Source organism: Nothobranchius furzeri, chromosome 12, assembly GCF_043380555.1.
Source record: "Nothobranchius furzeri strain GRZ-AD chromosome 12, NfurGRZ-RIMD1, whole genome shotgun sequence".
In the NCBI taxonomy this organism is placed as follows: Eukaryota; Metazoa; Chordata; class Actinopteri; order Cyprinodontiformes; family Nothobranchiidae; genus Nothobranchius; species Nothobranchius furzeri.
In genome coordinates, this window is record NC_091752.1 from 52376211 (window position 1) to 52448299 (window position 72089).

The window sequence follows — 72089 nt, forward strand, 5'->3', positions numbered from 1 at the left end:
AGGTGGTGAGCGACAGGAGAATGACAGCTAAACTGTCATCCATGTTGGATAATATCTCCCATCCCATGCAGGTGACTTTGGCAGCTATGAGCAGCTCCTTTAGTAGGAGACTGCGGCACCCAAGGTGTGGGACAGAGAGATTCCGTAGGTCTTTCCTCCCCACTGCTGTCAGACTTTACAACAAATCTGTTGGATGAAGTGTACTCTGTATTTCTAGCTGTATCTAGTATGGTTATTATTTTTAACCCATTCTTAAGGTATAAATTGTCTATTGTATTGACTTTATTTTATCTCATTGCGATCGATCTTATTGTATTTTAGTGTTTTTCTCCCTCTGCTACATAACTTTTACTTTACTTTGCTTTTACTTGGCTGTAAACGAAACAAATTTCCCACTTGTGGGACTAATAAAGGTCATCTTATCTTATCTTATAGGCCATGGCTGGTCTGTGGGTCTCCGGAGGCAGCAGACAGGTACCGGATAGCCAAGCGGGTGCAGCAGTGGCAGTTGCCGAGGCAAAATCTCGGGCATGGGAGGAGTTTGGTGAGGCCATGGAGAAAGACTATCGATCGGTTCCAAAGAGGTTCTGGCAAACTGTCCGGTGCCTCAGGAGAGGGAAGCAGCAACTCGCTCACACTATTTACAGTGGGGATGGGGAGCTGCTGACGTCAACTGGGGCTATAGTCGGACGGTGGAAGGAATACTTTGAGGAGCTCCTCAATCCCACCTACGCGCATTCCGAGGAGGAACCACAGCCGGGAGACCAGGGGACGGACTGTCCAATCTCGGGGGCAGAAGTTGCTGAGGTAGTCAAAAAACTACATAGCCCCGGGGGCGGATGAGATTCGTTCTTGGTATCTCAAAGCTATGGATGTTGTAGGACTGTCATGGTTGACACGTCTCTGCAACACTGTGTGGTCATCGGTGGCGGTTCCTGTGGAGTGGCAGACCGGGGTGGTGGTCCCCATCTTTAAGAAGGGTGACCTGAGGGTGTGTTCCAACTATAGGGGGATCACACTCCTCAGCCTCCCTGGAAAGGTCTACTCCAAGGTACTGGAGAGGAGAGTCCGATCGATAGTTGAATCTCAGATCGAGGAGGAGCAATGTGGTTTTCGTCCTGGCCGTGGAACTGTGGACCAGCTCTATACCGTTGCAAGGGTGATGGAGGGGGCATGGGAGTTTGCCGAACCTATCCACATGTGTTTTGTGGATTTGGAGAAGGCTTATGAACTTGTCCCCAGGGGCACCCTGTGGGGGACGCTCCAGGAGTATGGGGTGGGTGGCTTTCTGTTAAGGGCCATTCAGTCCCTTTACCAGAGGAGCGTGAGTTTGGTCCGCATTGCCGGTAGTAACTCGGACCTGTTCCCGGTGAGGGTTGGACTCCGCCAGGGCTGCCCTTTGTCACCGGTTCTGTTCATTATGTTTATGGACAGAATTTCTAGGCGCAGCCGTGGTTTGGAGTCTGTCGAGTTTTGTGGCAGGAGAATCTCGTCTCTGCTTTTTGCGGATGATGTGGTCCTCCTAGCTTCATCTAGCTCTGACCTTCAGCTCTTGCTGGGTAGGTTCGTGGCCGAGTGTGAAGCGGCTGGGATGAGGATCAGCACTTCCAAATCTGAGACCATGTTTCTCGACTGGAAAAGGGTGGCTTGCCAACTCCAGGTCGGGAGAGAGGTCCTACCTCAAGTGGAGGAGTTTAAGTATCTTGGGGTCTTGTTCACGAGTGAGGGTAGGAGGGATCGGGAGATCGACAGGCGGATTGGTTCGGCGTCTGCAGTAATGCGGATGCTGAGCCGATCTGTTGTGGTGAAGAGGGAGCTGAGCCAGAAAGCCAAGCTCTCGCTTTACCGGTCGATCTACTTCCCAATCCTCACCTATGGTCATGAGCTTTGGGTAATGAGAGAAAGAACAAGATCGCAGATACAAGCAGCCAAAACGAGTTTCCTCCGTAGGGTGGCCGGGCTCAGCCTTAGACATAGGGTGAGGAGCTCGGCCATTCGGGAGGGACTCGGAGTAGAACCGCTGCTCCTCTCGATCGAAAGCAGTCAGTTGAGGTGATTTGGGCATCTGGTCAGGATGCCTCCTGGATGCCTCCCCGGGGTGGTGTTTCGGGCATGTCCTGCCGGCAGGAGGCCCCCGGGTCGACCCAGGACAAGTTGGAGAGGTTACATCACCAATCTGGTCCGAGAACGCCTTGGGGTCCTGCCGGAAGAGCTGGTAGAGAAGGCCGGGGAGAGGACGGTCTGGAGCTCCCTAGTTGGGATGCTGCCCCTGTGACCCTGACCCGGATAAGTGGAGGAAGACAATGACGATTTATTTTGATGCGGAAAAACACATAAAACGAAATGATCAAATATGAACGCTGGCCCTGTTCTAACTAAAGAAATCCCAAAATAAAAGTAAACAATATATAATGTGGATTGGTGGGTGGACTGAGGTCACTGAGGTGGTCAAAATGCTCCTCGGTGGCAAGGTCCCGGGGGTGGATGAGATCCACCCAGAGTTCCTTAAAGCTCTGGATGTTGTAGGGCAATGTTGACTGACTGAAGCAGCTCTGCAGTTTCATGTGGACATCGTGGGCAGTTCCACTGAACTGGAGAACTGGGGTGGTGGTTCCCCTATTTAAAAAGGAGCACCACAGGGTGTGTTCCAACTACAGGGAGATCACACTCCTGAGCCCCCCGGCAAGGTCTATTCAGGGGTTCTAGAGAGGAAGGTCCATCAGGATTGTCAAACCTCGGATTCAAGAAGAGCAATGTGGTTTTCATCCTGGCCGTGGAGCACTGGATCAGCTCTACTTCCTTTGGAGGGTCCCGGAGGGTGCGTGGGAGTGTGTCCAACGAAACTACATGTGTTTTGTGGATTTGGCGAAGGAGTTTGGCCACGTCCCTCGGGGGGCCCTGTGGGGTGTACTCCAGGAGTATGGGGTACCAGGCCCTCTGATACGGGCTGTTAGGTCCCTGTATGCATGTCCAACCAGCAGGAGACCTAAAAGGAGACCCAGGACACTTTGAAGGGACTATGTATCTCGTCTGGCCCGGGAATGCCTTGGGATTCCCCCGGAAGAGCTGGCCCAAGGGGAGTCTGGGCTTCTCGACTTAGGCTGGATGGATGGATGGATGGATGAAATATTATATATTTGAGGATCTGCCTCAATATCATCTTCCTCCCCTTTACCATCATCACTGATGGTGAGATTTAGACTGCTAAAATACCTGTCCTCTGTCACATGTGCCGGTGAATGGAGCGGAGATGAAGTGAGGATCCAGACACGGGGAGGAAACAGGCAGACGGGTAGGAATGTTTAACACTTATTTATTATGAGACACGCTGGACAATGAAACAATGGACCGACATCAGACACAGAACAGAAGGGGCTTAATTACACGAGGGCAGGGAGCTAAGGTGATTGGGGAATGAGAGGCAGGTGGGAGCAATTAACGAGACACAAGGCTGAACCAAAACGGGGAGAAAGGACAGGGTGTGTCAGTACCCACCCCCACCCCCCTCAAAGGGCGGATCCCAGACGCCCACAGGAACAGGGAGCAGGGCGGGAGGAGGGGAACCTGGAGGGAGGGCCAAGAGGAACCGAGGGACCAACAGAGAGGAGGCAGGGACCAGCAGAGTCCGGGGGCCTGCGCCTGGGGTGGAGGAGGAGGAGACGACGGGCTCTTGGAGGCCTGCGACTGGGGCAGAGGAGGAGGCGACGGGCCCTTGGAGGCCTGCGTCTGCGGCAGAGGAGAAGGCGACGGGCCCTTGGAGGCCTGCGTCTGTGGCAGAGGAGGAGGCGATGGGCCCTTGGAGGCCTGCGTCTGCGGCAGAGGAGGAGGCGATGGGCCCTTGGAGGCCTGCGTCTGCGACAGAGGAGGAGGCGACAGGCCCTTGGAGGCCTGCATCTGCGGCAGAGGAGGAGGCGACGGGTTCTTGGGGGCCTGCATCTGTGGCAGAGAAGGAGGCAACGACGGACTCTTGGCGGCCTGCGTCTGTGGCAGAGGAGGCGGCGACGATGGTCTCTTGGGGGCCTGCGTCTGTGGCAGGGGAGGCGGCGGCGATGACGGGCTATTGGGGGCCTGCGTTTACGGTAGAGGAGCTTTGCAGGCGGGGCCGGTGACAAAGTCTCTGCAGGCTGGACCGGTGACAAAGTCTCTGCAGGCTGGGCCGGTGACAAAGTCCCTGCAGGCTGGGCCGGGGACAAAGTCCCTGCAGGCTGGGCCGGGGACAAAGTCTCTGCAGGCTGGACCGGGGACAAAGTCTCTTGGACAGGCTGGATCGGAGCCTCGTGGAAGGGCTGGACCGGATATGGTGCGACCTCTGGAACCACCACTGGAACCAGAGATGGCGTCGACCACGGGACTGGAGACGACGGAGACGACGGACCAGAGGGGACGTCGGCCTCTGGACACGAGGGAGCGTTGACCTCTGGAGTGGAGAAAGCGTCGACCTCTGGAGTGGAGAGAGCGACGACCTCTGGAGTGGAGAGAGCGTTGACCTCTGGAGTGGAGAGAGCGTCAACCTCTCGAGTGGAGAGAGCGTCGACCTCTGGAGTGGAGAGAGCGTCGACCTCTGGAGTGGAGAGAGCGTCGACCTCTGGAATGGAGAGAGCGTCGACCTCTAGACTGGATGAGGCATCGACTTTGGATGAGGCGTCAACTTCAGAGGAGGCATCGACTCCAGAGGAGACGTCGACTCCAGAGGAGGCGTCGACTTCAGATGAGGCGTCGACTTCAGATGAGACGTCGACTCCAGAGGAGGCGTCGACTTCATAGGCGGCGTCGACCCTTGGACAGGAAGAGGCATCGACCCTTGGACAGGAAGAGGCGTCGACCCTTGGACAGGAAGAGGCGTCGACCCTTGGACGGGAAGAGGCGTCGACCCTTGGACAGGAAGAGGCGTCGACCCTTGGACAGGGAGAGGCGTCGACCCTTGGACTGGATGAGGCGTCGACTTCAGAACACGAGGAGGCGTCGACTTCAGAACACGAATAGGCATCTACCACAGGACAGGACAGCGCGTCGACCAGCATCGACTTCTGATCCGGGGGTGTCGGCTTCTGGTCCGAGAGCGACGACTTCTGGTCCTTCGACTTCTGGACCGTCGACCTCTGGACCGTCGGCCTCTGGACCGGAACCGGAACTGTCTGCTTCTGGTCCGGGGGGGTCGGCTTCTGGTCTGGGGGCGTCAACTTCTGGTCCGGGGGTGTCGACTTCTGGACCGTCGACTTCTGGACCTCCGACTTTTGGACCGCCGACTTTTGGACTGGAACCGGAACCGTCTGCTTCTGGGCCGGTACCGTCTGCTTCTGGGCCGGTACCATCTGCTTCTGGGCCGGTACCGTCAGCTTCTGGGCCCGAACCGTCTGCTTCTGGGCCCAACCCGACTGCTTCTGGGCCGTATCCGTTCACGTCTGGAGTGGAGGCGGAGTCGCTGCGGGGGTGGGGGGCTGCCTGGACAGGCTGGACCGGATGCGGTGCGACCTCCGGGACCACCGCTGGAACTGTAGGCGGTGCGTCCACCGGGACCACCGCTGGAACAGGCTGCGAGTGAACAGGCGGTGCTGGGAATGGGGAGAGCAGGGAGGAAAAACCGTCCAGCTGAAGCTCCCGAAGGCTGAGGGCCCGATGGAGCTGGGCCAGCTCAGCCCGGAGACCGGCGAGCTCCGCTGGGTGGACCTCGGGCTTGCTCCTCTGGCTCTGAGATGAGGGAGCTGCAGGCTGGCCCGAGATCTTCTCCTGGCAGTTCGGGGAAGTTAGAGCGTCCAGATGAGACTCCTGGAAGCTGACGAGCTGGCGGATCCGGTCAAGCTCCGCCTGGAGCTATATCAGCTGGGCTGCGGGTGCTGTTCCTCCACCTGCAGACGATGGGGGCGCCGATTCGGCAGGAGACGGGACTGCTGGTCTGGCCGGGGGCGTGTCCAAACTGCTTCGCCGGGCAGGAGCAGCAGCGAGCTCACAGCTCCGTCCCGGGACACCGGATTGCGGTGGAGTCCGGCGTCTTTCCCCACGCCATGGACCGACTCCGGGGGAACAGACAGCCTCGTGCCCTTGTAGCTGGAGCGATCCAGGAGCGTCTCCCGGTCCAAATTCACATCCGGTTCCGGGAGGGCGGCGAGGATTGCCGAGGCTGACGGTCGGGGACATCGGCGGCGGTGAGGCGGAGCTGGAGAAGGAGAAGCCGGCCGATGGTCGGAGGAGAGGAACTGGAGCAGACACTTCCATGGGAGAATCTCCCCGCTGGATCCTTTAACGGTTCGGTCCATTCTGTCACACGTGCCGGCGAATGGAGCGGAGATGAAGTGAGGATCCAGACGGGGGGAGGAAACAGGCAGACGGGTAGGAACGTTTAACACATATTTATTATGAGACACGCTGGACAATGAAACAATGGACCGACATCAGACACAGAACAGAAGGGGCTTAAATACACTAGGGCAGGGAGCTAAGGTGATTGGGAAACGAGAGGCAGGTGGGAGCAATTAACGAAACACAAGGCTGAACCAAAACAGGGAGACAGGACAGGGTGTGACATCCTCCATTTTCCACTGAAATTTTTCTTTAAAACTGCAAAATATATTCCATATTGCAATTGTTACCATGAATATGAAGATAAATTCTAAAAAAACAATAGATTTCATAGGATTTTTTTTTTACTTGTTTAGGGCGTATGTTCAAATAAGGCAGCTTTGATATTCATGCTATGGTTTCATCAATTTCATTGAGTTTAACATTTACAACCATTATATATTTACTTAGATCCACTTACATCCACTTAGATTCAATCATCACATAAAGTGTTTCCTAGCTGTCATGTTTTCAATTGTTTAGAAAATAAATTTCTTACTTTTATAAACTTGACTCTGTCTGAATTGATACGAAGTGTCTTACAATCCCTGAATAAACAAAGAATTCTAAATCTTCTGGTTAAACATTCAAAGACCAATCAGACTGGATTTCCATATTTATATAGTAATTCACATCGTATTGGTCCAATGTAGTGTAACATATTTAGCTTAAAAAACGCCCAATATACATAAGTATACTATTCCTGCATTTTTTTTTTCAATTCAATTCAAAGAGGTCAGATTGTAGGTCGAAAAACTGACCATTCCTGGAGGCTACACTATTATTCCAGCAAGATGGTGCAAGATCTGAAACAAGCATCAGAAAGCACTCGGAGGAATTTAGTCTTCATAAAAAAGATGTGGCCACCACAGACCGGTACAACTCCCGCATCACTGCAGATGTAGCATCAATCCGCATGTTTTAACGTTGTCTGCATTGTTTAAAATGTTCTAATTTTCAAAACTGAATAAATATAAAATTATTGTTTTTTCTGATGTGTCCCATGATGGGGTTCAGGTTTATATGTTAGAGCCATCAACCACATTCAGTGCGTACGGAAAGTATTCAGACCCCTGTCAATTTTTTTACACTTTGTTTTATTGCAGCAATTTGATAAAATCAATTAAATTCATATTTTTCTCATTATTGTACACACAGCACCCCATATTAACAGAAAAGTACACAATTTTAGAAATTTGTCCTGATTTATTAAAAAAGAAAAACGGATTTCAGCAAAACGGCTGCAGTTTTCCGTACCCACTGTATATTTACAAGATATTTAATCAGATCTAAATCAGGCAGGAACTCTCATGGGTGACTAAAGCTTGGAGCTAGTCAGACATTTCTAATAAATGCTATAGTTTACATGTAACATAGCTTTTGTGCATTATGAATAAAACCAAAGTTCTGGAGTGAAAATGTGTTATTTCTAGCTCAAATAGAACCTGGCAGTTAAAATAGTCATCTTTGTAGTGAAAAACTTAAGAGATTTTTTTTTGTGTGGTGAAAATGGGAATTTCTGTTCGAAAACCAGGAGAGCTGAAAATTGCTTTACCCACTTTGCATTTCTACTGTTCATGAGGCTCTGAGTGGGCAAGTTCATTCAAACTGCTTCTATATGCAGAATAATGTAATTAACCATGGGTCCCCATCTGGAGACCATTACTGTGTGACTCACTTTAACTCAGCTGCAGTGAAACAATAAAATATCCTCAGCAGCTCAGAGAAAGGGTTATTTACCTACTAACCTTTCATAGTTCTGTTTTGTTTTCATCCATATATATATATATATATATATATATATATATATATATATATATATATATATATATATATACAGGTGCTGGCCAGTAAATTAGAATATCATCAAAAGGTTGAAAATATTTCAGTAATTCCATTCAAAACGTGAAACTTGTACATTATATTCATGCAATGCACACAGACCAATGTATTTCCGATGTTTATTACGTTTAATTTTGATATTTATAGGTGACAACCAATGAAAACATCAAATCTGGTATCTCAGAAAATTAGAATATTCTAAAGGCCAATGAAAAAATGTTTGTTTCTCTAATGTTGGCCAACTGAAAAGAATGAACATGAAAAGAATGTGCATGTATAGCACTCAATACTTAGTCGGGGCTCCTTTTGCCTCAATAACTGCAGTAATGCGGCGTGGCATGGACTCGATCAGTCTGTGGCACTGCTCAGGTGTTATGAGAGCCCAGGTTGCTCTGATAGTCGTCTTCAGCTCCTCTGCATTGTTGGGTCTAGCGTATTGCATCCTCCGCTTCACAATACCCCATAGATTTTCTATGGGGTTAAGGTCAGGCGAGTTTGCTGGCCAATCAAGGACAGGGATACCATGGTCCTTGAACCAGGTGCTGGTGGTTTTGGCACTGTGTGCAGGTGCCAAGTCCTGTTGAAAGGTGAAGTCTGCATCCCCATAAAGTTGGTCAGCAGCAGGAAGCATGAAGTGCTCTAAAACTTCCTGGTAGACGGCTGCATTGACCCTGGACCTCAGGAAACAGAGTGGGCCAACACCGGCAGATGACATGGCACCCCACACCATCACTGACGGTGGAAACTTTACACTGGACCTCATGCAACGTGGATTCTGTGCTTCTCCGCTCTTCCTCCAGACTCTGGGTCCTTGATTTCCAAAGGAAATGCAGAACTTGCTTTCATCAGAAAACATAACTTTGGACCACTCAGCATCAGTCCAGTCCTTTTTGTCCTTGGCCCAGGCGAGACGCTTCTTGCGCTGTTTCTTGTTCAAGAGTGGCTTGACACACGGAATGCGACACCTGAATCCCATGTCTTTCATGAGTCTCCTCGTGGTGGTTCTTGAAGCGCTGACTCCAGCTGCAGTCCACTCTTTGTGGATCTCCCCCACATTTTTGAATGGGTTTGTCGTCACAATTCTCTGCAGGGTGCGGTTATCCCTAGAGCTTGTACACTTTTTTCTACCACATTTTTTCCGTCCCTTCGCCTGTCTGTTAATGTGCTTGGACACAGAGCTCTGCGAACAGCCAGCTTCTTTAGCAATCACCTTTTGTGTCTTGCCCTCCTTGTGCAAGGTGTCAATGATTGTCTTTTGGACAGCTGTTAAGTCAGAAGTCTTCCCCATGATTGTGGTGCCTTCAAAACAAGACTGAGGGACCTTTTAAAGGCCTTTGCAGGTGTTTTGAGTAAATCAGCTGATTAGAGTGGCAGCAGGTGTCTTCTATATTCAGCCTTTTCAGAATATTCTAATTTTTTGAGATACCAAATTTGGAGTTTTCATTGGTTGTCACTTATGAATATCAAATTTAAATGTAATGAACATTGGAAATACATTGGTCTGTGTGCATTGCATGAATATAATGTACAAGTTTCACGTTTTGAATGGAATTACTGAAATATTTTCAACCTTTTGATGATATTCTAATTTACTGGCCAGCACCTGTATATATATATATAATGAGTGGTTATTTGAGACACTGTTGCCTTTCTTTCAGCTCGAACCAGTCTGGCCATTCTCCTCTGACCTCTGGCATCAACAAGGCATTCTTGCCCACAGTACTGCCCTCACTGGATGTTTTCCCTTTTTCGGACCGTTCTCTGTAACCCCGGGTTTCCACAGGAGCCGTCAGCAGCACGTTACTGCAGCAGCATGTCTTGCTCACGTAAACTGCTGCTTGGCCCTTCCAACGAGACGCGAAGCAGCAGGGGAGCAGCTGTCACCGACCGAGCACGAAGTCACACGAGTGACTTCGTCAGTAAACACAACAACAAGCAGGAGAAAACTACAACATGGTTTGTGTTATATGTTCTGTCCATTTTATAATCACCAATACGGACCTGAAAAATAAAGGAGACCGCTAGCTAGGTGATAACTTCTCACGGGGCCGCACAGTTAGTAACCTTTTTTAAAAGTAAAGCAACCGGAAGGCAGTACATTCTTTATTCTGAAAATCTCGGGAGCTTCTCTCCATTTCCGCGTCCGATTTCCTGTCTTTCCTTCCCCAAAAATGTCGAACTTGACCCGTTTCAGAGGCGTCACGCGTAGAAAATAGAACCGGCGCGTAAAGGCCGCGACATGCTGCTCCTGAGACGCGGCCGACTCGCGCTGCTGACGGCTCCGGTGGAAAAGGTTCTGTTGACCACAGCGGTTCCTATCAGCAGCTATGACATCCTGCTGCAGTAACGTGCTGCTGACGGCTCCTGTGGAAACCCGGGGTGAACCCTATAAATGGTTGTGCGTGACAATTTCAGAAGATCAGCAGTTTCTGAAATATTCTGACCAGCCCGTTTGGCACCAGCAACCATGCCATGTTCAAAATTACTTAAATCACATTTCTTCCCCATTATAAAGCTCGGTTTGAACTGCAGCGGATTGTCTTGACCATGTCAACGTGTCTAAATGTATTGAGTTTACTGCATGTCATTGGCTGATTAGTAATTTGCGTTAACGAGCAGTTGGACAGGTATACCCAGTAATGTGGGTGAGAGCTCCTAACACACCACATATGTTAGGGATTTCTCATAAGATTATCTTTAGAGCATTACAAAAACTGGGTATCATCATCCTGCTGTGGTACTGCAAAGTTTAACATTTCTCACCAAAATACAGCTGTGTCAATTTTCTGCTCACGTTTTTGCACCCACTTCTCTCCCTCTTCAGTTTCACCTCTTATTTGCTATCACATACAAATTCGTGAAAATCTGTAGGTTTGAACAATTTGTAGTCTGTATCACAGTTGTTAAAAGAAAACCTTCACGTCAATGCTACAAGTTAATCACTAATGCTAAAATGCTGTACATTTGTTTTAGACTTTTGGGATGAATTGTGAAGCTCATATTTGTAATGGTTTAATTTACATGTTATTTCATAAGACATAAGATTCCATAGTAAATGTGAAATCAACCTTATGGATCTGTGGGTACTTTTTAACCAGAAGATCGGAACTTTTTATTGCAGGGATTATGTAACCACTTCGTATTAACTCAGAGACAACAGAAGAGAGAGTCAAGTTTTAAAAGTTTAAAGATTTATTACTAAACAAATTAAAACTAGACTAACTTAAACACTAAATGTATGGTGTACTGTAACTAAGATGGAATGAGGTGATCGAGAGGTTGCGTGGGCTTACCAGGCAAGATGGCGGCACGAGTGCGCATGCGCCGTACATCCAACTTGCGGTTAACCGAAAGTCCGTTTCTCACACCGAAAGTGTTAAATCGCCGCTAAAACTACTCGAACGAAGTGAAGTTTTATCCCTCGGGTACTAGCGGATTTTGAGACACAGGTGCGCTGTGTCAATCGATTTTCAGCTGCGGGTAGCTACTCCGTTTTTGTCAAAATCGAGAGCTAAACTTTAGCAGCTGAGTGTGCTAAGCTGGCGTAGCCTGTCAGCTGACCAGGACTTTGCGGTCTAATTCTGTCGTAGAACTGACCAGTCCAAATAACCGAATGTCCGTGACTCATTCGTGTTAATATTTCAAACTAATTAGCGTGTGCAATTTGTGCTGCAATGACGCTCTCTCGTTTTAAAGCTGTTAAGACTGTCGTGATTCAACGCTAGTCAAGCTACGGGCTGATTTACCGGTGATCAAACAGCAATCCGGGAAGCGAACTTCCGGTGGAGAAATTCTTTTATCTCCGTACACAAGAAAAATACACAGTGTCACAAAACACTCAGAAAAGACATAAACATGTATTTACATTGAAGATGACAGCAGGAAAAACCCTGTTCTTTGTGCTAGAAGCTCCAGTATGGCTTGAGGTGACGTCAGCCTGAGGTGAGAGATGAATCAGCGCCTCCTTGTGGGAGGTGAACAGTGTCACACCCCCTTTTGACTTTAAATGGAGATGCTCTACTCCAGTGGTGGATTACGAGATCGTCCCGTTTTCAACCAGAAACATCAGTTTTAGTGTTTGACTGTTTAAAAATGTCTCAGAATGAGTACGAAGTGTCAAGAATGTACAAATATCTGGCAATGGCTCGCCATTCTGCAATGAGTTAATTTACATGTTATTTTATGAGCCATAAGACACAAGATTCCATAGTAAATATGAAATCAATCTTATGGATCTGTGGGCACTTTTTAACCAGAAGATTGGAACTTTTTATTGCAGGGATTATGTAACCACTTTGTATTAACTCAGATACAACAGAAGAGGGAGTCAAATTTTAAAAGTTTAAAGATTTATTACTAAGCAAATTAAAACTAGAGTAACTTAAACACCAAATGTATGGTGTAACTAAGGTGGAATGAGACGGAGAATAGTGTAGTGTGGAATGTTGTTCAGAACCAGCAAATCCAAAGAAACGATTAGTTCTGGTGGGAATGAAGGTGATGTCTTCATGCTAAGCTTTGATTAGGAGATTCATAAACACATTCAACGCCATGTTGTTGCTCCACACATACCCTCTTCTCGATCCCCAGTGAGTCGTGGAGGATGGCTGCTTATACTGAGCCAGGATCTTCTGGAGGTTTCTTCCTGTTAAAAGGGAGTTTTCCTCTCCACTGTCACTGCATGCTTGCTTAGTATGAGGATTGCTGTATAGTCACTGACACTAGTCAGTGACTTGATGAAATTTGCTGGGTTCCTTATATAGGACACATTATTTCTGATTGGCTTAATGAATTGTGAATTGGAATGTTTAGTATGTGAAGTGCCTTGAGACGACTCTTGTCGTGATTTGGCGCTATATAAATAAACTTGAATTGAATTCTCTTAAAATGAGACCTCCGTACAGATCCAGAATGCCAGGTCCTCAAACCCCTCTTTCGGTACTGGAGCCGATGAAACAGAATCAGCAGTATGATAGACTAGTCTTTGGATTGTCTCCAGGTAAAAAGCGACAGTTGGTTGACAGTGTCAGATGGACCCAGAAGGTCAGTGAGTTCAGCTTTTATTCTGAAAGGAACCGTTGCAGCAAGTGGAACGGCAACAGGTTTATCCAGCTTGTCGTTGGTTCTTTTGGCTGAAGAGGAGAGTCTTGAATTGGCCACTCCGTCAACTTCTCTTGAACGATTTGAACTGGCATTAAAGATGACGTGGGCATAGTTTTATACTTCGGATGTTTGGGTTTATGGTCAAATGAAAAGGTGACAGATTTACCAAGCACCACCAAAACCACGCCTCCTTCAGATCTGGCAGATTCTGATTGGATCAGTAAAAGCAATGTGTCATGTCTCAACGCTACGTGAGATCACGTAGATTGACTAACACTTTGTTTGATTAGCTTTATTAAAAATAGAGTTCTTTCATTTATTAAAAGAAGAGAGTCATTTTCTTCATTCTTCTCTTGGGCTGGAAAGGAAGCAGTTTAGAGCAAATGCATGAGACCTTGAGGCAATATCTCATGCAGATTAGTTCTGTGTCAGAGGAGGGGAAAAATGACTTTTAGGTGGAAAACAGTCATTTCATTCCATTACATCTTCATGAAAACAGCAGTACAGCAGATTGCCCTTTTTCCTTATTTTTGTTCTAAAAAGAAAACACTACCGTCGCTCAGATGCATGAATGTAGCTAGCACACAGTATAGGTCTTTGAGGCCAGACACTTATTTCTACTGCAGTAATTTACACAAATGGGTGGGTTTCCCTTTAAATGCATGTATAATACATTATTTTAATGTGCTTAAACTGCACCAGCGTAAAGAAGCTGTTTGGTTAGTAGAGCAGAAGGATACACCTTGCAGGGCTTTGTGAATTAGACTCCGATCCAAAACCTTCCAACTTGGTATCAAAAACGTGCCATTCTTTGGTGAACTAAAACCCATGTCTGTAGGACTAACCAGCCATGGTGCCCTAAATCAAACATGTCAAATCAGTTTCATTTAACTGTATTTTTGCACAGCTCACTATATCATCATGCCACGAGCTAGTGAAATCTCTCCGTTTTGACCCTCATGCTCCTCTTAGCATCAGAACTAACCTTTACCTCTCTCCTGCTGCTTGGAGACCTAACCCTCCCAGAAGGCTGTGCACCATGCCAGGCCTGTCATGCTCCGTTCAGACGTCATCACACTACGGACACCAACTGACAGACCGTTATAGATGCAGACCTTTTGTAGCCTAGTGAACTAGACCAAATTCTTGCTTTGCAAAGTTTGGTCTAGGCATGCTCCATTGGAACCTCAGCAGCTCCTACCAGGACTCTGGCTAGCCAATCACAGCCCTCTATAGGGGTTTCAAACACATAAAGAGCTGTGATTGGTCCATAATGGTGGGCCAATCATAGTGCTCTATCTGCTTGGTGAACAAATCACAGAGCTTTATCCGCTTTGTGGGCCAATCAGGGCACTCTATATGCCGCTTTGTGGGCCAATCAGGGCACTCTATATGCCTGGTGGGTGGGATGATGCAACAGAGTGAAACAAGAGTATGTCACATTCATTCTCCAGTGGAATGCGGAGATCATTTGAAAGACAACGGTAGAACCCGCCCCACAACCGAGAGCCGTCAATGGAGCATGGCCAGACTAAATAATACATTTATTTAGTCTGGCTTGCCAGGCTAGACCTTTTGTCCTTTGGGTGGAAAACATGAAGCTGCTCGAAGAGCTCTGAGAACTAATTAGACGTGATAAAAATTCCTGCTCATTTGAACTCAGTCTTGATGTGCATCTTTTCTTAAAAATAAATCAACAATACCGAGGGTGGAGAAAAGGCATGCATTGCACTTTATTGTTAGCTCCTGCATTGTCAGAATAATGGAGAAAGCTTCAGTTTGCTGAGTTCCTGCAGGCGCTGTGATACAGAAACCTATTCAGACACACATATGAATATTAAATGGTCAGTGGCAGATAAGTTGACATCACATTGTACATGTTTAAAGAACAAGTATAACCTAAGGCTTGCAAAAAATGTGCATGTATGTATATTCAGGGTTCTATCTGAAAAAATGCATTAACGTTTCAGGGAGGAATAACCTCACAGAGAGCCCCTATAAATATTGAATGTGCTCTATTTCCTCATGCAAGACCTTCACTTTGCCTGTGTTTTGTGACTGTGTATGCAGCCTGCAATTACCTCGCTGCTGCTGGCAGACCAAGACAGGAAGAGGAGCAATGGGAGTGGGCAAGACAATGAAAAGAGAGGGCAGAATGGAGTCAGACCACTCAGAAAACATGATTATGATCATTTACAGTTGAAGGGGCATTGTAAAGGTTTCAACTCTCTTACACTGTAATTAAATGGAAGCATGTGTGCACAAGTGGGTGTGGAAGCAATTGAGGCAACTAGCAAGCACACACACACACACACACACACACAGAGAGAGAGAGAGAGAGAGAGAGAGAGAGAGAGAGAGAGAGAGAGAGAGAGAGAGAGAGAGAGAGAGAGAGAGAGAGAGAGAGAGAGCTCATGTTCTTGTTGTAGTAGTTATTCCCAAAGCTGGTGGTGAGTATACTTTGGGGAAAATTGAGATACCTCTAGACTTTGGAGATTAGAAAAATACCCCAACATTTTATTGCATGGATTTTTTTATGTTATCTTTTGGATGTGAAAACACTTTTGAAGAAAGGCTTTGTTAAAAATGACTTCCAGGTTGCTAAACAGATGAATGCAGCTTGAGACTTGAGGAAGGCCTGAAGCCATCTGCACCCTAAAACAGCCCTGTACAGGGTGGGTTAATTTAGCTCATTTGAGTGTAGTTGTGTTTCCCAGCCAGCTCTGGGGGTTGGGGGGTCCTTACTCCACACCAAAATAGCGTAAGGCGATCTGTATGTTACACGGAAACACAACTCAGCAAAAAAAATCGTGGTGTTGCTGGACATTTTTCTCAATTTAATGGCTTTTTGTCAGATTCTGAACCAGAAAATGGCTGCAGACAGTGAAGCATCAGGCAGAAAACTCCAGAGCAACCAGTGACTCTGCCCTCTAGCCAGTCAGCGGCCAATGCTGGCCCGACTCAGCCTCGCCAGGGACCTCAACGGTACTAAAAATTTGGAAAAAGTAGAGGCAAAGAAAAGGTAGTTAGGCTGAGCTGCACTAATCGGAGTTACTCTAAGTAGCACCCTTCGAAACTTGATGTTTTGCTAACACTCTTTACTTTTCGGATTGAACGTTGCTGACATAAAATCAGAATATATTCCACCAGCCAATATACGAGGTTCCCTTGAACCTGATATGCAACCGATTAGCTATTTGTTATGGTCTGGTTGTTTAACCAGGGGTTTTTAATGTTGATAATTCATCCTTTAAATGTTAACCTTTTAGTCTTGTTTTTGTTTGGCATTATTTTAATAATGCTGTCCATGTGTTTGCTCATTCGTTTTTAATACCTTTTATGACAATTAAACCCATTTTAAATCCACTGTCATGTCACACTTTAACAACTCCTGTTGGGGTTGTAACACTATGAAAGTAGAAAGTAAGTTGTTTTGGTATCAGAAGTGGCTTTATAGCAGAAGCTATAACGCTCCACCTTTGAGAATAAAACTGCAAGGCGTGTCTTCTAAATTGAGACATCAATTCTGATTTCTTCACAGCCGGACAGGACACAGTAAAAAAAAAAAAAAAGAATGTTACTGGCGACCAATGATCAAGATCCTGTCTTTTCCTGGTTTTGGTATACAACTAATAAACTCTATTTCCTGTTATTTTGTAAAATATCATTCGTGGCTTCAAATATTATTATTATTTGAATTCTGATCCCAAAAGTAGTAACACTGAAGTCCGCGCATCTTGGTCACGCGCTTTAGCTGATTTTACTTTGTTCTGTAACTCAGTTGTTATCATCGACATTAATATATTATTTAGGAGCAAAGTAGTTTGTCCGAGTGGTGTTGCCGTAGTGTGACGTCATCGCTGGGTGCAGACCAGTTTCGCTTTCGTTACCTTTTTGCTCGATCGGGTCCTTTTTCTCCCTCTCGGGATTATTTTTATTTTATTTCCTGGGTATGTTGTGTATTTCTGACACCGTTAATGCTGTTAAAACATGATAATGAATGATATTTGAGTGTTTAGACGGTGTTTGAACAAGTTACAGAGTTGAAATGTCCGTTAACCTTTAGCATTGCCACTTCGCAAATGGCGATTTTAACTTTCAGATACTGTTTGTATACAGTTCATTCTTAGATGACATTAAAGATAATATTGTGTTTTAAATCTAATTCTGTCTTAAAAGAACAACAGTGTCATGTTAGACTTTGAGTTGTGTTCATGTCTGTGGCGTATCCTACTGCTATTGTTTTTTATTTCTTCTGTTTTGCATATTCATTCTTGCGTATTTTGTCATCTGCTTATACCTCTTGTGATTAGCTCAAACCTGGCTTAAATATGTAACTAATGTGCGATCATTGAGTCTGCTGTACAATATGTTCATGTGTATTTTGGTTTGCTCAGCAGATGTGCAGCAGCTGTTGGTGGTTATAGAAAGGTCCCTGATGAATGAATCTTCAGTGAATCTTCAGGCTGAACTAGTAAGAGCCAGAAGCTCAGAAGGAGGAGGAATTTTTTCCCAGTCCACTGACCACTGGTAATCTATTGACTGTTTTTCATAATGACCTGCATTATTCTTAATAACTCAAATTATTGATAGTCTTTTGTGTGATCATTTGGCGTGTTTTTCCTAAAGGTTTAACTTGGTTACTTGGTTGAAACATAAGCAAAAGGGTAATACAACCTTTTTTTTTCTTTGTTTAAAAAAAGAGAGAGAGAGCGACCAAGTAAAGCTGTTATTTAAATAGTGTTTTTCTAGTTTTATGACTAATCTAAGCACTTTAACACTACAAGTCACATTCATCTACATCTACACACACTCACATCCCAGAGTCATGGATCAGGGGTTAAATGGGACTTGATGTCCCATGGATACTTAAGCATGCTGTCTGAGAGCGAAGTGTTCAGTTAGGAACATATGAAACAATCATCATCATTTGACTACATCAATCTATGTTAGGTTAAATTTAAGGCCAGGAACAAAATATATATAGACACACACACACGTGTGTATATATTATGAGTGGGACTCGATTAAAGACACATTTAATTAAATCATTCACTGCCAGCCATTTCCTGATCAGAAAAGCCCTTCACTGCCAGCATTTTATTTTTGTTTTTAGCATTTTCACAGTTTTTTTTAAGAGTCACAGAGCGTTGCGCTCTATGATGATGTCAACGCCAAAACTAACAAAACAAAGAGTAGACTCATCATCATCATCATCATCAGGGAGAATTTGCACGTTTCGAGCGTTATCCATTCTTTCATAATCCGTTGTCGAATTGTGATCGGCAGAAGCTTTTCCGGTTCACACCTCACTTTTTTTTACAGCAGCGGTCCAAAACGATCTCCTAACACATGGATTTTCTGCTTCCTGATCACGTGAAATGTGACGTACGCGGCTGAAGATCGGCTTTAGAGCTGGCATGTTTGTTCTCGCGGTGCGGGGGCTCGCTCCGACGCACACACAGTTAAAAAATGTAAATGACGATTTTAGTTGTCATTGGCAGTGAACAGTTGGATTTAAAATGACGACTTTTGTCGTCAGTGGCAGTGAAGGAGTTAATTAGAGGCTTTGTAACGATTTAATCTTGATTAAATTAATTGTTCACGAAAATTAGCCTCCAAAGCAATTTTTCTCATTAAAAATAATTTTACTGAGGTACAGAACAATTGAGATGGATGTTAATATTGTAAATATTGTAAACTCGACCTGTTTTATTTCTGAAAAAAGTACTTTTAAATTTAATTTCCATTAAAAACAATAGAAGCACAAAAAAATGTCCCCGGTAAAAATAGGACAGCAGGGCCGGCTTTTCCGACAAGCGAAACAGGCCTGCTGGATTGGACACAGAATTGCAGAATCAAAAAAACATAAATTAAATGTGTGTATGTACAGTCAGGTCCATAAATATTGGGACATCGACACGTTACTAACATTTTTGGCTCTATGCACCACCACAATGGGTTGGGTATCATTTGATTTTGAACGATTCCGATTCCAATTCCTCGTTTCGATTCCGGTTCCTATTGATTCCCGATTCCGATTCTTTGAAGACATGACATGTTTTACATGAGCCAGCTAACCACAGGTCCTACTTGGTGAAATAATTTTAACTTCAACATGAATTTTAATTCTATGAACAATAACATCACCTTCACTTAGACAAAAACATGTTTTGGAGAAAAAACGAAAAAGACTTGCAGCACAACCAGTGTGTTTGTTTCTGACCACAACCAAAGTCTGGAAGAAGCCTCTGGGATGAGAGACTAAATGTCTCCAACATATCCAGAAACATCCAGCTGTTTCCAGCTAAAACTCTCAGGATGATCATGTCCAGGATGACTGAGAACTACACCTCCATGCTGCAGCAGCATTCAGTCAGAACAGGAAGTGAAACTTAAACATAGCTGCTGTCAGTAACAATCTAACAGATTTTAAACATTAAAACTCTCAGCAGAAATAGTTCAGAAAGGAAATTAAAATGTTATTTATTGTTATTCTAATTATTTATTGTGGCAGAAGCTGGTGTGGTCCACCACAGAGAAAGCTGCTCTAGCATGATGACTTTAATTATTCTACAGGTTATTGTTCAGCCTTCTGATGCTCCATGTGTGTTTTTATAAATAAAGCTTTGATTTGATTTGATTTGATTTCTTCAGTGAGATAAACTCACCTCACACCGTCCAGAGTTTGTTCTTTAAAACTCCTATTAAATCCACCGTGTTGACGTATTTTAACAAGTTTCCTCTACGCTGCAGGAGTTAAAGTTTACATTACGGAGTAAAAGTAGTTCGGCAGACACGTTTGTTTAGATTTGGGGGGGCTCGGTGTTGCAGACAGACAGCTGGTGTGATCAGCTCTGAAGAAATAATGACACGTCTCTAAATAAAGTAAAATTTTCTAGTGCAGAGTGGAGACAACCCATAGAAGCACTGATTTGATCTCATTTCAGAGAATAATAGAACAGGTCAGATGCACCTAATGAATAAAATTACTAACAAACTCAGGAATCTGTTTCTTTGCTTCACTGTTCTGGTGCTGAGGGTATCACTAATGCGGATCAAAGGAGATACACAGATGAATGCACCTCTTATTTATTATTTGGAAACTACATTTACTGCAGCTGGCAGAGGCAGAGATTTTTTCTATTGATACACGAAATTTACAGAATCATTTTAAATGTTAATAGGGGAAGACTGCAGGAGGGAGCGGTAAAATACAGGGGGTCCACAGCAAAAACAAGAAACTTTACGAGTCTGATGAAACCCGCTGGTTTTCCATCAGGCAGTCACGGGGCAGCTCCAACGACCCAGTGGCTGTGCTGGGTCAATGTTGTTATTGAGCTCAGTCCGGCTTGGCAGAGGGTGAACGAGCCGAGGCGATGTCGTGCTCTGCTTGAAGAGGTGTTATTTTCCAGCTTCAGAAGAAGCGTCCAACGTGTTTTTACGCTTTCTCCGAGACATGTCACGTCTCTAAGTTGTTAGCGCCGTGCGCTAACACATCAATAGTGCAACGTAGCCTGCTGGAGGTTTTAAGGGTTTAGATGAAAACACCCGACCTCTCAGGCTGCTCACACATCGATCTTAAGTTGTCGCTGTTGCGCTCACGCCGTAATACAGTATTAGATGCGGTTAAAGTCAGACATGAAAAAATAAATAAATTTTACATGAATAAGTGATGCTTTGCCTGGTGAGGGGAGGAAAACCTGGCCTAATAAGCACTGGAGAAAACCCTGTCAAGATCGTCAACACTCATTTATCTTAATGCTACTGAAACATGTAAACCACAAAGCATTATATCCACTGCTACCTTTCTAATTTTAAACTCAGTAACTTATGCTGTAACTTCATCCTGCCCTGCCTGCTCCTCCTTGCTGCCCGCCGGCTGTGATCACAAGCGACAACATACTTCCCGCTGCTTCTTCTGGAAACAGCGCAAAAAAAAAAAAATTGGGATCTTGTAGGCGTGTCGGTAGGATTTCAGCCGTGGCGGCTACACCTATGTAAGGGAAACCCTGCTTAGGATCATGATCAGTTCCTTTCCGTCTCAATACTCTTCTCCTCCCATCACTCTGGTACAAGTTGATCTTGGTCTCATCTGTCCATAGGATGTTGTTCCATAACTGTGAAGGCTTTTTAGATGTTGTTTGGCAAACTCTAATCTAGCCTTCCTGTTTTTGGGGCTCACCAATGGTTTACATCTTGTGGTGAACCCTCTGTACTGGTGGAGTCTTTCCTTTATTGTTGACTTTGACACAGATACACCTACCTCCTGGAGAGTGTTCTTGATCTGGCCAACTGTTGTGAAGGGTGTTTTCTTCACCAGGGAAAGGATTCTTCGGTCATCCACTACAGTTGTTTTCCTTGGTCTTCCGGGTCTTTAGGTGTTGCTGAGCTCACCGGTGCGTTCCTTCTTTTTGAGAATGTTCCAAACTGTTGGTTTGGCCACACTTAATGTTTTTGCTATCTCTCTGATAGGTTTCTTTTGTTTTTTCAGCCTAATGATAGCTTGCTTCACTGATAGTGACAGCTCTTTGGATCTCATCTTGACGGTTGACAGCAACAGATTCCAAATGCAAATAGCACACGTGAAATGAACTCTGGACCTTTTATCTGCTCATTGTAATTGGGATAATGTGGGAATAACACACACCTGGCCATGGAACAGCTGAGAAGCCAATTGTCCCATTACTTTTGGTCCCTTAACAAGTGGGAGACACATATGCAAACTGTTGTAATTCCTACACCGTTCACCTGATTTGGATGTAAATACACTCAAATAAAGGCTGACAGTCTGCAGTTAAAGCACATCTTGTTCGTTTCATTTGATATTCATTGTGTTGGTGTATAGAGCCAAAAATGTTAGCATTGTGTCAATATCCCATTATTTATGGACCTGACTGTACGTATTTTGAAATGCACTCAATACATACTCGAAATTTCTCTTAAAAAACATGAAAATAAAACTTCAGTATTTAAGTTATGTGTAATGATCTGGCTGCGTGACCTGCAGTAGGGCTGCTCAATTAATCGAATTTTAATCACGATTACGATCTGAGTTTTGAACGATTATAAAAAACAAAACAAGCCGATTATTTGCTCCTCCCTAGCGACTTTGACACTATTTCTAGCAGCTTTTCAGACCCACTTATTGACTTTTTAATCCTAAAAGTACCTAGCGAACACCTCAGAAACATCTCAGGTAACCCTTAGCTACTTTCTGGATAACTGTCGTCGACATTTCCTGCAGGTTAGCTAAACACTCCGCCTGCGCTCCGGACCGTTCTTCGGGACATTAGGAAAGGGAATGATGTAGTGATGTGTCAGTCGCTAAAGAAACAGCTCTCGGAGCCGGCTTCTTGTTGGATTAACCAGAGTGAGTGACACACACACCGCACCTGCGGTCTCCTGAGCCACTAAAAACGGCTAAATGTGCGCGTGCGGCACGCTAAACACACGTGCAGCTTGCCCCGATTGCTGTGAGACCGGGTTGGGGGTGGGGGGTGCAGCTGTGGTTGGGACAATTATTACATTAACTGATGGACCTGTAAATAAATAGTTTATAAATAAGGTAGAAATAAGTTACTCACGCTGATAAATAATAACTAATCTCTCTGAGGACACGGTGCTAGTGCACGCTCCTACAGCACCTTGACACGACTCAATAAATGTTATGCAACATTTTGTGAACATCAATTTATTTACATTTATTTGTTATAAATGCCACTGTACAATTCTTGCTGTCAGTATTTGCAAGATATTGGTATTTGGGTCTGTACTGGTTAGACTTAAATGAGTTAAACCAAGGTCTATAGCCCTTGGGTCATAGACTATGAGCTATAAGTATATTGGTCTTTTTATACTGGGAATCAGGAGTTATTTTAGTGATCATCTTGTTTCTTATTTATTTTTGTCCTGATTGTGCCCTGAGCAATTTTATGACTGAATAAAAACAAATAAAATCAACATAAATTGAAAAATCGTCCTAAATAATCAAGATCTCAATTTCAGTCACCATAATCGTGATTATTATTTTTGCCATAATCGAGCAGCCCTAACCTGCAGTGGTGTTTATATTTGCAGACGGCCCCTGAGCACTCACGGCAGTTTCATAACATGTTGGGTGCAAAGGACGGGTTGTTAAAAAAATTAGGTTGTAGCTTTTTCACTGCCTTGCTATGATACCAAAGAGGTGTTTTATTTTCAAAATGAAATTCTGATCAGAAATTATTGAGCCGTAAATGTTGATATCTTGCCAACTTTACTGAAATATGTAACTTTCTCATGAGGCCAACCTGGCTCCCCTCCTCCTCTATCTACTTAGCTTACCTGCTACTCGAGAACGGTAATTTTTTATGAGTCAGTTAGCTAAACATGTCAAAAAATCATGAGCCCAGGGGAGAAAAAAGAGAAGTAGAGGAGGAAAACGTGACAAGGACAGAGGTAAGGAAATGTTACAGTGATGATCTAATGAGCTTTGAAAGAAAAGCGTCTGGACTTCTTTGAGTTGCTTGAATACGTTTCACCTCTCATCCGAGAGGCTTCTTCAGTTCTAAGGTCAAATGGTGGAGAGTCCCAGATTTAAACCCAGTGGGAGTTTCCCCCCGAAGAGGGAAGAAAAGACCCCCTGATGATCTTCTACATAAACACATGAGCCAAGGTGTGAGGGTGGGTGTGGGTCCTATTCAGCCAGAGTTTCGGGTGAGCTCATTGTGAAGCCTGGCCCCACCCTATCATGTGAATTCCTGAGGTCCGATGGCCCAGGATATGCGTGGGCGTTGAGACATCTGGGAAGGGATCTCAAAACTGGATTATAGATGGCAGACAGTTGGTGTCGAAAACCACCGCCTCTGTTCAAAGATGGTTGCTCACAGTGGACATAAATGGCTTCCTTTACTCCTCTTTCAAACCATCTGTCCTCTCTGTCCAAAATGTGAACGTTGGCATCCTCGAAAGAGTGACCTTTGTCCTTTAGATGCAAATGAACTGCTGAGTCCTGTCCCGTGGAGGTGGCTCTTCTATGTTGTGCCTTGCGCTTGTGAAGTGGCTGTTTGGTTTCTCCGATGTAGAGGTCTGGGCAGTCCTCGCTGCACTGTACAGCATACACCACATTGTTCAGTTTGTGTTTAGGAGTTTTGTCTTTCGGGTGAACCAGTTTCTGTCTGAGTGTGTTGCTGGGTCTGAAGTACACTGGTGTGTTGTGTTTGGAGAAAACCCTCCTGAGTTTCTCTGATACACCGGCTACATAGGGGATGATAAGGTTGTTGCGTCTGTCTTTCTTATCCTCCCTCGCTGGTGTCTGGTCTTTTCTGTGCATCTTTGCTGACTTTATAAACGCCCAATTAGGATAGCCGCATGTTTTAAGTGATTCCTTTATATGTGTGTGTTCCTTCTTTTTCCCTTCCGGCTTAGAGTGAACATGTTCTGCCTGGTGGTGTAAGGTCTTGATTACTCCAAGTTTGTGTTCCAGAGGGTGATGTGAGTCGAAGAGGAGGTACTGGTCCGTGTGTGTGGGCTTCCGGTACACTTCAATGTTGAGGTTGCCATTTTCTTCAAAGTGCACAGCGCAGTCCAGGAAAGGCAAGCAGTTGTCCTTTATGTTTTCCCTGGTGAACTTGATGTTTTTGTCCATGGCGTTGATGTGCGTAGTGAAGGATTCCACTTCTTGTGTTTTGATTTTGACCCAGGTGTCATCCACATATCTGTACCAGTGGCTGGGTGCTCTCCCTTTAAAAGAGCCAAGAGCCTTTCTTTCCACTTCCTCCATGTAAAGGTTGGCTGCAATAGGTGACACGGGGAAGCCCATGGCGCAGCCATGTTTTTGTCTGTAGAAACCTTCGTTGTATTTGAAACATGTAGTGGTGAGGCAGAGGTCTAACAGTGTGCAAATCTGATCGGGTGTGAAGTTGGTCCTGTCCTCCAAGGTGCTGTCTTCTTGTAGTCGTTTTCTGACAGTCTCCACTGCCTCTGTAGTGGGTATGCAAGTGAAGAGGGAGACTACGTCAAAGGACACCATGGTTTCATCTGGATCCAGGGTAAGTTTCTGGACCTTGTCAGTGAAGTCGGTGGAGTTCTTGATGTGGTGTGGGGTGTTCCCCGCCTGACATATCACCGCCTTTATCCAGGAGATGCCATACCCTGCATCTACGGACTTCCCAAGATCCACAAGGAAGGTATCCCTCTCAGACCCATTGTCAGTAGCATAAATTCAGTCACCTACAACATCGCGAAACACCTTGCTACTATCCTTGCACCTCTGGTGGGGAACACCCCACTGGGTTTAAATCTGGGACTCTCCACCATTTGACCTTAGAACTGAAGAAGCCTCTCGGATGAGAGGTGAAACGTCTTCAAGCAACTCAAAGAAGTCCAGACGCTTTTCTTTCAAAGCTCATTAGACTACAATGACCTGGATGACTGAGAACCTTCACAGACTTACAGTGATGATGTCATCATGACATTATTAGTTAGCATCCTGGGGATGCTTTAGAACAAATGAAGCTAATTTCTTAATATTGTAACGTTTGTGCAGTAGTAAAGCTCAGACACAATGAGAAGTAGGATTATTTCAGTGTTTTGAATTTTTTTCAGATATTTTCACTTTTTGTGTTCAGAGAATTCTGTTTCACAATAACGCCTAATACTTATATGATGATTCTTAATAATTTTCTGATAATTTCTTATCAATTCTGTCTGATATTTTTCTGATCAGAGTGATATTTTAAACCCCATAGCAGAAAATGGTTTGCATTTAGCAAAAAATCACATAAATGGTTTTCCCTTTTTATAGTATTGCGACAGATTATTGTTGCAAAAAATAATATATGTAAATGTCAGAGGTCTAGGGCAGGGCAATATGGCCAAAAATATTTATCACGATATATATATATGAAAATTTGCGATAACGATATAACAGACGATATGACTGATGCGAGACAAAGTACTTTACAAATTAACAACTTTATTAGTGCAAAGAACCCACCAATATATTTTCATTTAAGCAGCAATTTTTATGTGCATCAAAACTACATTAAAATGTTTGTGCAAATGGGCTGAATATCCTCCTGAGCATAACCATTGGTAATATCTCATAACTTAAAGTGTTGCTTTGCAACATAAAACTCAAACCCTTGAGTAAAAAACAATACATAAACAAACAACATGGATAAAGTGCCCTTTTCAAGTTTTAAGATTTTTTGTCAGAAACACCAACATGTTCACAGATGTGGGCTTAAGTGAGGATCGTAGACAAGTTACAACGTTTCCACCTGTACTGAACAACCTTTCAGATGCAGAGCTAGTTGCTGGAATGCAGAGGTACTTCCTAGCTAATCTGCTGATGTTGGGAAAGTTTACCGTGTGAACCTTCCACCACAAAAGAGGATCACACTCACTGTCTGCTGGTGGACTATTCACATAACTGCTCAGTTCAGATAGCAACCTTTCTGCAATTACATCTGTCTTGCCACTAACAGGTCCCTTCAAAAAACTCCCGAGACTCTTTTTTGGCTTTTTAGCGGCTCCCTGACTTGTTTGGTCTCCAGCAGATGTGGGAAGTGTTTCTGAAACACCTGTGGCTGTGCTACCCTGGGGTGACACAAGATGCTCTAGTTCACTCATGACCTGAACTTTGATGGCTTCGCTCTCACTCTCGCTGAAATATTCTGTGCGAAAACGTGGATCAAGTAGAGGAGCCATGTTAATAAGCCTCTCTGTGATGCTGTCTTTGTAGCTTTTGTTCATGTAGTCGAGTATTGCTGTTTTGATGTCTTTGGTCAGTGGTGTGTCACTCTCTTTTACTTTTAACAGGTCGTTGTTAAACATCTGAAGAACAGGCTTAACACATGAAATGGTCACATACTCTTCAGCAGAAAAAGCATCTGTAAACTCTAGAAGTGGACTCAATGCAGCGCTGACGGAGTCAAGCACCTGAATGTCTTGCCATGTCAACATGAGGTGCCTTGTGCTTTTATCAGCAGCTAAAACCTGTGTTATAGCCTTTTCTTGTTCCAGCAGTCGCTGGATCATTCTCTGCTTTGAGCCCCAACGAGTGCAACATTCAGTTATGAGTTTGTGTTCTGGTAGGCCCAGTTCTTTTTGGGCAGCCTGCAGAGCACGCTGGCGCTTCCAGCTGTGGCCAAAGGCACCAACAATCTTCTTTCTCACCCCAACTGCTCGATCAATCCTTTGGTCCTTCACACTTCTTTCTAAAAAAGACAAATTTAAAGGAAAACGGTTAATTGCTCAACACCAATATTAATGCAGTGTGGAATGTGTGACATTTGTTTTATGTATAACACACACACACACACACACACACACACACCTTAAAATGTCTTACAGCATAAATGTGCACATCCAGCCTTCCTGTTCATTTTTAAAGACATCTAAAGATTAATAGTATAAACATTACTATCATTTAAACTAATGCAAGAAATGCTTAATCTGACATTTTAATCAATTTACCTATGGCAATGTGCAGGCGATGTCCGAAGCATGAGTGTCTGGTCCAGTTGTTGAGTGCGACAGCCTTCACAACGTTGGCCCCGCTGTCTGTCGTCACACACACCTGTTTTTCCTCCTGAAGATTCCACGAGCTGAGGAACTCTTTTAGGCCTTTGGCTATATTTTCCCCGGTATGGTCCTCGGGGAAAAAACTTGTTTCAAGGCACTTGTTCTTTAGCTTCCAGTCTTTGTCCACGTAATGTATTGTGAGGCTCATGTAGGGGTCTGATGTTCGGCTTGACCACATGTCCGTGGTGGACGCAAAAAACTCCACAGACGATAATGCATTTGCCACCTCAGTACGAACCTCTTCATATAAAGCAGGCAAAGCGACTTTAGAGAAGTATTTCTTGGTGGGCAGCTTGTAGCGTGAATCAAATGTTTTAAGCATCTTTGTGAAACCTTTTTCCACACTCTGAACGAGCATCATATCCCTGGCTAAACAATGCGTCACTGCATTAGTTAGTTCTCTCCAGCGTTTTCTACTTTTGTCATACGGGGTGCAGCTATTTATAGCTGTGCCGATTGTTTGTTGAGTCAGCTTCTTTGGTCTTACCACCGCACTTGTTGAAGGTGACGCATCTTCGCGTGCTTTAACAGCTTTGTTGTACTCCAAAAAGTGCTTCTGCTTCAAATGATGAAATAAGTTTGTGGTGTTTCCTCCCTTCGCCACAACAGCCCGCTTGCATGTTCTACAAAAAATTGTGCTTTGTTGGGTATCTGACGGGCGGAAACCGAACCAGTTCCACACCACTGAAGTAGCACCTTTTTTAAAAACAAATTCTGTTTCATTCAACGAGCCGCTTTCGCCCTTCTCCTCCGTCGTCGCCATGCTTTTTCCGCCATGTGCGTATGAGCGTATGAAAACAAAGGCACTGTGCAAGCGCGTTTTACCCATTCTATCCAATCGCGATATTTCATTTTCTTATCATTGCCCAGCATTGTACCGGTATTACCGTGAAAGGTATGATATGGCTCAGCCCTACAGAGGTCAGTACAAAACCCACTGTTCAGTAGATACAAATCAGTCCTCAGAAGTCGTTTTCAAAAGCAACTTAAAACCTGTCTTTATTTTTAAAGGTTTTCAAATGATTCATTGTGTTTTATGTTTTGCTTTTACCGGTTTTAAGCTGTTTTTATTTGCTTGTTGTCAAGTGCAGCACTTTGTGACTATTCCCTTGAAATGAGCTGCATAAATAAAGTCTTACTTACCTATTTGCTACTATGTTTGAAACTGTACAGTAACATGTATATCTGTATCTGTCTAGATGCACCCTAACAGCTGCTGTTCTTCTGATGAAACATCCTCACCAACACCACCCTGAAGCAGGTAATTTTAGCCAGATGTCTGTAGTCTCTGACAGACTGATGTGTTAATGTAGTTTAGGGCTACAACAAACGATTATTTTCATAATCGATTAATCTGTCGATTATTTTTTCGATTAATCGGTTTGTTATTGTTTAGCTATTTAACCTATACAAGTGATGAATGCATTTCAGTTAAGAAAAAAAACATAAGAGAATTGTGCAGTTGACTGCAATCGATTTTATTGCACATGAACACAGTCAGCAGTGTAAAATGAGCTAAACAGTGCAAAATATCAGTCCAGAATAATTTTTTAGCATTAGCTGGAAGCCTGCTCCTTCCACCATGGATAGTGGCCTCATGTCTTTTACCAGCATGTTTAGAATAGAGTTAAGTGGTATGCATTGCTGGGGGGTGAGTGTCTTGTTCCCCATGTAGTTGTCCATCGTTGCTTGTTTTTTTCTGCATAAGAAACACAAATTGACTGAAATAAGTACACATATAAAATAAAGCAGCACACACACTACAACACTAAATCAACATTATATTATTTGAATTAATTAACAATAGACAGTGATAATTTATTTTGAGGGTTACGTTCTACAAAATAGCCCGCAACAGGAGATATTCAGAAAAAAAGACAATTTTTTTTACTATTAAAAAGCTCTAAGTAAGAAGCTCATGAGGTTTTTACTTTGAGTCGGGAGTGTTTAAATTAGCTAGAGAAATGTGAAAAATGATTATTTTGTGTAATACTGTTTAAGAAACATGATAAAAATGCATTGTGAGGCATTTTACAGTGTTAAACACAGTGTAAAACAGCCTTTTAATAGTAAAAAAATGACTTTTTCTGAATTTCTCCTGTATTTAAAAATTGAAAGCGTACAACTATGCCGCGTTATATTCACCTGGACACAGCTCGTCTGTATATTTTTCTCTGCGTAATTGTCCTTTTTTGAATGAGGAACATAGTTATGGGTTTGTGCCGTTTTTCCCTTAACGAGAACATTCTTATAAACAGACTTGCTAAATTTGGCAAGCGCATGATTCACAACACGGAGATTCACGATTGCATTTAGTCAATCAGAAGTAGAACACCGTAGACTGACGCGGCAAAAAAAAAAAACATGTTTAACATCCACTATAACGAACTCAGCTAACACTAAGTCCAAAATTTGATCTGCGTGTAGTATATTTAAATTGTTTATTTTCTGTTACTTACCGGGCTGGCATTTCCTCTGCTGCATCAGCCCCCACATGTTTTCGTCTCAAATGTTCACTTAGGGACGTCGTGTTTCCGTGCCATGCTAGATGGTTTTTGCATATTTTGCAGGTCACCCGTCTTTTCCTGGCATCTAGAGTGACGTGCTCCCATAGTCGTGAGGTTTTTGTCCGGGGTTTCTCTTCAGTTTTGTCGCTTCTATTTTTCTTCCGTATTTCTTCTTGTTCCGCCATCTCTCAAAGCAAGATGCGCGTCAGTAACGTGTTACGTCACGAAAACCGAGGGCACTTACTGGCTCGTTTCTTCATCTACGGCTCCACTGGTAGATCAGTGGCTCATTACTGCCACACACTGGCGGCAAATTTAACAGATTGTAACCGATGTCAGATTTTGGTAAAAATAGACTTTTTGCGGTAAAATGTGATTATTAAACAACTAATCGATGACTAAAAAAGTTGTTAACTACTTTAATAATTGATTATAATCGATTAGTTGTTTCAGCTCTAATGTAGTTATTATTATTGCTGTTAGTCAATGTCACAAACCTTGTTAGTAATTACAGTAAATGTAGGAATCATTAATCAAATAAAATAATGTTTATGTAGCGTGAGGAAATATGTTTTTTTCTGTGCCAAAGGTTGTATTTGCCCGGCTGGGTCGAAGCTGGGTCACCAGCAACTTTCACCCACAGATAAAGACCTGAGCCGCCAGCAAGTCCGACGAATTTCACAACATCCAACACCTGCATCTCCGGAATCTAGTCATAATAAAGAGTCTTACGCTTCCTTTGTTTATTAATGCTAAATAATAATTTTATCACTTTACTCATTATAAATGTGTTTTAATCAAATGAATTATTATTATGCTTTGGGTAATCATAATAATTATAATGAATCAGTATACTTAATTAATAATGTTTGAAGATGTCTAGTGATGACCTTCACACTCGCTCACACAGGTCTGCTTCCACAGTAACTCCAAAACACATTTGCTCTGACGCACAAGTTTGCTTTGGGAAGAGAAGTGGTTTTTGGTAAGTTAGGCAGAACGAGTTGGACAACGAGAGAGAGCGGACGTGCTGAACAAACGCCAACGGGGAACGGAGCCCCGCCGGCTCTTTTCTCCCCCCCACGCTATTCCTGTCAAGCCAGATAGGATAGCTGAAATGCAACCAGCTAGCGCAGACTCGTCCAGAGTCTTTGATTTCTGAGTTAATTTAAACTTGAGAAAGCGCATCTGCCAAACGCTTCATCAACGTGTACCGAGGTCAACTCTGGACTGGACTGTCAGCGCACCTTCGTCTTCTCTGTCAGCCAGGGTGGCTCCTGGAGAAACATCCTCCTTCGGTCCGGATCTAAAGACGGTCCTAGGTCGGTGAGACAGAACACGATAGATAGCCATTCGTGTCAGCGGACACGGTAGGGTCGGGGAGGGGGGCGGGGCGGGGCATGATGCTTGGCCTGACGGGTGACCAAGCAAAGCCTGGCGGGCCGCCAGGCTTATAAAGCGCTGGGGGAAACCCTGGTTCATTAAACCTGGAAATTTAAGGGGTTAATCTCCATCCAAACAAAAATGGTAATAAAAGAATAAAACATTGCCTCTCGTTTGATAGAAGACCACATTGATATAGGGATGCACCGATGGATCGGCATTTGATCGTAATCGGCCGATAGCGCCCCTATCGGTTTTGATCGGAATTTTCAAAATAGATCAAAGCAAACCGATCAGATAGGGTTGTCACGGTAACCAGTGTAGCGCTAAACCCCGGTAAAAAAAAAAAAAAGTTGACAATAATAACCGTCTTGTTTTTAAAAAACTATATTATCTTGGTGGGTTTACCGTGGCTGCGTTGTAGGCGCGGTGACCCTTACCAGCCACCGTATCATCTGCAGAAGTTGCCTGCGGCACATACACGCTTTGTTTACAACAAAACTTTCTTGAAGCTAAAGCTGAAATAATGGTCAAAGGAGGAGACGGCAGCGCTCAGGAGGACATTTATTATCCCTCAAAGAAGACAAAGTCGGAAGTACGGGCATATTTTAGATATTTGAAGAATGCCGAGGGAGTTTATAGAAGACGGGCGGCTATCCTGTTTGCAGCACGTGCAGAAAAAGTGTCTGTGAAAGGCAGCAACGCTTCAAATCTCATGACACATCTGCGTGACCATCACCCACAACTCTACAGTCAACGCAAGGCAAGTTAACGTTAGCGTTTTAGCTAAAATGCGTGATCCGAGGATTTGGGTTGAGGGAGAATGCAATGAGTCGCTATATAAAGCAGCCGCAGCGCCGCTACCTGCATATAAACCGTGTCGCGGACACCCCCATGTTGAAATGACGCTATGCATTACGGGGCTCCCAGGGGCAGATAAGAGTTGGTCTCTCTCCGAGAATAATTATGAATTTAACAATGATTACTGCCTGATGACATTTTCCCAAATCTGCAAATCTCACTGGTAAGGACACAAACCGAGGACAATATTTTCCTGATATACGGATTGCTCAAGTAAGGGTAAAAAAAAAAGTATCTGATTAGAAGGCTACTTGAGTACTGAGTATCATCTGATCTAATATTTTTAAATGATGACATCAAACAGACATAAAATACGAAGTTATGGGCAAATATTGGTATTTTAAAGACTAAAGGGGAAAAATGTAAACAAATAAACAACATAATTACAAAATAACACTTTTTAGGCAAAATTTAGACACAAACTGAGGACAATATTTCCTGACATACAGGGTTTATTTAATCGTGTGAAAATGTAGCACGTTTAAAAAAAATACCGCGATAATACCGAAAACCGTGGTAATTTTGGTCACAATAACCGTGAGGTTAAATTTTCAAACCGTGACAACCCTAATACAGACCATTTTAGATTAGGTTACATTTCCTTTATTCCCAGATTATGTAGTTTGTAGCATTCATTATAATGTTGTAGAAAATTTCTGGCCAATCCACGTGATCGGTATCGGTGATCAGCATTCTTTGATATCGGTATCGGTGATCGGCAGCAAAAAACCTGATCGGTGCATCCCTACATTGATATGCTCTCCTGCATTCTGTTCTGACACCAATCGATCAGCGTCTTCCTCTACATTTTACCTGCTTCTGTCATGTATGTCTGCTCCTCAGCTGGCATCCTGTTTAGCCAGCTAGTGCTTTGCCTCCCTATCATCTGTCATATATGGGAATTACCATATTTGGCAACTCCTGGTGTATTTGGCTCTGGCTACACATGGTTTATAACCATTGTCTGACTTTCATTGGTTACATATTATAGAATTTTTATTTATTATTACTTTTGTCAGATTCAAGTTAATTCTGTGAATGTTGTGGGATTTTTTTTCATTGACTGAAGGGTACCAGCAGTTTTTTCTACGTCTGTATATACTCACTTATACACCATAGAAGACTGTGGGATTTTATTGTGCTTGTTATTCAAAATGTGTATCTCTCTTTTTCCTGCAGATGTCCAGAATCTGTTGGGGTTAAAGAAGAAGCTCTTGATGAATAGTCAAATGAAAAACCACACTGGAGACAAAAGTTTCCACTGTGATATTTGTGGTAAAGCGTTCAGCCTAAGGGTCAACCTTAACGGTCACATAAAAAACCACACTGGAGAGAAAAATTTCCGTTGTGGTCAGTGTGGTAAAGCATTCAGCCTAAAAGGAACCCTTAAAAAACACATGAAAATCCACACTGGAGAAAAAAGTTTCCAGTGTGATCTTTGTGGTAAAGCGTTCAGCCGAAAGGTACATCTTAATAGTCACATAAATATCCACACGGGAGAGAAAAGTTTCTTTTGTGATCTATGTGGTAAAGCATTCAACCAAAAGGCACACCTTAATAGCCACATGAAAGTCCACACTGGAGAAAAAAGTTTCCATTGTGATCTATGTGGTAAAGCATTCAGCCTAAAGGCAACACTTAAAAGACACATGAAAATCCACACTGGAGAAAAAAATGTCCATTGTGCTCTTTGTGGTAAAGCATTCAGCCGAAAAGGAACCCTTAATAGTCACATGAAAATCCACACTGGAGAGAAAAGTTTCTGTTGTGATGTTTGTGGTAAAGCATTCAGCCTAAAATCAAACTTTAATAAACATGTGAATCTCCACACAGGAGAGAAATGTTCTTGGTGCGATCCTTGTGGTAAAACATTCACCTCTATGGCGCAACTTAATCATCATATGAGAATCCACACTGTACAAAAACCATTTGGTTGTGGTATTTGTGGCATAAGTTTTAGCAGCAAGCAGGGCATAAAAACACACATGAAAATCCACACAGAGTAAAAAAAACTCACTGTATGTTTGAATAACTGTGTGTGCCTAAATACCGTATATAACGTTTTTATCTATTGCATTTGTTCCCAAACTTATTTAGCCCTGCATCCCCTTCTATGTCCCGACCATGTCGACGCACCCCCCAGCCCCACATCAGGGCATGGCTATGTGATAATTTAGTTTTTCATCTGATAACATGTCAGCGATGTCTGAGGAGCTTTTATAAACACTGTATACTAATACTCCTGGAGAGGGTATGAATTACACAGAGGCTTCTGGGGAGCCCAGTTATGAGGGGGTGGGGGTGGGTGGGGTCATTTTTCTTTGGCCCCCAAAATGTCTTGAAACGACCCTGGTTGTGTGACTTGAGTTTTGAAGGTGATCTGAATTGTATCAGATGTATAAATATGACATGTGTGTAACTTATTGTTTTATACAGGTAAAAACGTGTAGTGGAGATAAATCTACCTACATTTTACTTTTCAACACTTTGTTTTGTTTTCTTGTTTTTATTGAACTATTTTCCTGTCCTGTCTGTCTCTCATCTTCCTGCATCTCCTCTAAACTCTCCAGAAAAACTGCTGCCTGGATTCTTACTTTTTCACCTCATCAGTTACTTTTGAGCAGATCAAAGGGATCTCCTGACCGCAAAGCGGAGAGAGCATTTCAATGCTGCGTCAGTGAGGTGATATCACAGCAGCACAGGTGATGAGCTCCACAGTAGCAGAGCGCTTCAGGCACAAATAAGACAGAAAATGGAGAACATCTGCGGACACGAACGATCGTGTGTTAATTATAGATTTTTGGTTGCGCCACTTTGAGAATGGGCCGTGTGATGGAAGCAGCAGCCTGGAGCGCTGTGCAGCTCTCTGTGCTCTCTGCCCAGAAGAGTCCATAAATGACGTAATATAGGTAGAAAACTTTTTTCCGGCTCCCCTGGATGTGTAGGGTATACAACTCCCCCATATTTCGATCCCTGCTCCTGCATGAAAAGCCAGACATTTTCATCAATACAAGAACCCCCAGTCCGCATGCCCCGGACAGAGAGTGAAAAGTGGACATGTCCAGGGAAAACAGGACGTACGGTCACCATAGTTTAATATAAAGCAGGAGATTACAGATAGGTCTACAGTATTTTGCTCGTGCCCTTGCTGCCCTGGGCCCTTTAGAGTCTGTGGGCCCTGGGCAATTGCCCAGTTGCCCATATGGTTAATCCGGCCTTGGAGACGGTGTTCATTACAATCTGCCAGAATGACTCACCACCTTCAGATTTCTCCAACATCGTTAAAAATGATCAAATACGGAACATATCTTGCTATTGACAGCGTGTGCAGGTCAGAGTGCTGAAGCTCGGAGCGCATCATTATTATGAAGCTAGGGCACATGCGGAGGACACACACACACAAGCAAAATATACTTGTTTTCAATTACGTTTATTGGGCCCACTTACTTTTTCTTAGGCCCACCCACAAATGAGTTTCTGGCTACGCTAATGGTGACTTTTGACAGACTTCTCTGAGCTCCTCAGCCATTACACTTTTCACCTCGCGCACCCCCTAGCGGCAGCTCGCGCACCCACAGGGGTGCGCGCACCACACTTAGGGAGTCCCTGATCTATTGCATTTTCCTGATGTCTTTAACGTCATACTGAAAATATTTTCATGTTTTATGTTTAATGTTCTTCCTTAAGTTGCTGAAATTTATTTGTAGTGTTTTTCCACTGGCTGTTAGTTTTAGATTATTTCCATGAAAGTTGTAAAATATAAAATATTCTGTACTATCTGTGTCAACCCATTAAATATGTAGTGTTCTACCTCAATATCATTGTTTATCATGAGTTATTATGTTCTTGTTTTTTGTTGTAAAAGTCAATTGGGAGCCTTGCTGGCACAGTGAACATGAAGAAGAGGGAAAATTTTTATGTGTAGCACCTTTCAAGAAAAAAATCATATGGCCTTTTACATGCACAATAAATAATTAAATATAGGGGGCACAAAGGAACACAAGAAGGAAAATAAGCTAACTTGCAAGAAGTATATTTGCAGAAGATCACACAAAAGCCTTAAAAGATGTGTTTTGAGCTGCTTTTTGAAGAACTAAAGCAATTCATGGGAATATAAATGTTAAATGATCCACACTTGTATAGTCAGGACTCCAAAGTGCTTTACACTTTACACTGTATCATTCATCCACTCATACACACATTCACGTGCTGTTGGTGATGAACTACAATGTAGCCACAGCCACCCTGGGGCTCACTGACAAGGTGTCCCTCCGACCACCAACTTTAGGCAAGATGGATTAAGTGTCTTGCCAAAGGACACAACAGCAGAATTCTCTGTCCTGAGCCGGGATTGAACCTGCAACCTGATTACTGGACAGCCCACTCTACCTCCTGAGCTACTGCTACCCCTAATACGATAGAAATTATATAACTTTGACTACCGTGATGTTGATGAATGCTATCAAGCTACGTTACTTTTGACAAATGGATGGCAGCAGCTGCTTGAAATTATGCTTTCCACCTTATCAGGGAAAAATGAATTGGTAATCAGGAAAGCAGGAATTATTTTTGTTTTTGCATTTTTCACTTCAGTTCAAACTATTTTGACTTAGGTGTTGGGTAATTTTTACTTTTCCATAACCCTTGAAACTGAAATAAACACACACACAAAAGAGGATTTCATTGTACCCCGAGTCCCCAAAATAATCGATAGTCGACACAGGGGAAACCCCCTCCGAGGCTGGCCCCACGTCACTCCCCTGAGTCCTCAGTTTGTTTCCCAGGGGTTTTATTGACCAACAGGACAGAGAACGTGGGCCTTCTCAAGTTACATACAGGTACAGACCCATCTCCTAGGGTTACCACGGTTACCACATTCCAGAGATCTGGCCTCAGGCATTACAAATTTCACAGGAGCTCGTCACCCCACACAAAGAAAGATTCACAGACCAACCAACATGAACATTTAATAAAAATACCTAACAAATCCCTCCTGATGTTCATTTTGGTTGTCATAACAAAACCAGAGTAAGATGTCATTAACCCAACAATCAATTAGTAAGCAAGAATTAGGATTGACGCACCCTATCAATGCGAGGACTTTAGCTTAACACTAGACAGACACCATTTATCCTGCATTCCTAGCTTTATTAATTTATGCCCCCTGAATGTTACCTTTGAGCAATAACAATAAAATTAAAATACATTATCATGTCAACAAAAACCAGAGTAAGAATTATGACACACCCACCAACCTGGAATTTGGAATGACCAATCAATCAGATCTTAGCTCAACATTAAACCAGATGTCAAAACCTATATAATACTCTGAGCTTACCAGTAGACATCAAAAACCAGATAAAATTGATGACCATTACCCAATGCATGAAGTGCATATCATAAAACGCAGAAGATGATTTACGAATCTCTGAACCTTCTCCACATCTGTCGTTTCCTCCTGTGCTGCAACCCATGGCTTGTAGGACTGAACAGGTGTCAAAGGTTCTGTATTTTCAGTGGCTGGCTGACCAGATGCCTGAGCCACCTCAACTGGCTCCTGTCGATGTGGAGGAGCAGCAGGTCTACTCCGAGCCCCTCGCGGATGACCGAGCTTCTCACCCTAACACAGGTGGGAGGGAGATGGAGGTAGTGAAGAGCACATTGACTCCTTACGTTGATGGCCTCGCCAGGCTAAGACCACCAATCCAAAGGCGGGGGTAGGTTGGGATTTCACAGCATCTATCTTCATTACATCGTGGAGGTTGTTTTTTCTTTCTTCTCGCAGCTCAAGGCTAACAGGGTGCCAGATTTAGATAAGAAGAATTGTTTGGAAAAGATTGATTCAGAAAAGGGTAGAATGCCTTCTCCGGGTCAGGGATGAGGTCCTGCCCCAAGTGGAGGAGTTTTATCTCGGGGTCTTGTTCACGAGTGAGGGAAAACTGGAGCGTGAGATCGATAGGCAGATTGGTGCTGCGTCTGCAGTGATGCGGGTGTTGTACCGGTCTGTCGTGGTGAAGAGAGAGCTAAGTCAGAAGGCGAAGCTCTCGATTTACCGGTCGATCTACTGTCCTACCCTCACCTATGAGCTTTGGGTATAGGTGCTTTATAACATTCCTAGTGTGATCGTTATTATAACATAAAATTCAGTCACATATGATGTGGAGAGCCTGAAATGTGACCTCCTGAACAGAATTCCTTTCAGAACTGGGTCACGCTGTGCTGGATTTCACGCTGTAATGATGTCTATCAACTAGTGCTGCGTTAGAGTCACTGTTGCAGAATCGACTAACACAAAAACAACCCGAATTTTCTCCGAGCCTGACAGTAATGGTCATGTGGACCGTTTCGTTGGCCAGGGCTTCGAGACATGTTCCGATTCGCCGCTGATTCTAACCTTACATCCCGTTCCACATTTTGTGAACTTGACAAATTAGCCCAAAGGCAGTGCAGACCTAAGTGAACCATGTCTCTCAAACTTTGCATTTAGGTACGGAATTGAGCTGCAGTATTTCTGAGGTGAGGTCTCTACGAGTCCGAGAGCTCCACAAGTGGTCAGCCCCGTCCGAGAGCTCCACAAGCGGTCAGCCCCGTCCGAGAGCTCCACGAGCGGTCAGCCCCGTCCGAGAGCTCCACGAGCGGTCAGCCCCGTCCGAGAGCTCCACGAGCGGTCAGCCCCATCCGAGAGCTCCACGAGCGGTCAGCCCGCGCAGCAGCTAGTAGGCGCCGCATCGGTCAGACATGCACCGGGCTCACCGCCGGGGAGAACCGGGTGAAAGAATGGAACACAGAAGTGTCCCTCCAAGAGCTCCATCATATTTCAACCCATTTTTATGTTAAATGCACTGGGTTTTACCCTTTTACCCATCGACATATGCCCTATTAATTATTTTACCGTATTTTACATCTAAATTTCATGGTTAAACAGTACATGCTACATGTTAAAATGATAGTTACTTGGATAAACTCAGCTAGTTTAAAGGCGGCAGTGACCTAAAATGCCTACATATAATTTAACTTACCGAAAAAAATGAAGTGGAGACTCCTTGGATGCTCTATTAATGCAATTAATGCCACAGCAAGTCATTTTGTCCAACAATTGCACAAATAATGTCCAAAACAGAATACACAAACAGAGAGACTCAAAATCCCAAAACAGTTTCCAGGCCAGACCGAGGCTCTACTGAGGCCTTTCCACGGAGCTAGCTCTGTGGTCACATGGGTTTGAGGCGGCGGTCACGTGGGTCTGATGCTCATTAATTATACAGAATTTTAGGCTTTCAATACACTTAAACAGAAGAGTGAGAAAAAAAATTCACCCCCCTCAGAGTTGTCATGAGTGTAAAATAGATCTATTAAACCTAAAACATGTTTTGGTACCAGGCTGTAAACATGTTTATTTCTGCTGTGAAATTGGTATTTTTTAACATGGGAGTCAATGAGGATTTGCACGCTTCTGACACCAGCCCCCAGCGGATGAGGGTGGAACTGCAATTTTTGGCACTTCCGGGTTGAGACCATTTTCTGAGCCGCATTGTGGGGGCCTGGTTGTGACCTGGAGACAACTCTAAGACCGGTCTAGTAGTGCCGCAGTTTCTTCTACGGGCCTCGGTGCCTGGAAGTCAGAGCACTTTGACATTCCGTATCTATCACGAGGGTCATCGAGTGGGTACGTAGACACGACAGATTGCGTCTGATGTGTTTTTGATAATAATCAACATCATAGCTTAATGCAAACCAAATTCTTTTACATCCAGAATTCAGCTCTCCTAGATACGGAAGTTCTGATAACATCGCATTCACACATAGGTTTCATACATCACATCTAGTTCCATCCATCACAGTAAATGTTAGTTAACCTGTCATGTTTTGTTTGTAAAATAAATTCTTACTTTTATAAACCTGACTCTTTTCTGAATCAAAACGAAGTGTTTACAATCCTAGAATCTTCTGATTAAATAAAGTAAAGACCAAGCAGGTTGATTTTCTATATTTATATAGAGTATCACAGCTTATTGTTCACAAGTAGAGGTAATACATATTGAGCTCTTAAAGCACTCAATTTACCAAACCCTACACAACAACAGTGATTATGACCATAAACCATTAAATGTAAGACTGAATTTATGCTTTTGACACTTAGCTTTGTTTTGCTGCTGAGTTCCTTGAGTTTTGCAATTTTCCACTGATGAGAATTTTTAATTGAATTGTTATGAAACTCCAACACCTGGATCAGTGGTTACCAACCTGGGGTCTTTGACCCACCAAGGGCTCCTCATAATATTGTCTGTGCTGAGATTGTGAGGTTAACAAGATTTAATTTGTACTAAATAACATTTATAAAACCCAATAACACACCCAACAGTATAATCAGAACTCTGTATGTGAGACATAAATCTGTATGTCTGCATGTGTGTAGTTAATCTTCTGAGGGGGTCCTTAAGTTAAAAAGGTTGAGATCCACTCACCTAGACTCTTCAAACCTGGACTAGATTATTCTACACTGATAGCACAACCTGTTGAACAGATAGATTGTGATATGTAAAACTGTAATTTAATTTTTGAAAACCGTGACTTTTTTTTTCTTGAGAAACGTAACTTTGCAAGACTTCATGTCACTGGTCTAGAAAGATTCAAGTTGCAAACAGTGTAATCTGCCCTCAAGGAGCAAAGGGGACAGAGAGACTATTCATTCAGCCCACGAAGGGTCATTTTAGAACCCACTGACTCAAGGGAACAATTTTTAAAAATGTCAAAATTATTTGGTGTACCTTTAAATATTTTGCAAACAAACTAAATTGACTAAACGTTGACGTGAAAGGTCAGCTTTCAGTGGATTTCTGCCACAGATGGTTAACAAAAGATTGCAGATATAATGAATTTTTAGCTTACTGCCATTCTGCACGGAAACACAAACTGCCACAGTCATACTAAAAATGTTTCTGACGTCATGTATTTTTGGGGCCTAAAATTCTTTTTGTAGACTTTTACTACAACACAGTCACACATTCACATACAACAGCAGAGCACTGCAGGGCAAAAAGATCAGTCATGGACTCCCCAGAGAACATCTGTGTTGTAGCGAATGCATTGCGACAGGAAGCTTGACTCACTGCGACACCCGAGGGAGGCGGGCATTAGCAGCGATCCGATGCAGCGAGACGCTCGCAGCACCAAACATCCTTTTGAAAGGGAAACAACACCCAACGCATTGCCATCCCACAACTGTCAGCATCAATTATGGTGAATTTTTTTTCTCTGCATTTTCAAATCAGAGCCCTGCTTCAGTTCATCCTGCTGAACTGGAGGTGAAATGTCATAACAGATTATGAAATCTGAAGTCTGTGTTATAAGGTTCTCAATCAAACATGTCTGTTGTAAATCAATAAAAAAATACATATAAGCGCTGGTCAGAAAATTTGAATATCATGACAAAGTTTCCATCTCACCAATCTGAGACCATGGTTCTCGACCGGAAAAGGGTGGCTTGCTAACTCTGGGTCGGGGGAGAGGTCCTACCTCAAGTGGAGGAGTTTAAGTATCCATCGTATTAGTTTTAGTCTGGAGGAAGAGAGGAGAGGCACACTATCCACGCTGCTTGAGGTCCAGTCTAGTTTCCACAGTAATGGGCCATTCCCATCTGTACCGGGTCGGCCCGGGCCGGGTAGCGTAGGTTGTTTACATATCTGGGTGGCCTGGTATTTTTCCGGGCCAACAAAGGCTCATTCTCAGCCCTCTTCTCGAGGGGGTCTGCTTCAGGCCGACCAGGGCCAACACACCCACTGCTGACAGCACATTCACACCTTCCATTAGAGCAAGCCTCTGATTGGTGGGTAGAATCAGCCCGCATGGGCTTAAGACAAGGATGTGTGGAATCAACCGGGCCAGGCTGGGGCCGACTGGGGCTACCCGGCCCGGGCCGACCCGGTACAGATGGGAATGGCCCATTAGTGATGGTTTTGGGTGCCATGTCATCTGCTGGTATTGGTCCATTGTCTTTTCTAAGGTCCAAGGTCAACACAACCATCTACCATAAAATTTTAGAGCATTTCATGCTTCCTGCTGTTGACCAACTTCATGGCGATGCAGATTTCATTTTCCAACAGGACTTTGCACCTGCACACAGTGACAAAGCTACCAGTGCCTGGTTTAACGACCATGGTGTCCCTGTTCTTGATTGGCCAACAAACTCACCTGACCTTAACCTCCATTAAAAATGTATGGAATATTGTGAAGAGGAAGATTCAGAACGCCAGAGGGGTTTCGGTGGAGCTGAAATGGCATTTGTATAGCATCTTCTTAGGGTTCTGTCATGTTGAGGTTTAAGTGTCTTGACCCAAGACATGCAGAATCAACACAGGAAACAAATGTAAATAGGAAAAAAGGTTTTATTAAAACAATGAGCAACTAAGGGTGTCCCAAACTGAGCGATGCAGGGAGGGCAGGACCGGGTCAGTAAGCAGAATCAGGGTTAGTTGGAGGTTTGGTAGATTGATGATGGAGGAATGGAGGTCTTACTGGGCAGCTTGAGGAGGTTGCATGTGAAGTAGTTGTCAGGTCTGAGGTAGCAGGGTCCAAGTGACAAGCAGGGTTCCAGGGAGGGTGGATGAGCGGTGGTGAGTGTGACTGCACAGAGGGAGACGCAGGCTGGTGAGAGGTCCAAGACTTTGGCTGGAGGTGAGAAGTTGAGCAGGATCTCAAGAAAACAAGGAGCAAACGTCAGGTGGGGTTAACAGGTAATTTTACTAAACTTAGAGTTAACTAGAGACTAGAGTTGGTTACCAAGAGATTGTCCAACTAGAAAATACCCGTGTGGAGTAATCAACCGGCGTCATGAAGTGGTCTCCCTCCTCCTTTTAAACCAGCAGTGGCTGACGATGGATCTGCTGCAGCTGGTCGCGTTCAGACACAGCTCACCTGGAATGAATGCTAGAAGCTGATAAGAGGATGAGCTCACCTCAGACCATGACAGGTTCTACAACCCCCCAAGGCACTTCACAACTCAATCAGTCATTCACATATTCACACACTGGTGGGGATCAGCTATGATGTAGCCACAGCTGCCCTGAGGCGCACTGACAGAGTTGAGTCCTGCTGAACACTGGCGCCACCGGTCCCTCTGACCACCACTAGCAGTCAAGGTGTGTTAAATGTCTTGCCAAAGAACACAACAGCAGCATTCTCTGGTTGGAACCGGGCTCAAACCTGCAAGCTGAAGGTCACTATGAGAGCAACATGGGCTCTCACAACACACGAGTGCTGTGCATGCTCAAACTTTTCATTTCTAAAAATCTTTTTTTTTTATTTGGTCTCAATTGATAATCTAATTTTCTGAGATACTGAATTTGGGAGTTTCATTAGTTGTCACTTATAATCATCAAAATTAAAAGAAATAAACATTTGAAATATATCAGTCTGTATGTAATGAATGAATTTACTATTCAAGTTACACTCTAAGCGGAGTTACTGAAATAAACTTTATCATGATATTCTAATTGTATGACTTGTATATACACATAGAGATGTCTAACCCTGATTCCAGTGTCGGTACCGGATCTACTCAGGCGGCCAGCACCTGCCGATGACATCACACTAAATAATTTGCTGAATGTAGGACTTGTGGAAGTTACGGTACCACGTTCAAACACTTTTGGGGCAAAATATATTTGCATTGCCAAAGGAAATGGAAGATTTAAGCAAAAATATTAACTCAGATATCAAATATCAACTGAGACCCCCAGCAACTCCTGATTTTAACGAAATTGGGCAAAATAAAATTAATAGAACTTTATTGAACAAATAGCAAGCAACATTTTGAATGAATGAATGGATTTGTTTACATAAGAACTAATGAATTATACAGAAGAATTTCACATTTATACAAATGAAAATGGGTGCAAATTTTGTAAATACATTTAAATATGTTTCTGTCTTTTTGGCAATCTGATGTTGGTTTTATGTATTTTCACATTTTTTACAAAACAAAGAGAATATGGTGAACAAATAAAACGCTTAGGCAGTAAGTAAAAAGAATTTATTAACAAAACTGCAAAACTCTTTCCATGACTTATGTGTGAAAGCCAAGTGGATTTGCTGTAATGTGACGACCACGGGAGGCGCATGACTCCGAACCGATCTGGCAGCCTGAGCAGATCCGGTACTTACACCGGAAACCCCCTTTCCAGAATGTTTCGTTTCTGCTCCAACCAAACTGATTCAGTGGTTAAATTACATGTTCAGTAGCTCATCCGAATCTGCAGGTCTTTCAGTCACCTACTAATTAAAATCAGGTGTGTTGAAGCACAGAAACCTCTAAACATGCTAGATATGGGCCTCCAAAGACCAGGGGCCTCATTTATCAAGATTGCTTACGCACAAAACGGGGTCGGAAAACTGCGTAAGCAACTTTCCATGCAAACTTTGGGATTTATAAAAGAAAATGTAGAGGAACAATGTGCACAACTTTAAGTTGACTAAGGACCTGGCTTACGCACATTTTGGACATGGAGAGCACCTGCAGTGCTGCTGCTGAGAAGGATACAATTATGAATTCCAGCAGCAATAATCACTTTTTCACATATTCTGTGCAGCTCTTCTCGCATTTCGTTCACTGCACTAATCATGTCCCTCTGTGCCTGCAGGACAGCGTCAGTTAGCACCCGGCCACTTCCAGGTGCGCCATGTGCCCAAGGCACACTGGTGAGACAAGCCGACCCTGCTGCCACATCTTCGGTCACTGCCCGGGATGCCTGATTCGACGCTTCGTCCAGAGTCACTGGGGGGAAACAATGATATTTGGTTTTGTTTAATATTTTAATGATGAACACATTTGAACTGTATTAATTAAAGGCTTAAACATTAGTCTCCTCTGCATGGTCAGTGTCTCCCTCCTTCTCTGGCACGATGCCACGTACGTTTGCCGGTCCGAGTACTGCTGAGATCCTAACGGCGAGAGGTGGGAGATCAGAGGTGCCAGGGCCTCCGCCAGTGGCAGACACACTCTGGCGGTGGCAAAACATCAATTAATTTATTTTTTTGCCTCCACCTTCAGATCAGACCATTTTTTAACCCTCTCAGGCTCAAAATAAGTTCTGATAAAAGGACGAACATATAACTCCTTCAGGGGTACTTCTGAGATAAAAATGCTCATGAAATACGTATGTGGAGTAACCAGGTAGGTAGGTTTTAACTGTTGCAAATCTGCAACTCCTCCCTCCAGAGGGTTAATATCTGCCACAGATCTCTCTGAAGAACTCACAGCATTGACGGCTTCAGCAACGCTGTGCCACTCCATGGATTTTCTCTTATTTGTTTTGCAAAAGCACTTCCTTTCATTTCTCCACCTCACCCACGAGTACCTCAATTTCTGCTTCGATTAAATTGCACTACCTTGAGCTGCGGTCGCCATCATAAATGGTGGAGCGCTTCAACAAGCCGGCTTATGTATATGCATGAGATTCACAAGGCACTTTGCATTGACCATTTATGGCAGAAAGTGGGCGTGTTTAGGGTGGGATGTGATCCAAAAACAGCAGAGCACATTTCTAGGTACGAAACGGAGATTACGTGAAGCTGTGCTTACTCCATGTTTGATAGATCACATGGCGTAAGTAATTTTATTGGCTGAGCTTAAGTACGATTTTAGTAAGGATTCTACGCAATGTTTTATGAATGAGACACCAGGACTGGACACTACGAACTAGACCATACAAGATCCTTTGTCCCTTTGGTGCCAGAAGGTCCCAGAAGTGGCTTCTGGTGTAATTAGCTCTATACACATAATCAGCAAATTGAAACATCAGTTAATCCATTTTTAGCTTAAGGGCATTATGTTGTTGTAGGGCAGGACCCTCCATATGCATTCTGACATTTAATGAAATGCAACAATAAAAAGTGATAATTTACTTCAAATATTTTCTGATTTACTGTTTTTTAATGAGCAACAGAATCAGCATGACTGATGAAAAACGTTATTAAACAGCTGGTGTTGAGACTGTCTGCTTTTGCAAGACTTTCATGAATCAGTTATTTATTTTTCCTATGAACGGCTCCATCCTTGACCAAGAAAACTTTCCCTGAACTAGCAGCTAGAGCTTCTTTAACTTGTCACACAAAAGGTAAAGTCACACTGATGGAAAGATTGTCTCCGACAGCGAGCAGTTCTGAAGTCTGCCATGGTCACCTGGGTCAATCGTTTTGTATTTTTTTACGCCGTCAGATATTTTTCACAAGTTGTCTTCGAGAATCTCTTTTGACTTTGAGACAGTTTTTGAGCAAAGGGTATTTCCGGTTTCTTCCGGCTCTTGGAGAGTACAGACGCTTTTTTCCTCCCTCTCGTCCCTATCTTATCCCAAGGCTCTTTGCCTGTCTTTGGATGTACGGCGCTTCTGCATTTTTTCTGGAAACTGAAAAGTATTAAAATGGATCTGGTCAGTTGGTCTCTCAACGCGATTGACAAAAATTTTTCATTGATGAGAACGGGAGAAGGGGCTCCCGGTTGCTCCTTTGGGACAGAGCCAGCTGGGCATATCATGGACTCCTAGAAACATTGGAACCTGATCTGCTTATCTCAACTATCTGTAGAGGATTCTGAAGATGTCTGGATATTCGTAGTGTTGGTGTCAGGTTTTTTGCTGTTTGGCCTGAGCGGTTACCTGGCTTACCAGAAAATTAATGAGCTTTTGAGGAATATTGGCTCAATCCCGGAGCTCAGGGATGGAGTATACGCTGTGAACGCACAAACTCATATAATTCTTGAGATGAATCGTAAGCTTGGAACTTTGGCTGAGATTCAAGCTCTGGCACAGAAGGTAGATTCGATCAAAGAGAGAGTTGATGGGACAGAACTGTTGGGAATGGATTAATTTACGCCATTATTGGATCGAGAGGGGTTGGAGATCAACAGAACTTTAAGGCAGAGGAAATCATCTCTGTCTGGCCCCAAAATAAGTTCTTATCTGAATCTGGAGCCTGTGAGGCTGAAGTGATTACTCCCCCTCAGAAGAAATGTGGAATGCTGCCATCGCCATGGCAACTCTGTCTCCCTATCCCAGCCTGGGCGAGACTAAGACCGGTGAAGGTTGCGGAACTGTTTCCAGGAGTCACTGTCCTTTCTAACCCAATTACCCCCTTCCCCTGTCCAAACAGAGGTGACGAGTGCTGCTCATTGCGGCTGCATTAACTGATGTGAGGAGAGTCCCAACCCTACCTCCCCACCTAGTGGACACTTATGTTGTGTGATGTCTGAAGTCTGTTACATTTCTGTCTGAGGTATTTTTTGCATAGCAAAGCTGCCCTCCCTGTGGAGGGTAACTCTGAAGTGCCTTTTTTCCTCCACCTGACTCTATCCTCGTATAAACCCTCTTATCTCTATTAAGGTAGCGCGACTTGGGCTGCGAATGACCACAGTCACCAATTCTTGTCATGTGTATGTATGTCTGATCTCAGAATTGTGTGTACTGAAACTCTAATTTCCCTCTGGGATTAATAAAGTATCTTTTAATTGAATTGAAGACACAAAATCCAGTGACTTTTTTGTAACTCCTTCCTGTTGTAGCGTGGTTAACTACATACTAGGATTTAACACTGTTTGCTTCAGTTTGGCTAGATCCTGAGAAAAGATCGGACATTAGCATGCAATCGATAGACGTTCATACACTAACTGTCTTGGTCTATATTTTAATCCAAAGATTAATGTTTAATTTAAGATAATTAAATTTAATAGCAAAAAATTATTTATTGAATCAGAAGTTAAAGGAATCTTTGCTTATTCATTAACCAAAATATACACCATTCTGTGTTTCATTTAAAAGAAGTCAGGTTTTTAAAAGTTAAGAATGTATTACTAACACTTTTAAAATGACAATTTGTAACAGCTTGAAATTAAAACTTGTTATTAAAAGCTTTACCTGTGTCTGAATGAAAAGCTAAAGTGAAATGTGAGGTTTGGATGTGTGAATGAATCTCAGAAGGTTTCTTTCAGAGAGAGAAGCGCGTTCTGGGTGGAAAACGTTGTTTTGCAGCTAACTGATGTTTCTAGAGAGAACAGCATTGGACGCCATCTGTCGGACAACGTCTACCTCACCCAGTTCAGGAGACCCTCCGTGGATCCAAGATGTCAGGTGGAGAATTTCTTCCTCCGGGCACGAGGTTGGTAGAGAGACCTCGGTGCATCTCAAATCAGTCCTGAGATGTCTCCGTGGGTCACACGACTGATGAAACTATTTGCGTCTCAAAATCAATAACTCTGAATGAGTTTTGCGTCAGCTGGAAACAGGTGCGTCTATTCGGAGCAATTCTATCGGCGTGACAGAATGCTTAGCAGAGACTTGGGCGGCCGTCCCTTGTCTTCTGGTGGGTTCAAGAACTGACTTTGAGTTGCGGAGATTTGGTTTTAAGAAAACCTCAGAACACGCCCTCTCAGCATCAGAAAGCTTGTTGTCATGGAGTAAAGACATGTGAGGTGGTTAAACTTTACCCTGGATTCACCCTCTGCATGAGGTGGTTAACATGCAAATGACCTTCTGGTTTACTGAACACACATTACTGATTATCATAAATAATAATTATTATTATTACCCAAAGCATAATAAGTAATTTGAGTAATTAAATAAATTTATACTGAACCAAGATGATTATTTATGATGATTGTAATAAACAGTAAAACAGTTTATTAAATTATTATATTAAAATTATTATTTTAAAATCTTGAAGTATCCTTCATCTTGGGACGGAACAGCACCCAGATTAAGATGGTGTTCAGCAGACATCACGGCTCCTGACGGGTAATCTGTGGGACAAAGTTACAACTTGACCCAGCTGGGAAAGAATGACCTTTGGGTCACAAATATGAGGCCATTCATGATGCTACACTGTTTAGGGTTTCCGCTAATAAATAAAAACACTTTTCCATTTGTTCTCTTCTTAAGAAAGCTTGTTGCTTTTTAAATGTCTCTCTGTTGCATCTTTCCAGCTCCAGTGGTCAATGGCAGACAGGATTCAGAGCTAGTCTGTAAGAAAAACTTCAGTTTTCCAGCTAGACGTGCCATTTTAAACGGGATTAGCTTGGTTAAGCAGAGTTGGATCATTAATAACTCATTTTATTTTCAAATATCTTTCTTTTATTCAATGAAAATATAAAGTTTAGGCATATTACTATATAAGCACTTCAACATGTGTTTAAAATGAAAGATGGCCTTTAATTGCTCCCCAGAGGATTCTCCTTCTCCTTCCCCATCATCCTCTTATCACCCTCTCTGCTTTGTTCTCTCTCTCTCTCTCCCTGCTATCTCGCTCTTTTACCATCTCGTCCGGCATTTAATTTGATCCCACCTGCTTCTGAAACTATTTCATACCCTTTCTTTACTTCTGCCTGCAGTGAATGAACATCTTGTCCAGCCCATTTTCCCTGCTAATCTCTGACACTGCATTAAAGCAGTTGCGGCAAAATATTGAAATGCTGTCCGACTTTCATGTTCTTGCATAAACATAACAAGATTAAGACTCTAAAACCTCTCAAGGGGCTTCTGTAAGCTTCTACTTAAGTCCAACTGTGCTGGGAGCGAAATGCTGACATCAGCATGCAGCTGCACCATAATACGCTAAAAATGATAGAGCCGCAAATATGTTGGTGTTATTTTAATTTTTCCACAGACAATTGTTCATTTGACTTTTTGTTGTTGTTATAAAATCAAATGTTTGTTTCTAAAATGTTTATTTTTAATATACTGCTGAGATTTGGTTGAAAAGGTCAACGTTCAGAGTGAGTTCAACGAGACTTCAGCTAAATGGATGCTTCCTGTCAAGATGACATGAACTGCCTCGCCCCTTCAACGCCACCATCCTGCCGCAGGCTTCTGCTGAGAGTGAATCATCCAAGTTAGAGCAGCCACAGTGGTGAAGATGATTCTGAGAGGCAAAAACAAGATCACTGTTAATACAGCCTCAGATGGACAGGCCAACATTTATTACTTCATTTTGATGTGAACAAAAATTGGTTTATTTCAGCGATGATTCCACACATTTTAGGATGATCAGCTTTTTGGGTCAGATTGTTAAAAGGTGGCCTATGATTTTGTTACCTAGTTGATTCCCAGCACCTGACGGCTATAAGGCATGCCCTTCTGAAACTGTAAACATTTTCATTTATCCAGTGACTGTTCCTTCTGTTTACCAGCTGATTAAGTGATTGGATAAAATCACTTGCTAAAATAATTTAGAAAAAGCTTCCACCGCTGACTGATTAGTGACGCGTCTCTGATCTCAGTGTGTGAGGGACAGGGTCAATGTAGATTGGACATAAAAGAAAATGCAGCTGTTGTCACTCACATGAACCTCTCTTTAAAGGGAGACTAGGCAGTTTGGGCTTGCTTTTAGCACCCCTTAGTGTCCATTTAGTAGAACTTAAAGCAAAACCTGTCTCCAGTGTTGTGCCCGAACACGTTCACTGAACGATTGTTTGTGAATTTTTTTTTTTTTTTTTTTTTTTTTGATGAACGTGAACTGAACTCGTTCGTATTTTGCCTGACGAACGTAAAAGTGAGTGCGTTCGTCCTGGTGTGCGTGAACGGGTTTATGAACGCGTTCTTTCGCCGTTCTAGCTCCAGATCTCCACAGAGCTTTTCCGGAGCTAAACCCTAACTATAACATCCTGTTAACCATAGAGTTTTAAAAAAGTAGAACCCGCAAATGCGGCCTAACATAGGCAGTAGCGGTTGGTGTGGCGTCTACTCTTCTACGTCTATGCTATGTGCAGGAGTCAAAGTTCATTCAGAAAAATTGAAAAGGGACTTAACTGAAATATTAGACATGTTTTAATGTTTTGCACTTTTAATATTGCACTTTGAGTTTGCTACCTGAGCCTGCTTCCTAAGATTGTTTAATAATTTCCCATTAAAAACAGTTAAAATAATGTTTTCCTCATGTAATTGAGAATATACTCTAGGGTAAAAACTGCAGCTGGGTATGAGTGAGGACTGAACGGGTGCCAACTACTGGAAAATTATTTCATAAGATACACACACACATATATATATATATAGGATGAGGGAACTAACACAGAAAAATAGGTGGAGGTGTGTGTGAGAGGATAAATAACGAGGTGGTGAGAGTAAAAACAAAAGGGTTTATTAATAAAGGGTGTCCGTTTCTAAAAGCAAAATAAGGCTTACAACAGGGAACGGTGATGAAAGATGAAAAGATGGAAACTGAAAAAGTAAGCGGATAACTGCTTACAAAAAACGGCTTTTAGCCTAACTAAGTAAAAACCACCTAATGGAAAAATCCCCGGCTCAAAGTCCAATGGGGACAAAAACACCAAAATGAAAACCGACATTCTGTCAGCTAACCTGCCGAAGAGGAACTAAACCTACTTCCTATAAGAAAACCCTAAACGAGCGTAAACCACAGTTTAACCTTAGCAATGAACGGTAACAGAGCTCAGGAGAATCACAGACTAGCTCTGGATCTCCTCGACTGTCTGCTGTGCTCCTCTTTAAAGTCCTGTGGGCTGCTTGATGGCTGATTCGGATCAGCTGCTGCCGTTTCTGGCGTGCCTCTCTCCAAGGTCCTGGACTGCCACTGAGGGAGAGTGAGCTGCTCTGGAAACTTTCCCAGGTGCTGAAAACTCAGCAGTGGGGACAGCAGGCGCAGATATAGATGACGAGGAGGACCGAGGGGACGAGGGTCATCACAGTCCCTCCCTGGCCAATTCCACCTCCAGTAGCCCACCGATACTCACCTGGATCTGCACCATCTTCACGCTCAGCTCTCTCCACCTCCAACTCTGGATCCCTGCTCCTAGAAAGCTTCATCGACCCAGACCGGACCACCTTCCCCCCTCGAGCCATTTCCTCTCAGACTGTAAGTTCTCAAAGATCACTAAAATTCCTGGTTGCCCTTTTCGAGCTGGATCTATAACCTCCATCTTTCTGCAGATTCCCGCACCTGACTCCTGTTGAAGATCTCAGCTACATTTATGCTGCTCCCTTGGTTTCTCCATTAATAAATTATTAAACTTTCACCGTAGTCTGCGAACTGATTCTGTATGTAGTGGGTTACTTGCCACGTGGGGTCGCCGGGGTGTGGGTGTGTGTGTGTGTGTGTGTGTGTGTGTGTGTGTGTGTCTGGTAGCTATCTCCAGCGGTCAACGGGCAATCAGGCAGGGTACACCCTGGACAGAGAGCCAGTCCATTACAGGGCAACACAGAGACACACAGGACAAACTATCATGCACACACACACCTAAGGACAATTTAGACAGACCAATCAACCTAACAGTCACGTTTTTGGACTGTGGGAGGAAGCCGGAGTACCCGGAGAGCCGGAGTACCCGGAGAGAACCCACGCATGCACAGGGAGAACATGCAAACTCCATGCAGAAAGATATATATATACACACACACACACACACACACACACACACACACACACACACACGAGAAAAAAGAACTATGAACTAGTTCGTTTTTGAAACAGTGAACCTCAAAAAGTTTTAAAATAGGAACTAAGAAACGAACTAGTTTGGTTTAAAATGTATGAACTGAACTTTGAACTAGTTCATTTTTTTTCTCTCCTGTGGAACCAGCTCCCAGCTTTAGTCTGTGAAGCAGACGCCTTGTCTTCTTTTAAGACTAGGCTTAAAACATTTTTATTTGATGGGGTCTATGGTTAAAATCTGATGTTAGCCCAGATCTGGACAAGTGGGGGAGTAGAGGGAGGTGGAGTGTACAGTCGGTAAAGACGGCTCCTTGCCCTGCCTCCAACATGCCTCCATCTAAAAAGGCTAGGCTATCCAGAGTTATCTCTGTAGTTATGCTGCTATAGGCTTAGACTGCTGGAGGACATATAGACCACTTTCCACACTCGACTACTTTCTTCTACAATCTGCTCTTTAACTGTATTATTTTCTGCAATTTCAGCTGTTATCTTTATTTTTTCTCTAAGTGTTTTTCTCCCCAGAAGAAGCTACAATGATGTTCTGCTGAGCTGTGGTGACCTCATGGAGGGGGCCATCGACTAGCACACTGCTGCTAACCACTTAAACATTCTCCCTCTCCTGATAATAACTTTTTACTTACACTGACATTGAATGTGCTACTACTAGTTTACCTGTTTAATTATAGATTCTCTAGGATAAATACAATAAAGTTTGTCTCCCACTAAATAGAATTTTAACTAAGAAATCACAATGTAACCATAGAAACACTACTTGGTGTATATGTTGTGTAGATATGTGTGTGTCTGCTCTGTCTTCTCCATCCCCAGTGAGTCATGGTGGATGGCTGCTTATACTGAGCAAGGATCCTCTGGACGTTTCTTCCTGTTAAAAGGGAGTTTTCCTCTCCACTGTCACCAAATGCTTGCTTAGTATGAGGATTGCATCAAGTCACTGACACTAGTCAGTGACTTGATGCAATTTGCTGGGTTCCTTATATAGGCAACTTTTTTTCTGACTGGCTTAATGAACTGGCCTGTATTGGAATGTTTATTATGTGAAGTGCCTTGAGATGACTCTTGTTGTGATTTGGCGCTATATAAATAAACTTGAATTGAATTATTTATGGCCATGTGTTTACTGTTTATTTTCACCTAATAAAACAAAGACAAGCAAGAATAAAATTGAATTGATTCAGGCCAGCTCAAGGCCAAATAAAAAGTGTGTGTGCATCTGTTTCTCCCTGTTGATGGTTCCCACTCTTCTTGTGCAGCAAGGAAGCCATCGGAGCGCAGCGTCACACCGCCCTACTTGTTATCAGGAAGTGAGGCCGAGGACAGAGTGGGCCGAGAGAGCCGTCCAGCAAGACAGCTGAAGAGGAGTGAGTAAGGAATTGAACAGAGGATGAGAAAGATGAGGGAGGGGAGATCAGACAGTTGAGGAGACAGGATGATAAAAGGTGAACTGCACTGGCCTGAGACCAAGAAGTGGGAGACAGACAAGAGGGAAGACAGGATGACACTTGGATCTCTTCTGAGAGCAAACTATGACAGAGCTGAAGCTGGTGAAGATTATAAGAAATGTGAAGAGGAAAGGGCAAAAAGAGTGTTTCACAAGATCTTTGTGGCAGACGGCACAAAGACAGTTACATCATTACAATGATCAAATATTAACCTCATGGACTCTGCTGAACTCAAAACTCTGCAGCTTGCTCATAAAATATGTGAAAAGGCAAATTCAAACATGTTGGCACAAAAACAGATCTTTGCATTTTACATGAAGTCACAGATTTTTTTTTTTTTTTTTTGTCAACAGAAAAACACATTTCCATCCACTGTCAGCAGGTTTGTCAAGCAGAAAAAAGGGTGTCAGATGCAATCCTTCCACTAGTTTGTTTGACACCACAGATGTTGTGATTTTAATTCCTGGACTGTTTTCATGTTCTCTATATCTCATCAGACAGCCCTGTTGAATGATTAGTGATAAATGACCCGCACTTGTATAGCGCCTTTCCAAGTCAGAGGACTCCAAAGCGCTTTACACTAGTGTGTCATTCATCCACACACACATTCACACACTGGTGAGGATGAGCTACAATGTAGCCACAGCTGCCCTGGGGTGCACTGACAGAGGCGTGGCTGCTGAGCACTGGCGCCGCCGGTCCCTCCGACCACCACCAGCAGGCAAGGAGGGTTAAGTGTCTTGCCAAGGAGCACAACAGCAGAATTCGATATCCAGAGCTGGGATCTAACCTCCAACCTTCCGATTACCGGACAACCCGCTCAACCTCCTGAGCTGCTGCTGCCGTGTTCACCTATAGGACTTGACTGAACCGGAGCTCAGATCCAGCCACAGCCCTGAAGCAGGATCATCCACAACCCTCATGCAGACCAAACTGCCTCTAGCTAACCTGGGCTTTCCACCAGATGCATGTAACGTAATAGATGCATTTTCCATGTGACCTCAGCATCACATTGTTTTCCATCGGCAGTGTTACAGTCAGCACCTTGTTGAATCAATGCCACATAGAATTCAGGCAGTTCTGAAGGCGAAAGAGGGTCAGACACTATTGGTATGCGGTTCCTAATAATTCTTTAGGTGAGTGTATGTAAGCACCTATCAAAAGGTAAACCTGTAGGCCTCTCCAGATGCTCGGATCCCTTTGAAGAAGAAAGATGATAACTTTTCAAAACACACAGCCACATGTGGTGAGGCTTGTTTATTATTTTGCACAAACACTATCTAGTAGACCATGTAATTGATAACATACATCTTGTGTTGGGTTTTGTGTGTGTGTGTGTGTGTGTGTGTGTGTGTGTGTGTGTGTGTGTGTGTGTGTGTGTGTGTGTGTGTGTGTGTGTGTGTGTGTGTGTGTGTGTGTGTGTGTGTGTGCGCGCGAGTGCATGTCTGAAGACATTTACTTAAACATTAGTATAGATGTTTTGGACAGTTTGCTTATTTCTTAGCACACAAACTACAAATATTTAATTTTCTTAGCAAAATGTTAAAGCATGGGTGAGGTGAAAGAAGCATGTTAAGGAGAAAAAAAAGATGTTTCAGATTCCGTTTAAGGGAAATTGATTTTGTTCACACGTCAGAAAAAAGTCAAGAAAATCCAAAACTTAATTTCAGTAGCGGTTTTAGGCACGGGCAGACAGGGCAGTTGCCCGGGGCGGCATTTTTTCATGACACAAAAGGGGCGCACAAGCGCTGAGTAAAAAATAAAAAAGAAAGAAATCTGCGCCGCACCGAGGTTTTCTATTATCTGTCATATCACAGCGTCTGGATTGGAAATAGCAAGTTGGCGCCCACTGCAGCTGCAGGCACTCCTGCTGACTGAAGCTTGGTTTATGCTTGACGCATTCACTTTCCGCTTGGTGATGCGGCTCGCGGATGGAACGCGCTTCACAGCTCGCAGTGTTTATGGTTCGTGCGGCTTGTCTCTGCGGTGAGCCAATATTCTCCCAAACTGAACGGGGCAGCATGGAGCTCTACAGCATGCATCCAACACTGCACCATAGTAGAAGTATAAATTACAGTTGTTTACAATATGGCATTTCAGCATTTTTAACAACGTCCTCGTCTTTTCCGACAGTGCGAGCTATTTCTCTCCAAGAATTATTTACAACATGTTGATCACAGTGATCTCTGAGAGCTGAATCATACAAATGTCTGTATTTACGAACCTCTGCCATACTAGTTCTTGCCAATCCGCCATGTTTTTCCGTGTCCGACCGTCCGCATGGTTAAGGTTGGTTTATGCTTGACGCGTCCGTGAGTCCGCACAACTTCGCGCGGAAAAGTTGCGTCATTTTGCGTCATTTTAACAACCACGCCCCTCCACTGCGCCTCCGCACGGCCCAAAATTTCTGCAACGCGCACCTAGGAAATTTTCTAACCACACGGACGGTCGGACCTGCATGCAGGTGGTGGTGGGGGGGTGGGGGGAGCTCAAAGGGGGCCTCGCCCAGGGAGTAATTCCATGTAGAACCGCCACTGCTTAATTTATATAATGAATTTTGTAAAATATGACCATTTTAATGTGGCCATGATACAGATTTAAAAGAGAAGGGGACACTGAAATGTAGAAGTAAAGTACCATGTTACGTCCAGCAATGGTCAATTTTCACCTACAGATTGACCTACATGCCACCGGTCATCTGCAGACATAAATTCCATTCTCTAAAGTGGATTTTACATCCTAGCTTCCAACAAACCCAGAAGGATACTGCAGCCTTGTTGACATTTCAGGAGGAACAAGATGTTAGGCTGTGCTCCCAAACAAAGCCTTCTTTTGATAACACCCCAGGATTGCTCACTCTCTGAAAAAAGTTACTATTTTCAGCTCATATGAGTTAATCAGTCGTGAAATGAAATCAACAAATGTTAGATGAATAATAATAATGTCTTGATTAATCTGTGCTTGAATTACTGAAGTTTGAAATGAATGTTATTCAAATTCAAATTCAAGGATACTTTATTAATCCCAGAGGGAAATTAGAGTTTCAGTAAACACAATTCTGAAGAATTGGTGACTGTGGTCATTCGCAACCCGAGTCGCGCTAACTTATTACATTGAAAGATTTATATATATGATGATCAGTAATGTTTGATATGACAAGGGAATCATTATCTACACTCATTAGAGATTAATTAAAGTTAAGTTAAACGTCATGACATAAAGTTATTTTCTTAGCCACAAATCAGAGCATCCTGTATCTGAAAGAAGGTGTGATGTTCTGAGGTTTGCTTGTTAACAACATGGCACATCCCGGTTGGCCAAGAAATCAAAATATGAGAATATTAAAGCAGAGCTCACTTGACGGTGAGTCATTTCTAGAGAAAGCTATGGACAGGCCATCCGGAGCGAACCCTCTTCAACCCAGAGCATTTTGACAAGCTGTCAAAAACCCTGCTACACGCTGAAGCTGACACAACAAACGGTTCCTGCAGAACAAAGCTGATACAGTTCTGACTCCTTAAGAGTCTTCTAGACGCAAACTAGTTCCAACCTGTGTGCCTGCCAACATCTCTGGACTGGAGAAGTCGATACTGCGGTCAGTCTACTGGACCTGGGTGCCCAGAGGTCATCTGACCTCCCTGACCTCCGGATCTGCGAAGAGGGTCTCCAAAAAGGGTGAGGTAGAACACACATGATTGCGTCTGATGCCATTTTGATAAGAACCAACTTCATAGTTTAATGCAAACCAAATTCCTTTTCACACCCAGAACTCAGTTCTTCTAGATACAAGGTTCTGATGAACACACATCATTAAATCACCATACATCACATCACATCCTCTTAGATTCATCCATCACAGTAGCCTTGGTTAACTTGTCATGTTTTTATTTGTTTAGAAAATAAATTTCTTATCTTTTATAAACCTGACTCTGTCTGAATTGAGACGAAGTGTGTTTGATCCTTGAAAAAAGCAAAGAATCCTAGAATCTTCTGATTAAACATCCAAAGACCAAGCAGGTTGATATTCTATATCTATATAGAGTATCACAGCTTATTGGACATAAGTAAAGGTAATATATTAAGCTTAAAAGCAACAACATTTACCCTCTACACCTACATTATACAAATTAATATACAGGATGAGTGTTGGGTTAAAGCTGAGTAAATGGAGGTCTAATTGGTCCATCACCAATGAGAACTACAGCCTTGAGAAAAGATATGGCTTCTTTGACTGTTTGCACGTCTCATATCCCTGTGTTCTTTCTTGGAGGCCATACAGATGTAATGCGTCCCCGGATGTGTGATGCAGTTTGTGTCAGCAAATTAAAAGTTAATTTCTGTTCATGTTGATGAAAACTTGACCTTTGATAAGCTACAATTATAAAAGAACAAAGCAACTGCTAAGGAAACACGGGGTCAAAAGACACTGATACAAAACGATACTGAACAGGGATTTAACAAAGATGAGAGGAAAACTGGAGAAACAAACTAATGCTAAGTGGTCAGGCAATAGGAATTTGTTAGGACTGGTAACAGGAAATGGAATGAGAAACCTGAGAGAAGTCTGAGGGAACTGGAGACAAGGAAGATGGGGTATGAAAGGAACATGGAGGGGAAGCACACCTAGGAGGGAGAAAACATGGGGTGGACTGGAGAAACAAAAGACACAGGACTGACACAAACTATACATTAGCACATCATTGGAGTGTTAGAATATAATTGTCCGTTAATGTTATCTTCAAATGTTCATGTTGTATTAATGAGTGATTTATGAGTAATCCAGCACTTATATGGGGGACTTTATGGTGGTTGCTACATGCCATTAAAAGCAAAACAGGGAAAAGCAGATGAGTGGCCATTTTTGTCTTTCTGGCCTTATGTGTTCATATTCAGACAGATTTCAGATATATTTTACTTTTTTTAAAACTACTTTTTCATTCTTTATGATTCCTCTACATGCAAGGCATTTTCTGTGTACTACTGAGTTGACTACAGGTCACCTAATCATTAAAAATGTATGTTTGCAGCAATTGTTGAAGAGGCTTCTCTATAATGTTGTTGTTTTTCAGCATCAGAGAGTCCTTTGTTTATTTATCTACTCAGATGACCCAGTTGTTTGAACCTTTTCAGTTCCAAGCTGAATGGAATTGCTTGTTTGGGTCAATTCTTTTTTTGTGTGTGTATTGGGGTTGCTGGAGCTCATTGTTAAGCTCCACACTAGTTCTACCCCAAAGGGACACTCAGGGACAACTCTTGATTTTGCTTTTCATCAACTTTTATTTTTCAACTCTGAGATTTGTTGGTTTCAAGTTGATCAATGCATGATTTCATCAGGTTGATAACTCTGACACTTGAACGGAATACTCTCCACGTACAACTTAAGCACTTCACTAACATAAACCAGAAATATTTACCAACCACTGGCGTCTTTAGAGTAAAGTTCATGAGTAGAGCTTGCTGTGCTGTTCCTGTTTGACTGAGGACTGAGAGCCACCATCCTGCATAGGTGTTTTTCATCGGCAATCAGTCGCCTTTTTGTTGGTGCATTCTGGGAGATGTGCAGAGACTCCTGCATTTTTCACTCAGAATAAACTTCATCTTACTTGAATCATAAATGACTTTACAACTTATAGGATGATATAATCAAATGTGTTGAATGAACAAGATGTTTAAATCCTAAAATGTTTGAATAATCTGTGCATCTAATCAATGATGTGTTAAAATGAATACATTTCCTGCAATGATTCATTTCAGATCTTAAACCACACCAGATCAGTATTTGTTGATTTAACAAGTTAATCTAACTATGGGTGTCTAACTTTCATTTTTGTAAGTCTTAGGTTGTATGTGTATGTGTGAGCATGAGAGAGGGAGTGTATGGCTGTATATGTCAGGTGGGGTCTTGGACGCCTCCCCTCTCCTGGGACTTCTTGTGCTGCTACACATCTTTGCTTCCCCTGCCACATTTGTTGTGGAGTGCGATGCCTTGGTCTGCCTGAGTGTTCGCGTCTCCCGGGATTTTTGCCATCTGTCTGATCGATCCCATTGGCTGCCTGGTGGGATCTGGGTCCCTGGGCTCTGCTGGGTCCCCGGCGGGGCTGGTCGCCCCTGGGTCCCGGGTCGCTGGGTTCTGGGCTCGGCCGGCTTGGGGGTGTGAAGCTGGGTGCGGGCCTGTGGGCTTGCCGGTGATATCTCCCGGGACTCTGCCGGCTGCTGGTTGTGGTCCCCCGAGGCGATCCGCTGCGCCTCTCGAGAGGAGGCAGGGGCTTTTCTGGTTGCAGTCTCCCTGGGGTCCCTGCGCTCTGGGCAGCTCCTGGATCTCTGGGGCTTGGAGCTCCTTCCATCTCCTACACATCTTTGGGGTAGGGGTGGGGGTGGGGGGGGGGGCAGATCCGTGGCCCCTCACACTGTCTATTGGACGCTCCTAACGAGAAACCTTTCATATACAAGCATGTGAACGCACACAGGTGCCCACATGGTGCTCTCATAAGTATGGACTTTGGCACGTTCAACACATGTCTTAAGGCTGTGGTTGGCACTAAATGCACTGTGATTTATTATCTTGTGATTGTTCAGTAAAACAATGTTGATTTTAAATTTCCTCATCAGGTTGACGCAGTGATAGTTTGCTCTTGTTGTATTGTTGTGTGTCCCTTTCTGCAGGTTGAGATGCAGACACTAGTTCATCATTGATTGTTTATTTTCGTGGAACTCAAAACTCAAAACATAAAGAGAGCCGAAGATATCTAGTGGCATATATGAAGAGTACCTCCCGGAATGGCTCTACAAATATGAACGTTATATTTACCCGTGACTGGAAGAGTGAAAAGATTTATTCTTGGACGGAAATGACAGGGAACGTGGGCTTAGAGGTGGCGAGTGCATGAAGAGATGGAGGAGAATGAGGGACAAATTTGTCCGTCATCAAGTTTTTCTTTATAAATCATGAATTTTGCATCAGATATGTCTTCATCTTCGTCTTCGTCTTCGTCCGCTTATCCGGGTCCGGGTCGCGGGGGCAGCATCCCAACTAGGGAGCTCCAGGCCATCCTCTCCCCGGCCTTGTCCACCAGCTCCTCCGGCAGGACCCCAAGGCGTTCCCGGACCAGATTGGAGATGTAACCTCTCCAACGTGTCCTGGGTCGACCCGGAGGCCTTCTGCCGGCAGGACATGCCCGAAACACCTCCCCGGGGAGGCGTCCAGGAGGCATCCTGACCAGATGCCCAAACCACCTCAACTGGCTCCTTTCGATCCGGAGGAGCAGCGGTTCTACTCCGAGTCCCTCCCGAATGTCCGAGCTCCTCACCCTATCTCTAAGGCTGAGCCCGGCCACCCTACGGAGGAAACTCATTTCGGCCGCTTGTATCCGCGATCTCGTTCTTTCGGTCATTACCCAAAGCTCATGACCATAGGTGAGGATTGGGACGTAGATCGACCGGTATATCGAGAGCCTGGCTTTCTGGCTCAGCTCCCTCTTCCCCACGACAGATCGGCTCAGCGTCCGCATCACTGCAGATGCCGAACCAATCCACCTGTCGATCTCCCGATCCCTCCTACCCTCACTCGTGAACAAGACCCCGAGATACTTAAACTCCTCCACTTGAGGTAGGACCTCTCCCCCAACCCGGAGGTGGCAAGCCACCCTTTTCCGGTCGAGAACCATGGTCTCAGATTTGGAGGTGCTGATCCTCATCCCAGCCACTTCACATTCGGCCGCGAACCTACCCAGCAAGAGCTGAAGGTCAGAGCTGGATGAAGCTAGGAGGACCACATCATCCGCAAAAAGCAGAGACGAGATTCTCCTGCCACCAAACTCGACACACTCCACACCACGGCTGCGTCTAGAAATTCTGTCCATAAAAGTTATGAACAGAACCTGTGACAAAGGGCAGCCCTGGCGGAGTCCAACCCTCACTGGGAACAGGTCCGACTTACTACCGGCTATGCGGACCAAACTCACGCTCCTCTGGTAAAGGGACTGAATGGCCCTTAACAGAAAGCCACCCACCCCATACTCCTGGAGTGTCCCCCACAGGGTGCCCCTGGGGACACGGTCATAAGCCTTCTCCAAATCCACAAAGCACATGTGGATTGGTTGGGCAAACTCCCATGCCCCCTCCATCACCCTTGCAAGGGTATAGAGCTGGTCCACAGTTCCACGGCCAGGACGAAAACCACATTGCTCCTCCTCTATCTGAGATTCAACTATCGATCGGACCCTCCTCTCCAGTACCTTGGAGTAGACCTTTCCAGGGAGGCTGAGGAGTGTGATCCCCCTATAGTTGGAACACACCCTCAGGTCACCCTTCTTAAAGATGGGGACCACCACCCCGGTCTGCCACTCCCTAGGAACTGCCCCCGATGACCACGCAATGTTGTAGAGATGTGTCAACCATGACAGCCCTACAACATCCATAGCCTTGAGATACCCAGGACGAACCTCATCCGCCCCCGGGGCTCCGCCGCTGTGTGGTTGTTTGACTACCTCAGCAACTTCTGCCCCCGAGATCGGACAGTCCATCCCCAGGCCTCCCAGCTCTGGTTCCTCCTCGGAATGCGCATTGGTGGGATTGAGGAGCTCCTCAAAGTATTCCTTCCACCGTCCGACTATAGCCTCAGTTGACGTCAGCAGCTCCCCATCCCCACTGTAAACAGTGTGAGCGAGTTGCTGCCTTCCTCTCCTGAGGCGCCGGACAGTTTGCCAGAACCTCTTTGGAGCCGATCGATAGTCTTTCTCCATGGCCTCACCAAACTCCTCCCACGCCCGAGATTTTGCCTCGGCAACTGCCACTGCTGCACCCCGCTTGGCTATCCGGTACCTGTCTGCTGCCTCCGGAGACCCACAGACCAGCCACGCCCTGTAGGCCTCCTTCTTCAGCCTGACGGCTCCCCGAACCTCTGGTGTCCACCAGCGGGTATGGGGGTTGCCACCACGACTGGCACCGGCCACCTTACGACCACAGCTAGCAACAGCCGCCTCGACAATCGCAGAGTGGAACAAGGCCCACTCGGACTCAATGTCCCCCACTGCTCTCGGGACGTGGTCAAAGCTCTGCCGGAGGTGGGAGTTGAAGACCGTCTTGACAGGTTCTTCTGCCAGGCGTTCCCAGCAGACCCTCACTATGCGTTTGGGTCTGCCATGTCTACGCGGCATGTTCCCTTGCCATCTGATCCAACTCACCACCAGGTGGTGATCAGTTGACAGCTCCGCCCCTCTCTTCACTCGGGTGTCCAAAACATATGGCCGCAGGTCAGATGATATGACTACAAAATCTATCATCGACCTGTGACCTAGGCTGCCCTGGTACCAAGTGTACCGGTGGGCATCCTTATGTTCGAACATGGTGTTCGTTATGGCCAAACTGCGGCTTGCACAGAAGTCCAATAACAAAACACCGCTCGAGTTCTGATTAGGTGGGCCGTTCCTCCCAATCACACCCCTCCAGGTCAAGCTGTCACTGCCCACGTGAGCATTGAAGTCCCCCAGCAGGACAATGGAGTCCCCTGATGGAGCACTATCTAGCACTCGTCCCAGGGACTCCAAAAAGGGTGGGTACTCTGAACTGATATTTGGCCCATAAGCACAAACAACAGTCAGGACCCGTTCCCCGACCTGAAGGCGCAAGGAAGCTACCCTCTTGTCCCCCGGGGTAAACCCCAACACACAGGCAGAGAGTCTCGGGGCTAACAAAAAGCCAACCCCAGCCCTCCGCCTCTCACCCGGAGCAACTCCAGCAAAGTAGAGTGTCCAACCCCTCTCCAGGTCTCGGGTTCCAGAGCCAATGCAATGTGTCGAGGTGAGTCCGACTATATCTAGCCGGTACCGCTCAACCTCTGCCACAAGCTCCGGCTCCTTCCCCGCCAGCGAGGTGACGTTCCATGTCCCAAAAACTAGTTTTCTTGTCCGGGGATTGGACCGCCAAGGCTCCCGCCTTGGTCTGCCACCCGATTCGCATTGCACCGGACCCTTCATGTTCCTCCTGCGGGTGGTGGGTCCACAGTTGGACGAGCCCATGTATCCGGTTCGGGCTGGGCCCGGCCGGGCCCCATGGGCGAAAGCCCGGCCACCAGGTGCTCGCTCACGGGCCCCAACCCCAGGCCTGGCTCCAGGGTGGGACCCCGGTAACCCTCCGGGCCGGGTACTCCGACTCTTCGTTTTAACTGCCATGAAAGATCCTTCGAACCGTTCTTTGTCTCACCCTTCACCTAAGACCAATTTGTCATGGGAGACCCTACCAGGGGCACTAAGTGCCCCAGACAACATAGCTCCTAGGATCATTAGGGCACTCAAACTCCTCCACCACGATAAGGTGACGGTTCAAGGAGGAGCATCAGATATGACTTTTGCAATTTGGAAACCCTGTTTTGTTCAAAGCCAGCTTTAAAATGAGTCCCTAATGTTTTGTTTCATTATCTAATTATTGAACATAATTCAGAACAGAACAGCCATATTTCTGTGGCTGGTCAAACATAAAGGTTGCAGCCGCACTTGGGAATCGTCTCAAAACCAGCAGAATGTAAAGGGCTGGGACTCCATCTGTTCAAGTTGGTTTAACTTAATAAATGACTTCAAAAAGTCACTATTTTATATCTGTCTCAGCCACAATATTGTAATGAATTAAAATAAAAAAAGTCAAGATGAGGGCCTTTGTCAACATTTTAGGTGAGATTAAAGAAGATATTTATTAGATTAATTAATTACAGATCATAATCACTACATATACATTAATACAATACAGATCACCATATTTATATCATAAATTGTGTTGTTTTACTGCGACTAGCTACTACCTTGTCAGTATGATCAAAACCATTGTATTTCCACAAACGTAGGTCCTTCACAGAGCCATCTACACGTAAGATATGTCATGAACTCCTCCTCTTAACCTCCTCTGCGGGCCGGGCTGGCGCTGCACTCCAGTTCCCAGCATGCCTGTCACCGACGCTTCCCGGTGACGTCATCCCGCTGAGCCTATTTAAGGACCTGTCACAGCGGAGCCGGCACTCAGTCATCATCTAACGATAGACGCCAAGCCATTCTAAGACCTAAGACACTAACTCTACAAACCATACGGGAAGAGAACTTCCCACGCTGCCACATATCAGTCTCCATCCACCACTCTCTCCGCGCCTGGGTCTCATAACCACTCCAGCTCAGCCCACCGAACCTGACAGGATGACTGAGTCCCGAGTAGACCCAGCGGAGATCGCACAGCTGCGAGCTGAGGTAGCGCAGCTGCTCAGCCGAGTAGAACGCCAGGAGGCGGACAACGCCCAACTCCGTGTGGAGAACAATCAGCTGCGTGCTGTTACTGATCGCCTCGCATCCAAACTCGATTCCGTCACCGAACTGGTAGTCCAACTCTCCTCAGCCCTCGAACGACAGTCATCTGCCACTCCTAACGTGGTGGAGCCGTATCTAAGTCTCCCAGAGAAATGGGATGGGATTAAAGGATCCCCGGAGAGCATGTTGGCCGTTCTGTCAATGACTTTTGAGTGTCAGCCGGCACGCTACCCGACTTCCTGCTCTCGCGTGGCTCTGTTAACCTCCCTGCTGACTGGGCGAGCCGGTGAATGGGCGGCTGCTCTGTACCATCAGAAGTCCCCAGTCTGCAACGACTATGAAGCCTTCGTGAAAGAACTGAAGAAGGCATTCGTTCATCCCAGCAGCGAGGTCGCAGATGAGACACGCCTGCTCCAGCTTCGACAAGGCTCTCAGACCGTGGCCGAATTCACCTCACGCTTCCGGACCACCGCTGCCCGTCTAACCTGGGGTGATGCCGCGGTGAAGGCTGTGTACTTGGAGGGATTGTCACCCCGCATCCGCGAGGGCATGATTGGTCACGAGGCTCCAACCACCCTGGACCAGGCGGTGGACCTGGCTCTCCAGCTGGACCGCTGCCTCCTCACCAGACCAGGAGTGAGGGCGGTTCCCGTACAATCCCGAACTTTCCCCCGCCGTCAGGAGAACCAACCCATGGAGGAACCCATGCAACTGGGTCATTTGCCCCCCGAGGAACGGGCGCGCCGTTTTCAGGAGGGACGATGCGCCTATTGTGGGGCTCTGGGTCATCCCCGTGCAACATGCCCCATACGCCCGGGAAACGGTCCCTCCGGGTCGGTGTAGGAGCTGCCTCACTCGGAGTTTCCACTCATGCAGCTCCTCATCACACCACCCTCTCGGTCTCCTTCCAGCTGAGCCAAGGACCGGTCCCCCTGGTGGCCCTCCTCGACACCGGAGCTGCAGAAAGCTTTATCGATCAGGGGTTGGTCAACCGGCTCAAGATTCCACTCACCCTCCTCGATCATCCCGTTCCCGTCACCTCAGTGGACGGGCGCCCTCTCATGCCATATCCGATCACGCACCGAACCCAGAACCTCCGGATGACCATCGGAGAACACGTAGAGACCCTTCATTTCTTGGTCATTCACGCCCCTACGACTCCTCTCATTCTGGGTCATTCCTGGTTCCGCCTCCACGACCCTCACATCTCCTGGTCCACCAGTAAAGTCATGGCATGGGGTGTTAACTGTCGCCTTCATCATCCGTCTCCAGGATCACAGCCTAGGGAGACACCACCCAAGGATGTGGATTTAACACTCCTTCCAGGATCACAGCCTAGGGAGACACCACCCAAGGACGTGGATTTAACACTCCTTCCACCCCAATACCACGATCTGGCTCGGGTCTTTGCAAAAGAGCCTACCACCAAGCTGCCTCCTCATCGCCCCTACGATCTGGAGATCAGGCTTCAGCCCGGAACCACCCCGCCTCGGGGTCGGCTGTTCTCGCTCTCCCCGGCAGAGACCCAGGCGATGGACGCTTACATCAATGAGGCTCTCCAGAAGGGGTTTATCCGACATTCCACGTCTCCTGGGGCGGCAGGGTTCTTCTTTGTGAAGAAGAAGGAAGGTGACCTCCGGCCCTGTATAGACTATCGTGGATTGAATAAAATCACCATCAGGGACCGCCATCCTCTTCCCTTAATGAGCACGGCTCTGGACGCCACTGCCCAAGCCACACTGTTTACCAAGCTGGACCTCCGCAGTGCATACAACCTCATCCGCATAAAGGAAGGAGAGGAGTGGAAAACCGCTTTCATTACACCCACTGGACATTATGAGTACCTGGTCATGCCCTTCGGCCTCTGCAACAGCCCTGCCGTTTTCCAGCGTTTCATCACTGATGTCCTCCGTGACATGCTGGGTCGTTGGGTTTTTGTTTATTTGGACGACATCCTCATCTACTCCCGCACGGCCGAGGAACACACCCAGCATGTTCGAGCCGTTCTGTCACGCCTCCTGGAGCACGACTTATTCTGTAAACTGGAGAAGTGTGCTTTTCACCAGGAGTCCACCTCGTTTCTGGGATTCATCATCTCCTCCCAGGGCCTGCGCATGGACCCACAGAAGGTTCAGGCGGTCGCGCAGTGGCCACTACCCAAGACCCTGAAGCAGTTGCAGAGTTTCCTGGGGTTCTGCAACTTCTACCGCCGGTTTATCCGCAACTTCAGCGCCCTGGCGTCACCATTAACTTCCCTGACGAAAACAACCAATCAGCCTCGCCCTTTCCGCCTCTCCCCGGAGGCTGTTGCTGCCTTCCATGAGCTGGTCCGCCGCTTTGTAAGCGAGCCCATCCTCCTCCACCCGGACCTAACCCGGCCTTTCGTTGTGGAGGTGGACGCCTCTGAGACGGGCGCGGGAGCCGTACTGTCACAACGTGGCCAGGACTCCAAACTCCATCCCTGTGCATTCTTTTCCCGGAAGTTCTCTCCTACCCAGCAGAACTATGGGGTCGGGGACCGGGAATTGTTGGCGATAAAGTGGGCCCTGGAGGAGTGGCGACAGTGGCTCCTGGGTACCCCCACTCCTTTTCTAATCTGGACTGATCATCAGAACCTCATCCATATTCAGACCGCTCGCCAACTCAACCCTCGTCAGGCCCGGTGGGCCCTCTTTTTCGAACCTTATAACTTTCACATCGCCTACCGCCCCGGCTCAAAGAACCTCAAGGCGGACGCCCTGTCCCGTCAACACACCCAGGATCCAAGGCCTCCTGAACCGAGGTCCATCCTCCCGACCGAACGGTTCTTGGCCGCCCTGCAATGGCCCCTGGAAGCCTCCATCCGGGCGGCTCTCCCGGCGGACCCGGCGCCCCCAGAGACGCCTCCTAACCGCCTTTACGTTCCGGCCGTGTGTCGACAGGAGGCCTTGAGGTGGGGGCATAGTTCACGGCTCGCGGGACACCAAGGCCAGGCTCGTACCTTCCAGTTCCTCCGCCGGGCCCTGTGGTGGCCCTCTATGAGAAAGGACGTGCGTGAATACACCGCTGCATGTGACACTTGCGCCCGGTCTAAGTCCACCACCCAACCTGGAGCCGGGGAATTGCAACCGCTCCCTGTGCCTAAAAGGCCGTGGTCGCACATAGGTGTGGACTTTGTCACGGGGCTTCCCGTTGCCGACCACCTGGACACCATCCTCACCATCACCGACCGCTTTTCGAAGGCTGTGCATTTAGTGGCTATGGCAGGGCTCCCCACGGCTAAGAAGACGGCGGAGCTCCTCCTCGATCATGTGGTGAGGCTCCACGGATTCCCCCAGGACGTGGTGTCTGACAGAGGGCCTCAGTTCATCTCACGTTTCTGGAAGGCTTTCTGTCGGTTGGTGGGCGCTTCTGCCAGTCTGTCGTCAGGCTATCATCCCCAGACTAATGGTCAGACGGAGAGAGCAAACCAGCAGCTTGGGCGTTACTTACGCTGCTTCGCCTCGTCTCAACCGTCCACCTGGCCTCGTTACCTCCTATGGGCGGAGCTCTCTCACAACCTCCAGACGTCCTCCGCCACGGGTCTATCGCCCTTCGAGACCTGCTACGGATACCAGCCCCCTCTTTTTGACCATCAGGTGCCGGAGGTGGAGGTTCCGGCGGCTCAGGATATGGTCCGCCGCTGCCATCTCGCTTGGATCAGGGCTCGCGCCGCCATCACCCGGGCTAATACGGAGTACTCCCGACAACACTGCCGCCGCCACCGGCCCGGCCCTGTGTTCCAGCCTGGTGACCGGGTTTGGCTCTCTACCGCAAACCTCCGGTTTCCGGCTGGTTCCAGGAAGCTGTCGCCTCGCTTTTTGGGGCCCTTCCCAGTCCGAGATGTCCTCGGTCCGGTCGCTTACCGGCTGCGCCTCCCTTCCACTCTTAAGGTGCACCCGGTATTCCACGTCTCACAGCTCAAGCCGGTGGTGTCTTCTCCTCTCCATCCGCCTCCGGCCCGGGTGCCGACGCCCCGAGATGTCGATGGGGACCCCGTCTACACCGTCCGCAAGATTCTGGACGCCCGCCGCCGGGGCCGTGGATGGCAGTATTTGGTGGACTGGCAGGGTTACGGTCCGGAGGAACGTAGCTGGGAGCCTGCCCGCTCGTTTCTGGATCCTTCCCTGTTGGCTGATTTCTGGTCTCGTCGCCCTGGGCCTTCTGGAGCCGTCCCTCGCGGGGGGGGGGGTCCTGTCATGAACTCCTCCTCTTAACCTCCTCTGCGGGCCGGGCTGGCGCTGCACTCCAGTTCCCAGCATGCCTGTCACCGACGCTTCCCGGTGACGTCATCCCGCTGAGCCTATTTAAGGACCTGTCACAGCGGAGCCGGCACTCAGTCATCATCTAACGATAGACGCCAAGCCATTCTAAGACCTAAGACACTAACTCTACAAACCATACGGGAAGAGAACTTCCCACGCTGCCACATATCAGTCTCCATCCACCACTCTCTCCGCGCCTGGGTCTCATAACCACTCCAGCTCAGCCCACCGAACCTGACAAGATATTACTGCTCATAACCCTTACTGCAGAACTGCATTTGAGGAGATCTGAAATGTTCTTTCTTGGGGGTGTATGCATGTATTTTGGGTGATTTCACAGAAGTGATTTTATGCGACTATTGCATTCTTTTTTCATTACTAAAAGACAAATTTGTGTAATGTCATTTATACTCAAATCTGGAAAATCCAGACCTATGTCAACTCCTTCTGTCTGATAAGATCATGTTTACCTGTGAAAGATGCCCAGTTGTATCTGCGTGCTAGGATTCTGTCATACTGTGGAACTGTCAGGAGCCAAGCAGCTCAACTGCTTTAAAACCACCTGTCATGTGTTTTTACAAACTAGCCTTGAAAGTTCTGACCAGACACCAACAAAATACACAATAAGATCTAAATTAAAAAATATATATATTTCTTTTTTGTAAATAGACTTTTATGCCTCAGAGGCCTTATCCCGGCGCTGTGGAGCAGAATGTTCCTAAAAGCCAGCAGCAAAGGAGCTGCAGCTAAAGGAACAGCAGGCAACGGAGGCTGCAAACCTCCAAAATACAAAATGTCATTTGCTCAGCCCTCGTTCTCCTTTAGAGGATCATAGTTGAAATAATTTACCATCAGCAATAAAACTGGTGACAGATTCTTTGTAACTCCAGGTGCAACTGGACAATAAGTTATTCCCACATAATTTACAAGATAGGTATCAAAATGTTCCGCTCTTAATTTTAGACTTTTGATTTAATTGCTTTTATTATTTCTACTGCTTTTACAGCTCTTTTACTTGTTCTTAAATTCTATATTTCACAAATACAATAGTTACAACTAACTATTTCTTTATAAAATTAACATAATGTTTTGGCTAAAATTAAATGTGTGGTTTACTCGTTTATTCAATGCAGTTGCAGTGTTCTCTAGTGTAAATCATTGTCTTATGAGTCATTTTAAAAGATAAAAGCTATAATGCTCCTTTTCTGAGATGCAGAGGTTTTCTGGTGCAGAGGTGGGCTGAAAACAGCAGGATTACTCATTATTATTAGTGATATGCACACACCTCGCTTCTGATTGGCTAACATAATGCGTTCAGCCATGTTGCAAAGTCACTATCACCAAGACACTCTCCGCTGTCTCTCTTCCCTGCAAAAATTATTTTTAAAAAGTCATCCTGTAGGCAGGGACGAGCCAAGAGGGGCGAGGCCATGAATGCAGAAGTGACATAGATGTGTGAGGATTTTTAATTCTAGCATTTCACCATCTATTGTCTATCAGGAGTAAATGCAGGAGATAGGTGGAGAGCAGGGGTCACCAGCCTAGCATCTGCTGGCACCAGGGTGCCCTGAGGTGTCCTCAGGCTTGTTCTAAAAAAATAGCACAATTCACCGTTCAGCAAAGTATAAAATGTTATTTTCTGTGGCAATTTTTTAAATCACACTTTATGTGGTTAAATCATGGATGGCTTACAAAATTGTGGGAACTAAAGAGGAACAAAGCTAATGAGTTATACAGTGAAACTCTGGGAAGGAGTGGTGGAAGCTAGGCTAGGCTTCAGAAGTGAACAACTGTGAGAGGCAGAACAGTTTGATGCTAAAAGAGCTCAACAGATGCTACCTTTGTTTCAAGGATGCTAAACGAGAAGTACAGAGAAGGTTGGAAGCTTATGACAGTGCTGACAGGAGCTGTGGTGCATGAGGAGGTCTGGAATAACCAAAAAGTGTTAGAGTGGTGAAGCGCATGTATCAGAGCTGTGATACAGCAGTGAGGTGTGCTGTAGGAGATACAGAGGAGTTCAAGGTG

General features: G+C 45.0%; 1 long non-coding RNA gene across 2 annotated transcripts; it reads left to right on the forward strand.

The window, feature by feature from the left end:
* The first annotated feature begins 17115 nt into the window (after positions 1–17115).
* LOC139062165 (uncharacterized) lies at positions 17116–34014 on the forward strand. Of its 2 annotated transcripts, none has more exons than XR_011515752.1 (4): positions 17116–17231; positions 17679–17811; positions 29052–29113; positions 33783–34014. It is a non-coding gene; the product is annotated as an uncharacterized lncRNA (long non-coding RNA). The 2 variants fall into 2 exon arrangements; XR_011515751.1 differs by having other exon boundaries at positions 17682–17811.
* The last annotated feature ends 38075 nt before the right edge of the window (positions 34015–72089 follow it).